Source organism: Panthera onca, chromosome C2, assembly GCF_046562875.1.
Source record: "Panthera onca isolate mPanOnc1 chromosome C2, mPanOnc1 haplotype 2, whole genome shotgun sequence".
In the NCBI taxonomy this organism is placed as follows: domain Eukaryota; kingdom Metazoa; phylum Chordata; class Mammalia; order Carnivora; family Felidae; genus Panthera; species Panthera onca.
Genome location: NC_138347.1, coordinates 110013597 through 110085685, shown reverse-complemented (window position 1 = coordinate 110085685; position 72089 = coordinate 110013597). Strand labels below are relative to the sequence as shown.

Genomic DNA, 72089 nt, shown 5'->3' with positions numbered 1-72089 from the left:
AATAATAAGGTAAAATTTACTTGTTTGTCTTTTGAGTCCACATCCCTGCCTATAAAGAAGCCTAATCTGTAAAAGCTGCTGTCTCCATTCTAGGGGCTCCTGTATACCTTCTCAGAATCCTTATAGCTTCACAAAGCTAATTTAAATGATGTGTTAGCCATGAGGCCACCTCTTATTTAGATGAATTTGGGCTCCAGGGCAGAGGAAGATGAACAGAAAAAAACAAATACAGAAACTAATATATATTGATGAATTAAATTTTTTCAAATGTTTGTTTATTTTTATTTATTTATTTATTTATTTATTTATTTATTTATTTTTGAGAGAGAGAGAGAGAGAGAAACAGAGTGTGGGTGGGGGAGGGGCAGAGAGAGGAGGCACAGAATCCGAAGCATGTTCCAGGCTCTGAGCTGTCAGCACAGAGCCTGACACGGGGCTCAAATTCACAAGCTGTGAGATCATGACCTGAGCCGAAGTCAGACGCTTAACTGACTGAGCTGACCAGGTGCCCCGATATTGATGAATTTTTTAAAAAATGATTTATGTTTATTGAATACACTTCAGTGTTGTCTGGAAGTTTTTTGAAAAATATATTTGTGCCATCACTTTTTAAAAATATTTTAGCTTTGAAATAACTTTATTTTTTTATTTTTATTTTTTTGTGTTTTATTTATTTATTTATTTATTTATTTATTTATTTATTTTAATATGAAATTTATTGTCAAGTTGGTTTCCATACAACACCCAGTGCTCATCCCAACAGGTGCCCTCCTCAATGCCTATCACCCACTTTCCCCTCCCTCCCACCCCCATCAACCCTCAGTTTATTCTCAGTTTGAAATAACTTTAAACCTCCTTTATTTCCTTACCCATGTTAACATGTCACATGACCATAGCACATTGCTTGAAACCGGTAAGTTAATATTGCTGATTACAATTAAGTAAACTCCAGACTTTAGTTATGCATCGGTTTCCCTCTCCTCAGCATCCCTTTTCTGTTTCATAATCCAGTCCTGCATCCTGCATTGCATTTAGTTGTTGGGTTTCCTCGGCTTCCTCAAATCTGTGGCTAAATAACATGCTACTAAACAATGAATGGAATGAAATTTCTTTTCCCATGACATTTTATCTGCTAAAAAAAATCAGATCTAAGGACATGACATGATAAAACCCTCTATGGACTGATTCTTTTCTATTTATGTGTCTCCTCTCATTATTTTCTGTCCTCCTATTTCATGCTCTAGTATTGCAAGATTGCTTGAAATCATCTTCCTTTGTCGACAGAAGTCTTTCTTCCAACTTTTTGTTTTTGTGATACTATTTGGCTAGACTTGGATTGGGATACCCTTAACAGTTTCTTCTAGGTAGTTTAACTCTTACCTAAATTTCAAGGATCGGTTTGGCGTCGTACACCCATTTATTGTGTCATGTGCTGGTAACTGGTACCTGGTCAATTCAGTCAATATTTGTTAACTTGATGAGTTTTTTCTACCTTTTCTGCTATCATTTCCTTATTACTCTTGATGCATGATCCCTGGAGCCGCTGTATTTTGCTTTCTGCCTCCATTAATTGTCTATAATTGCTCTTGGTAATATAAATTGACAAATTCATAGAAAATTTTTAGTTCTTCTCTAACTTAACATTTAAAATATATTGGATGTTAAAGGTAATTGACTCATTGTGTTTGCCATGCAGAGGGTTATAATGGCAATGCATGAGTGGCAGTGCTTAGTCGGGAAAAGAGCAAGGCTGAGAGACAAGACTGAAGAGGTAAACTAGAGCCACTTCTTATAGAAATTAGTCGGCCATGTTGAGGGGATCAAATTTATCCTGAAGGCAATTGAGAGTTGTATAAAAGGTTTATGTAAGAAAAGTCATATTTTAAGAACATAATTCTGAATGAACTTGGCAAGACCGGATAGCATGTCAAAATGAAATAGGGCAATACTAGAATAAGAACATAATTTATGGAAACTAAGGTAAAAAAAAAGTATGGAGAAAAATTAAAAGTATTGAAAAGATATAGTAGATATTAACATGATTTGATGATGAAGCGAAAGTGGAACATGAGTGGGAAGAAGAAATAATAGACTTTTAGTTCTTTATTAAATGGTAAATGAATTCCCTAAGATCAGGATGCAAGAGTGGCTTTGGGAGAAGATGGTGAGTTTATTTGTAAAGGTTGTGTTTGAGACTCCTGTGGAACATCTAAGTGGAGCTGTCCCATTAGCAGTCTCATTTGTGTTAAAAGCCTTAAGTACAAATGTGGGCAAGAGCTGAAGGTTTTGAAACCAATAGCATGTTGTTGGTAAGTGAAGCTATGGTTGTAGATAGCTATCCCAGGATGTCTGTGGAATGAAAAGGGATAGAACACCTTCTGTTGCATTCCCCTTTTCATCTTAGTGAACAGAACCACCACTTACCCACTTACCCAGCTGGAAACCATGGAGTCATGCTCAATTATATCCTCTCTATCACCTATCCAACTCAGTGTAAGTCACTTTTCTGCTTAAATTCTCCTTGTTCTATTTCTGCCTTAGCTCAGGCTCTTAGAGTTTCTTTCACAGACTACTTATTATTGTTCTTACTGGTCTTCAGGCTGTCAACTTAACTTCTTCCAAGCCATCCATCTTATGCATTTTATACCTCCAGAATCTACGCATTATTCATAAAAAATATTTATTGAGTTAATGAGTGAATGAAGGTTTTTTTTTTTTTGAAAAGCAAAAAGTGCTAGAAAATAGGAGCTAATACATTTTAACCGAGTTGAAATCTCAATTCTCTTTAGACTCTTCTATAGGGCTGCCTGGGTATCTCAGTCACTTGAGCATCTGACTCTTGATTTCAGCTCAGGTAATGATCCCAGAGTTGTGGGACTGAGCGCCACGTCCAGCCCCACACTGAGCATGGAGTCTGCTTAAGACTCTGTTCTCTGCTCCTGTCTCTCTCTCTGCTCCTCTCCCCTACTCATGCTCTCTCTCTTTCTCAAATTAAAAAAAAAGTAACTGTTCTATAAAAATTTATAGATGAGACCAAACAAAAATAATTTTAATATTTATTCTTTTTGTGTACTTAATACCATCTATCATGGGTAGAAGGTTACTTTCTCACAGTAATCTTAAAGAAATACATAACTATTACATGAGGGTGTAATATGGAAGGGGATCTAGATAAGGGGATACAAATGGTTGTCTTAAGGCAAGAGGAAGAAAGGAAGAACATCAGAGAAGTTCTGTCAAAGTAATTACATATCTCACCCCAAATTTCTAGCATCATCTTAGAGTTTCTAAGACAAGGAGTTGTGATGGGAGGCAGCCAAATTATGTCCTCTTTATCTAGCCATTGCAGGATGGTGAGGAGCTTCTGGTCCAAACTACCTTGCTGCAAGCCAATATCTGTGATAATACACACAATAGTCTTTTGATGACTGCTAATGGCTGATTTTTTAAAAAATGTTTATTTATTTATTTTGAGAGAGAGAGAGAACGTGCATGCACAGGTGGGGAAGGGGCAGAGAGTGAGACAGAGAGAATCCTGACAGAGAGAGTCCCAAGCAGACTCCACGCTGTCAGCACAGAGCCTGATGTGGGGTCAGTCTCACAAATCATGAGATTGTGACCTGAGCTGAAATCAAGAGTTGGACACTTAACTAACTGAGCCACCAGGCTCCCCATAGCTGATGGTCTAAGAGAATGTATTAAACAATAAATGTAGACATTTCTAGACACTTAACATTATGCATGGAGAAGGCCCAAGAAGACAACATAAACTCTAAAATGGTATACCTGGATCATTTTAAGAGTTTATTGAAAAGCAGGATCAGGACAAAGGTAAGAGGAAGGAAAATATCAAAACTGATCTTTATTTAAAAACAAATTTTTCATCCATAAAATTTCTTAACCAGTTAAGTAGATTTTTATTTTTCCTGTTATTTTACATACTCCTTTTCTTTGTGTGAGATGCCCAGAGATAATTTGATTTTTATATACTGAGAGTTTTATTTTTATACCACAGAGAATGCTCCAAAAAGCAATAGGAGATAGATTATTAATTTGGTCTCTAAATCTTTATAAGTATGGTGGATTTTAGAATGCTTAGACCAGTAAACCTCCATAGTAGAGTAGTGAATTTGGAGTAAAGAAACATAATGATTTGGGGCACCTGGGTGGCTCAGTTGGTTGAATGTCCAACTCTAGGTTTTGGCTCAGGTCATGATCTCATGGTTTCTTGAGTTCAAACCCCACATCAGGCTCTGTGCTGACAGTGAGGAGCCTGCTTGGGATTCTCTCCCTCACTCTCTTCCCCTCCCCTGCTCATGCTGTCTCTGTCTCTCTCAAAATAAATAAATAAACCTAAAAAGAAGAAACATAATAATTTATTTCCATAAAATTAATATTTGTTCATTCATTGATGATGAATGATATATATATCATTCTTTATATATATATGTATGTATATATGTATGTGTGTATATATATATATATATATATATATATATATATATATATATATATATATAAGAGAGAGAGAGAAATAAATATGCATCATATAGTGTTATTTATGGAGGCATATTATAGCAGTGAATAAAACAAAGTCCCTGCCCTCAGTAAGCTTACATTCTGGAAACGGATTTTGACAATAAAGAAATAAGTAAATATTGGTTGTACTGTCAGATAGTTATGGGTGTTACGATGAAAAATAAGCTAGGTTCTGAGATAAAGAGTAAAAGGGGAGTTATTTGGAATGGAGTTGACATAATTCCCAATGGAACGTCAAAGACCATTTAAAATTCTCTTAAGTATTTTAATCTACATATGTTGAAGGGGTATCATTTGGACAGTGGCACTGTATATTGGCATCTGTATAAAAATGGGACACCTTATAGTGTGCATTCCTTTTTTTAATTCCATTATAATTAATGTACAGTGTTATATTAATTTCAGGTATACAACATAGAGATTCAACAAGTCTGTACATTTCTCAGTGCTCATCACGATAAGTGTACCCTTAATCCCCTTCACCTATTTTACTCATATCCTCACCCACCTCCCCTCTGGTACCATCAGTTTGTTCTCTATAGTTAAGAGTCTGTTTTTTTTCTTTTTGTTTTTTTGTTTGTTTGTTTGTTTTTGTCTCTTTTTTTCTTTGTTCATTTGGTTTGTTCCTTAAATCCCACGTATGAGTAAGATCATATGATATTTGTCTTTCTCTGATTGACTTCTTTCACTTAGCAGCATTATACCCTCTAGATCCATCCATGTTGCAAATGGCAAGATTTCATTTTTTATGGCTAAGTAATACTTCATTATATATTCCATTATATATGCAATGTGTATACATCACCTCTTCTTTATCTATTCATCTATCAACGAACACTCGGTTTTCTTCCATATCTTGGCTATTGTAAATAATGCTGCAATAAACACAGCATGTATACAATGCTGCATATATCTTTTTGAATTAGTGTTTTGTGTTCTTTGGATAAATACCCAGTAGTTGAATTGCTGGAGCATAGAATGATTCAATTTTTAATATTTTGAGAAATCTCAATACTGTTTTCCACAGTGGCTGCACCAGCTTGCATTTCCACGAACAGTGCATGAAAGTTCCTTTTTCTCCACATCCTTACCGACACTTGTTTGTCCTTATGTTTTTGATTTTAGCCACTCTGACAGATGTGAGGTGATATCTCATTGTGGTTTTGATTTGCATTTCCCTGATGATGAGTGATGTTTAGTGTCTTTTCATGTGTCTGTTGGCCATCTGATCTGTATATCTTTTGTGGAAAAATGTCTGTTCATGCCTCCTGCCCATTTTTAATTGGAGTATTTGTTTTCTTGATGTTGAGTTGTATAAATCTTTATACATTTTGGATACTAACCCCTTATCAGATATATCATTTGCAAATATTTTCTCCCATTCTGTAAGTTGTCCTTTTGTTTTGTTAATTATGTCCTTTGCTGTGCAGAAGATTTTGATTTTGATGTCCCAATAGTTTTTGTTTTTGTTTTTGTTTCCATGCTTCAGTAGATGTATCTAGAAAAATGTTGCTACAGCTGATATCAGAGAAATTATTGCCTGTGCTTTCTTCTAGGATATTTATGGTGTTTCATATATGGCCTTTATTATGTTGAGGTATGTTCCCTCTAAACCTACTTTGTTGAAGGTTTTTATCATGAATGGATATTACACTTGGTCAAATGCTTTTTCTGCATCTATTGAAATAATCATGTTTTATATCCTTTCTCTTATTGATGTGCTATATCATGTTGGTTGACTTGCAAATATCAAACCACCCTTGCATCCAAGGAATAAATCTCACTTAATGGTGGGGACTGATTTTTTTAATTGTATTGTTGGATTTGATTTACTGATATTTGGTCGAGGATTTTTGCATCCTTGTTCATCAGAGATATTGGCCTGTGGTTCTCTTTTGTTATAATGTCTTTATTTGGTTTTAGTATCAGGGTAATAATACTGGCCTCATAGAATGAATTTGGAGAAGTATAGATATTAACTCCTCATTAAATGTTTGGTAAAATTCCCCTGTGAAGCCAGCTGGTCCTGGACTTTTGTTTGTTCAGAGTTTTTAATTACTCATTCAATTTCATTGATGGTAATCAGTCTGTTCAAATTTTCTATTTCTTCCTGATTGATTTTTGGGAGGTTATATGTTTCTAGGAATTTATCCATTTCTTCTAGGTTGTCCAATTTGTTGGCATATACTTTTTCATAGTATTCTTTTACAATCCTTTGTATTTCTCTGGTATCCATTATTATTTCTTCTCTTCCATTTCTGATTTTGTTTATTTGAGTCCTCTTTTTGTTATGAGTATAGCTAAAGTTTTATCAATTTTGTTGATTTTTTTCCAAAGAATCAGCACCTGGTTTCATTGATCCATTTTATTAGTTTTTTGTTTTGCTTTTATTTCATTTTATTTCTGCTCAAATCTTTTTTTTCCCCCTTCTACTAGTTTTTGGTTTTCTTTGTTCTTCTTTTTCTATCTCTTTAGGTGTGTAAGGTTAGGTTGCTTATTTGAGATTTTTCTTGCTCCTTGAGGTAGACCTCTCTTGCTATAAACTTCCTGCATGGAACAGTGTTTGCTGCATCCCAAAGATTTTGGACCATTGTGTTTCATTTTCATTTGTCTCCATGTCTATTTTTATTTCCTTTTTGATTTCTTGGTTGACTCATTCATTATTTAGTAGCATGTTATTTAACCTCCATGTATTGGTGTTCTTTCCAGATTTTTTCTTGTGGTTGATTTCTAGTTTCATAACATTGCTGTCAGAAAAGACTCATGGTATCACTTCAGTCTTTTTGAATTTGTTGGGACTTGTTTTGTGACCGAACATTGATCTCTTCTGGAGAATATTCATGTGCATTTGAAAAGAATATGTATTCCTCTGTTTTAAGATGGAATATTCTGAATATATCTATCAGATTCATCTGGTCCAATGTGTCATTCGAAGCCACTGTTTCCTTGTGTTTGGATGATCTATGCACTGATGTAAGTGGGATGTTTAAGTCCTTTACTGTTATTGTATTACTATCGATTTCTTCCTTTATGTTTGTGATTAGCTGTTTTATGTATTTATTTGCTCCCATTTTTGGGTGCATGTTGCATTGTCCCCTTTATTAGATATAGTGTCCTACTTTGTCTCTTGTTATAGTCTTTGTTTTAAAGTCTATTTTGTCTGATATAGGTAGTGCTACCTCAGCTTTCTTTTGACATTCATTTGCATGGTAAGTGTTTCTCCATCCCCTCACTTTCAATTTGCAGGTTTCTTTCAGGCTGAAATGAGTCTCCTGTAGGCAGCATATAGATATGTTGTTGTTTTTTCACTCAGTGTCACTCTATGTCTTTTGATTGGAACTTTTTGTCCATTTACATTCAAAGCAGTTATTGATAGGTATGTACTTATTGCCATTTTGTTACTTGTTTTATGGTTGTTTTTGTAGTTCCCTGTTTCTTTTGCTCTTCTCTCATGGCTTGCTGGCTTTCTTAGTAATACACTTGGATTCCTTTTTAATTTTTGATTATCTATTACCAGTTTTTGATTTGTGGTTACCATTAAGTTTTTATTTAACATCTTATGCTTACAGCAGTCTATACTGAATTGATGGTAGCTTAAGTTTGAACCCATTCTAAAAGCACAAAATTTTTAATCTGCTCCCATCCATGTTTTAGGTATATAATATCATAATTTATATCCCTTTATTTTGTAAATCCCTTGACTGATTTTTATATATGTACTTAATTTTACTGCTTTTGTGCTTCCTCCTTTTCTTATTCCTGCTTATGGTCTTTCCTTTCTATTCAGAGTCTTCTTTAATATTTCTTATAGGACTAGTTTAGTGGTAATTATTTCTTTTTACTTTTGTTTGTCTGGAAAACTATCTCTCCTTCTATCCTGAATGATAGCCTTGTTGAATATTCTAGGTTGTAGGTTTTTGTTTGTTTGTTTGTTTTCTTTCAGCATTTTGAATATATCATGCCACTCTTTTCTGGTCTGCAAAGCACCTGCTGAAAATCACAGATAGCCTTATGAGATTTCCCTTGTATGTAACTGTCTCCTTTTCTCTTGTTGCTTTTAAAATTATCTTTTTATCAGACTTTGGTTTTGGCATTTTAATTGCTATGCGCCTAAATATGGACTTCCTTGAGTTGATTTTACTGGGGCTTTCTTGGATCTGGATTTCTGTTTCCTTCTTCAGATTAGGAAAGTTTTCAGGTATTAGTTATTCCAAAAAATAATTTTCCGCGTCATTTTCTTTCTCTTTTCTTTCTGGGATCTCTATAATGTGAATGTTCTTATGCTTAATGGAGTTGCTGAGTTTCCTTAATCTAGTCTCATTTTATTAGTCTTTTTTCTTTCTAGAGTTAAGCTTAAATGCTCTCCATTATATAATGTGCATTCTAAGGTATTTAGTCTCAGACTTTTTAGATACCTCACTGCTATACTTTCTGACCTAAACATAACATAAGAGGAGTTAAATTTTTTCTTTTTGTTTTGGAAAAGCTCTCAAATTGTTCATGAAAACTGTATAAATTACACACAGTTTTATGTCATTTTTATTCCTAGTAGCCCAAGGATTAAAGCTAAATGCACCTTCGAGGGCAGAAGGTATGAGACAAGAAGGACAATTGTCCCTATTGACTACTTCAGGATGAAGGGCAGCTGAATAGAGAGTTCTAAATCCAATATGCATATTCAGCCTGGCTATATTTTGTTTATATTTGTAATCATTTAATAGCTATCCTGAGGAAGCCATAGGACTCAGTATGGACTCAGTGGACTCAAAGTTGTCCATTTTCCCTTTAATGAATAGTATTATATCCTCCACAGACTCCAGAAGCAGTGCTATTCAATAGAAATATAATGTGAGCCTTATATTTAATTAAAAATTTTCTAGTAGCCACATTTAAAAAGGAAGAAAAGGTAAAATTAATTTTAATAACATACTTCATGTAACCCAACATAGCCAAAATATTATCATTTCAGTATGAAATCAATATAAAATTATTGGGATTTTTTTTCATAAGTCTTTGAAACTTGGTATGTATTTTATACTAGTAGCACATCTCAATTTGAATTAGCTGCATTTAGGGGTGCCTGGGTGTCTCGGTCAATTGAGTGTCCAACTTCAGCCCAGGTCATGATATCATGGTTTGTGAGTTCAAGCCCCATATAAGACTCTGTGCTGACAGCCTGGAGCCTGCTTCGGATTCTTTGTCTCCCCCTCTCTCTTCCCCTCCCCTGCTCTCTCTCTCTCTCTCTCTCTTTCAAAAATAAATAAAACATTTAAAAATATTTTAAAAATTAATTTGAATTAGCCATGTTTCAAGCGCTCAATACCTGCATGTGGCTAATGGCAACCATATTGGACAGCACAAGGCTAGAAGTCCTTAATGTTTTGAAGCAAACTTTGCTTTATTTTATTTTATTTTATTTTATTTTATTTTATTTTATTTACTGAATATGTTTTGGGCCTCAGAGTTTTTTTTTTAAATTTTTTTCATGCATGAACTCACAACAGATATTTTCTGATTATGGAGGACATGGAGATTTACACTATCTATTTTATTTCCTTCTCACCCCTTCAGCTTTTGTCTGACAGAAGCTTATCAGGCTTGTGATTAATTAAACAATAATGATATTGATCAAAAGAATGTGCTTTGCATATCTAAATCATTCAGGGGGCTCAAACACATGAGACCCAAATTTGCAATGGCATTCTAATTGTAAAAGTCAGTCTGGTGCAATTGTTGCAAAAGCAAGCAATGTAAAGGATTCTCATTAGATTAAATTAGAAGGTGAAGTTTTAGGGGTACCTGGGTGGCTCAGTTGGATAAGTGTCCAACTCTTGATTTCGGCTTAGGTCATGATCTCACAGTCATGGGATCAAGCCCCATGTCAGGCTCCAAGCTGAGTGTGCAGTCTGCTTGGGATTCTCTCTCTCTCTCTCTCTCTCTCTCTCTCTCTCTCTCTCTCCCATTTTCTCTCTCTCTGCCCCTCCCCTGATTGTGCTCTCTCTCTCTCTCTCTCTCTCTCTCTCTCTCTCAAACAAATAAAGGTAAAAAAAAGTGAAGTTTTAAAAATAATGTTAAGCTATCTCATGGAACAAAAAAAGGAGGTGAATAATGAAGAATCAATAACTATATTACCCCACAGACCCTATCTAGACAATTGTAATTTAAAATAACTTAGATTTTAGGGCACCAGGGTGTGTCAGTGGATTAAGTAGCCAACTTTTGATTTTGACTCAGGTCATGATCAGCCCCACGTTGGTCTCTGTGCTGAGCCTGGAGCCTGCTTGAGATTCTCTCTCTCTCTCTCTCTCTCTCTCTCTCTAAAAATAAATAAAATGAATAAATAAATAAATAAAATGACTTAGCTTTTATAATGTTTTGCTTCTAGGTTCCTTTATTATAAATACCATGGTCCTGATAAAGAAAAAAAAAAGAATCTGATTGGCCCAGCTCACACCAGGTGTCCACTGCTGGACCAGTTAGCTAAAGTAAGGATGTGGGGTGATGTAGTAAAAGTCCGAGCTATTGGAAGTCTGTCCCTGTTTTCTACAGACCATTTTCAGAAAAGAAGAATCCTTGTAGGTTAACAATGTACCGCCCTCAAAGGACAAAGAACAATAGGAAATGCTAGTTTAGAAATAGTGTTTGTGTTGCTAAATGCATGCTTTTCAATTTTTTTTTTTACTATGCCACTATGCCACTAGCCTTTGCCTTTTCATCTGCTTTTGCCAACAACACTAATAAATGGTGGAATTTTTTGCATTCAAGCTTCTTAGCAATGACTTAGCAATTGACTTAGCACTTAGAAATACTTAGTTTTCTGAAGGTGTTGAACTAATTACACTTCAGAATAGTTTAAGTGACAACTCCATTTAAAAATAGTTGAGAAACCAAGGAACTGGTATAACATAAAGAATAATTAAAAATTTCAGGCTATAACAAATGAAAAATTTGACAGACTATAGAAACAATACAAAGTGAGAATAGCTGATTCTAAAAAATAGATGCTTGAGATATATTGGCATAGAGTCTTACTTCCTCCTTACCCTGCTAAATATTTTCAGTAGAAGTTATACAATCTGACATTAAAATTATATTAATTTGCATATTTTTTGTTGTCTTCCTACCCCACTTGCATTTAAACCTTATGATAGAACTTGCTGCTTACTGCGATACTCTCTGTGCCTAAAACAGTGCCTGGCACATTGCAGACACTAAATTATAAATGTTTGTTAAATGAATTTATTGGTGAATGACAGTATTAAACTCTCTCACTACTTTCTTGTTGCTAGGACCAAATAAAAATGATGTGTGGAAACTTAGAGCTAAAAATGACCTTGGGGATTATTTCAGTTTTCCTACTTTACAGCTGAAATAATTGAGGCCCTTTGTAAATATACCCTTGTTGTAGGAGACTATAAGAAAAAATATAAGGTCAAACACAGAACGTCACCTACAACTGGATTTCTTTTAAGAATATGAATGTACTGCACTAATGTCAAGTGAATAATAAGGCATCTATTCATTGGCAAGAAAATTATATAACCACTGCTTCTCTGGCTTCAACTCCCCACCACACACAGTCTTGTTCCCAAACCCTGTGAAGCACTGAATATAAATATGAAACATAAATATAAAATGTTCATTAAAAATTAAAACTTGAAACATCTGAAATATACTTTACATGGACTCAAAGTACATGTTAAAATATTAAATATACACATCAGTATTTTGTATGCTTGGTTTTGTTCAATCTCACATTTTATGAAGTGTCCAGAAAATCAAGATATGGTATCATGGATCCTGAGCATTAGGCCCATCTGAATAAACCAGGCGTATCTTCCCATTATAAGATGCTTAACTTAATCACATCTTCAAAGCCCCTTTTACTATGTAACATAATATATCTGCAGTTTCCAGAGATTAGGATGTGGCCATCATTGGCAGAGGACATTATACTATATATCTCCATCTCTACTGGACAAAAGTCTACAAGTTAGCCTCTTTCTCTACAGACTTGTAAATAGCTCAGTCAACACAAAGTCAAGGCCACTACTGTATTTAAAGAGCACTTAGTAATCTCTCTTTAATGAATTTCTGAGTGTCAGTTAATTTTTCCAACCATTTAGAATCCAGTTATATTTTAGGAGAATGTTGTGAAGGCAAAGGTCACTGAAAACAAAGAGAAATGCATTTTAGAGGGTAAAACTATCACTTTGAAGAGGAGTTATTGCTTTAAGTTACTAAATAATTTTGTTAAAAAGGCCTCATGTGATTATGCTGTATGTTTTGTAGCTACCTTTGTCTTACTATAATTTCAAAAAATATGGTAATTGAGCAAGAAAGAAGAGTAAGCAGTACCTATGTAACCCCATGCCCCATGCCATATGAAAAATTATCAGCATATTACAAAGAGAATGCTTATAATAATAGCTCAAAGTCATAAAAAGAGTAATCATAGCAAATATTTTAAGAATACATTCTACATTTGAATTACTTCTTTTAAAAAAGATTTAAAAAACCATTAAGCAGTTGTGATATAAAGCTCCACCATTAATTAAAGGGTTCATTCATAGTCAATTATGGAAGGAAATGTGGTGGTTATTTTAGAAAACTACTATTAAATTTCTAGGAAGTGTGAATTTATTTGTAACCTGGCTTGCAATTTCAGCCTTGATTTAGAATGTTGTTTATTAATTAACATTTAGTACATGAGCCATTTGTTAGATAGAAACTATTTTGGCCACTCTGGAGAACAGTATGGAGGTTCCTCTAAAAGTTAAAATGATCCAGCAATTGCACTACTAGGTATTCACCCAAAGAATACAAAAGTATCGATTAAAAGGGGCACCTGCACCGTGATGCATATAGCAGCATTATCAACAATAGCCAAATTATGGAAGGAGCCCAAATGTCCATCAACTGATGAATGAATACAGAAATACAGAAGATGTGGTGTGTATACACACACACACACACACACACACACACACACACACAATGAAATATTACTCAACCAAAAGAATGAGATCTTGCCATTTGCAACAATGTGGATGGAGATAGAATGAACCTTACTAAGTGAAGTAAGTCAGTTAGAGAAAGACAAATACCATATGATTTCACTTAAGGTGGAATTTAAGAAACAAAATAGATGAACATGGGGGAAGGGGAAAAAAAAGAGAGAGAGAGGAAAACCATAAAATATACTCTTAAATAAGAGAACAAACTGAGTGTTGCTGGAGGGGAAGTGGGGAGTGGGGATAGGCTAAATGGATGATGGATATTAAGGAGGGTACTTGTTGTGATGAGAACTGGGTGTTATATGTAAATGACAAATCATAAATTCTACTCCTGCAACTAATATTACACTATATGTTAACTAACTAGACTTTAAATAAAAACTTGAAATAAAAAAATAAATCTATAATGCAAAAAAAAACCCCTATTTTGTATATACACACATAAATATTTTAAAATTTAAATTAAGTGATTATGAAAAAGTGGGTATTTTATAGTAAGGTTTTATGGATGATAACAATAAAAATCTCACAGGATAGCAGTATATCCTATTACTTTTCATGTATGTTGTTGGTTTACTCCATTCACTGGTTTTTTTTTTTTTTAACATTTATTTATTTATGAGAGATAGACAGGGCACAGGTGGGGAGGGGCAGAAAGAGAAGGAGACAGATTCTGAAGCAGGCTCCAGGCTCTGAGTTCTGAGCTTCAGCACAGACCCAAAGCAGGGCTTGAACTCACAAACCATGAGATCATGACTTCAGCTAAAGTCAGGCACTCAACCAACTGAGCCACCAAGGCACCCCTATTCCATTCATTGTTAATGCCAGTCTTGAGGATCCTGCTACATGTTGCATCTGCTTATTTATTAATAGTTTTTAGCTCACGCTTCTTCTACTGGTCTCAAGTCTGAGCTTTGCTGCTTTCTCTGATTCTGCTGGAAATGACAGGTAGGCAGCAGCATAGGTTGGATAGCACGAGGAGTCAATGGAACTAGTCTATTTCTTTTTATGATCTTGCTTAATCCAAAATATAGGGCCGGGCTCCCAGCCTTCAAGCATGCTGCTAGAGCTCTTATTAATGGCTGCTGAGTATCAGCCACTTTAAATCCCACCGACATTTATACAGTAAGTAGCTTGTTATCAGTGTAAATGTTCTGGGAGCCCTGAAGTAAGTACACAGCACACTGGGTTTACAGGCATTTCTTGGTTGCAACTGATGAATATTTAATCTTATTGAGCACTTGGAAAAAAAATGTAAAAGCTTTGCTAAAAATCCAGTTTTAACAATTAGGGCTTCTCGTACATTCTTGTTCTGAAAGTCTTTGAGTTTATCATATTTAATGACTAATGAGGGAAAATAGGTTTTAAGTCTGTTAGCGGAAATTACTTGGGATTTTTTTTTGGAGGGCGGTGAACAATAGTATAATGTCCCTTATCCCCTGTGGAAACAAGAGCCTCTTGGGTCTTATATTGGCAACTGGAAGAAAACACTCTAATGCTCTTATTTTGTTCCCAAAGCTCTGGTAGTGATGGGAATGGACTTTGTTATAAACAGACCGAATGACATCTCTTTTAATCATCACAATTCTTCTTCTTACAAAAATATTATAAATCTATTAGTCAGAATTACCAAAATGGTGAACATGTAACTGTAAAGATATTTTATAGAGTGAAGGTTGGAAGGAAACGCTTTCACTTTTTTTCCTCTCCTCCAAAATATCCCTGAGTATTTGTCCAGTTCAACCACATGAATGTGTATGCAGTAATTTTCCTCTTCTCTGTTTTACATTTCATTTCTCTTTATTCTGGTTCCTTAATCAAGTGATCATTTCCAAATATCCTGACTTTTTCAATGACACTTCGAATAATCTTACCCATTTAGATCTTTATGTCATGCTCTGTTCTCATTTAAAGAATAAATAACATTGAGAATGAAATAAATGCTTTTCAATAGTTTTAAGAAATGAAAAAGAAATTGAAAGAAAGAAAACTTAAGGAAATGACAACTTAGGTGATCTGATACTTATCTGTCACGTTAACATTCAGTCTGTTGTGTTTGGATGATTATTTCCCTTGTTCTTTAAAAATATTTGAAGATTGGAGAACTATGAGATCCTGAAAGCACTGACTGGACAGAACTGGTCCCATTCTTGATCTTGTTCTGAATTTGCACACTTTGCATCCTACAACTTCTAAATCTTTTCTCGAAATGAGTAAGAAATGAAAGTTCTGGAGCTTCCAAATGGGAAAGCAAAAAGAAAGCTAAAGACTCTCTGATTATAATCTTCATAACCACTATTATTTTATGATGCATTAAACATTTCACCTTCCATTCAATAAATCTTTTCCAAGAAAAATAATTATTGTGGAACAGATGGCCTCAGACTTTGGACAAGATTTGCTGGAAACCAATAGGGACTTCAAGGGACAATTCACCCCAAATAAGTATTGTTTCTTGAAATCATTTCTGGGGACAAAAGAAGTATGTTATGCCAAGAGATATGATGTATCTTCTCAGTTCTATTCATATCAGTGTTGTTCCTACATACTAAGACAAAACCATAAATAAGGATTTTTTTGTTTTATTTTGTTTTTATTTCTCATTGTTTAAGGCCACAACCTTTCACAGCTTGATATAAATCAAGACCCATATAATAGTGACATTAAGGCCAGTAAAATCAGTCATCTAACAGGGCCATTTCTCTGGACTTCCTTGCCACCCAATGGTCAATTATTACTCATCAAATAAAACTTCCCACTTGCTAAATCATTTTCTGTGAGAAGAGAACAAAAAAAAAAAGGTTAAAGCAAAATAATAGAAGATACAATTGTTAGTAAAAGAAAAGCTTACTTAAACTAGCTTAAATTAAAAAAAACAATAATCTCAATAGATACAGAAAAAAGTATTTGACAAAATCTAACACCCTTTCATGACAAAAACTCTAAAAAGTTGGAAAAGAAGGGAATTTCCTCAACAAGATAAAGACATTGATGAAAATATGAAAAACTCACAGCTAACATTCAATAGTGAAAAACTAAAAGCTTACCCTCATATATCAGGAATAAAACAAGGGTGCTCATATTTGCTACTGCTATTCAAACATCATCCTGGAAGTCATAGCCAGAGAAGTTAGGCAAGAAAAACAAATTATGTATATCTAAATTGAAATGGAAGAAGTAAAATTATGTCTATTCACAGAGAGCATGATTCTATATATAGGACATCCCAAAGAATCAACCAAAAAAATTATTAATGCTAGTAGGCAGGTTCAACAAAGTAGAAGGGCACAAGATAAATGTACAAAACTCCTTTGTGTTTTATGCACCAGGAAAAAAAAACATTCTAAAGAAAATTAAGAAAACAATTTCATATATAATAAGAGAAAATAAAATACCTAAGAATAAATTAAAACCAAGGAGGTGAAAGTCTTATATATTGAAAACTACAAAATATTTCTGAAAGAACTTAAAAAGACCTAATTAAATTGAAAGACATCTCAAGTTCATGGATTGGAAGACAATGTTGTTAATATAACAATACCTTGCCAAATGATATACAGATTCAACGCATTCTTTACCAAAATTCCAATGATCTTTTTAGCAGAAATGGAGAAACTGATCCTCAGATCTATATTAAATTTCAGGGGGTCCAAAATAGCCAAAACGATATTGAAAAATAAAAACAAAGTTAGAGGACTCGTGCTTCCTAATTTCAAAACTTAATTAAAGAGCTATAGTAATCAAAACAGTAATGTACTGGCATAAGGATAGACATGTGGATCAAGGAGTAGAATTGAGAGTCCAGATATAAACCCAAACATCTCTGGTCAATTGATTTTCAACAAAGGTGACAACACCATTCAGTGGGGAAGGAATAGTTTCTTCAACAAATGGTGCTGGATAGACAACTGAATAGCCACATAGAAAAGAATGAGGGTGGACTCCCACTTCACTCCATATATAAATGTTACAACCTAATATAAGAGCTATAACTATAAAACTATTATGATAAAATGTAGGAATAAATTCTCATGACCTCAGATTTGGTAATAGATTTTTTGGTATCAAAAGTATGGACAACAAAAGAAAATATACAAATGGAACTTCATAAATTTTAAAAGCTTTTGTTCCTCAAATAACACTATCAAGAAAATTTTAAGATAATCTGCATTGCAAATCATATCTCTGATAAGGGTTTAGTATCCAGAATATATAAAGAACTCCTGTAATTCACCAGCAAAAAGATAGCCCATTTAACAAATGAACACTGGTTTTGACATTTCTCCAAAGATATACAAATGTCTGACAAGTACATGAATTTGTTTAATTTCATTGGTTATTAAGGAAATCAAAACCACAATAATTTTTTAAACCATAATAATTTTTTAAAAATCAGACAATAACAAGTGTTAATGAGGTTATAGAGAAATAGGAGCTCTTGAATACTACTGATGAGGATGTAAAATAGTGCAGCCACTGTGAAAAACAGTTTGGTGGTTCCTGAAATGTTAAATGTTACCATATGACACAGCAATTCCACTCTTAGGCATGTACCCGAGAGAAATGACAATGTATGTCCACACAGAAACTGATACATAAACGTTTATGGCAGCATTATTCACAAAAGCCAAAAGGTAGAAACAATTCATATGTCTACCCATAGATGAATGGATAAACAATGCTGTATATGCATGTAATGGAATATTATTCCAATGTAAAAAATAATGAAGAACTGATACATACTACAGCTTGGATGAACCTCAAAAACATTATGTTAAGTGAAAGAAAGCAGACACAAAAGGGCACATATTGTGTGATTTGTTTTATATCTCTTATATCCAGAAGAGACAAATTCATAGAGACAGAAAGGAGATTAGTGGTTGCCAGGGGATGGGGGAGTAGGAGGAATAGGAAATGATCACTTACAGTATGAGATATTCTTCAGGGGTGTATTAGTCAGAGCTCTGCAGAGAAACAGAAGGACTAATGTGTGTATACAAACAGAAAGATATTTATTTTAAGAAACTAACTCAGCTGATTACAGAGGCTGGCAAGTACAAAATCTGCAAGGTGGGTCAGCAGGCTGAAAACTCAGGGATGTATCAGTGTTGTAATTTAAGTGTGAAGGGTGTCTGCTGCCAGAATTCCCTCTTGCTCAGGGAGGTCAATCTTTTGTTCTGTTCAGGACAACAACTGATTGGATGTGGGCTGTCCCACATAATGGAAAGCAATCTCCCTTACTCAAAGTACTGATTTAAATGTTAATCTTACCCCAAAATACTTTTATAGAAACATACAGAATAATATATGACCAAATATCTGGGAATCATGGCCCACCCAAGCTGACGCATAAAATTAACCATCACATGGAGTAATGAATAAGTTTTGAAACTACAGAGAGGTAGTAGCTGTACAACATTGTGAATGCACTAAATACCACTGAACTGCACGCATTAAAATGGTTACTTGCATGTTGTATGCGTTTCACCTCCCTTTCAAAACAAAACAAAATGATAAAAGAGCACATTACGTTGTGTTTCCCTAATGACTAATGTTATTTATCATCCATGTATCCTCTTCATGGTTTTCCTTTCCATTTCTAAGTGGAGTTTTAGGAGTTCATTATACATTCTCAGTACAAGGCCTTTGTTAGATATATGGCTTGCAAATATTTTCTTCAGCCTGCAGCTTGTTTTTTCATTCTCTTCACATAGCCTTTCACAGAGCAAAAGTTTTTCATTTTGATGAGGTGCGAACTATCAATTTTTCCTTTTATGTATTGTGTTTTTGGTATCATGAAGCAGTTTTTCATGTTAAGTGTATAAATTCTTTACAATTTTCTGGAAAATTGAAAAATCCATGTGAGAGATCCAGGGGAAGATGGCGGCATAGGAGGACACTGGGCTCACCTCATCCTGCTGACCACTTAGATTCCACCCACACCTGCCTAAATAACCCAGAAAACTGCCAGAAGACTAGCAGAACAGACTCTCAGGAGCCAAGTGTAGACAAGAGGCCCATGGAAGAGGGTAGGAAGGGTGGAGAGGTGGTGCGCGCTACACAGACTGGAGGGAGGGAGCCGGGGCAGTGGAGGGGCACCCCACCCGGCAAGGCAGAGCCCCCAAGTCTGGCTTGCAAAAGCGGAGGGGCCAGATTCCGTGAGTTCTGACAGCCAGCGGGACTTAACACCTGGAATGTTATAAGTCAACAGCTCTGCTCCGAGAGCGGAGGGTGAGAGGACACCGGAGGGAGTGGTATTGAGCCCAGGAAGACAGAGCTCAACTCGTCAGGGAACAAAGGCACTGGCAAGCGCCATCTCCCTCTTCCATCCCCCAGCCAAAGTCCCAAAGGGAACCAGTTCCCGTCACCGAACTTGCTTGCACCGTGCAAACACCCAACGCTGTGCTTCTGTGGATCCATCCCTCACCTGGTGCTGCAGGGCCCCTCCCATAGGGGACCACGGATGGCAAAGCAAGCTAATCCTGCCCCTCCCACCCCTGTGTACCTTGCAGATCCACCCTAGCTAATATGCCAGATCCTATCGAAGCAGTACCAGAAGACTGGCAGTGTGCAAGTAGCCCAGACAGGGGCCACACCACTCCACAGTGAGTCCTGCCCCTGGGAGAGGGGAAGATAAGTACACACCAGTCTGACTGTGGCCCCAGTGGTGGGCTGGGGGCAGACATCAGGTCTGACTGCGGCCCTGCCCACCAACACAGGTTACTCCAGACAGCACAGGGGAATTGCCCTGCAGTTCTGAGCCACCCCAGGGACTACCCAAAATGAAGAAACGGAAGAATTCTCCTCAAAAGAAATTCCAGGAAGTAGCGACAGCTAACAAAATGATCAAAAACGAGTTAAGCAATATAACAGAACAAGAATTTAGAATAATAGTCATAAAATTAATCTCTGGGCTTGAAAAAAGTATAGAGGACAGCAGAGAATGTATTGCTACAGAGATCAAGGGACTAAGAAATAGTCATGAAGAGCTAAAAATTGCTATAAATGAGGTGCAAAATAAAATGGAGGCGACCACAGCTCGGATTGAAGAGGCAGAGGAGAGAATAGGTGAATTAGAAGATAAAATTATGGAAAAAGAGGAAACTGAGAAAAAGAGACATAAAAAAATCCAGGAGTATGAGGGGAGAATTAGAGAAGTAAGTGATGCAATCACAAGGAACAATATCGGTATAATAGGAATTCCAGAAGAGGAAGAGAGAGAGAAAGGGGCTGAAGGTGTACTTGAACAAATCATAGTTGAGAACTTCCCTGATCTGGGGAAGGAAAAAGGCATTGAAATCCAAGAGGCACAGAGAACTCCCTTCAGACGTGACTTGAATCGATCTTCTGCATGACATATCATAGTGAAACTGGCAAAATACAAGGATAAAGAGAAAATTCTGAAAGCACCTAGGGATAAACATGCTGTAACTTATAAAGGGAGACCCATAAGACTAGTGGCAGACCTACCTACTGAAACTTGACAGGCCAGAAAGGAATGGTAGGAAATCTCCAATGTGATGAACAGAAAAAATATGCAGCCAAGAATCCTTTATCCAGCAAGTCTGTCATTCAGAATAGAAGGAGAGATAAAGGTCTTCCCAAACAAACAAAAACTGAAGGAATTCATCACCACTAAACCAGCCCTACAAGAGATCCTGAGGGGGGATTCTGTGAGTGTAATGTTGCAAGGACCACAAAGTACCAGAGACATCACTACAAGTATGAAACCTACAGACATCACAATGACTCTAAATCCATATCTTTCTATAATAACACTGAATGTAAATGGACTAAATGCTCCAACCAAAAGACATAGGATATCAGAATGGATAAAAAAACAAGACCCATCTATTTGCTGTCTACAAGAGACTCATTTTAGACCTGACGACAACTTCAGATTGAAAGTGAGGGGATGGAGAACTATCTATCATGTTTCTGGAAGTCAAAAGAAAGGTGGAGTAGCCATACTTATATAAGACAAACTAGACTTTAAATTAAAACCTGTAACAAGAGATGAAGAAGGGCATTACATAATAATTACAGGGTCTATCCATCAGGAAGAGCTAACAACTATAAATGTCTATGCGCCGAATATGGGAGCCCCCAAATATATAAAACAATTAATCACAAACATAAGCAACCTTATTGATAAGAATGTGATAATTGCAGGGGACTTTAATACTCCACTTACAACAATGGATAGATCATCTAGACACAGGATCAATAAAGAAACAAGGGCCCTGAATGATACATTGGATCAGATGGACTTGACAGATGTATTTAGAACTCTGCATCCCAAAGCAACAGAATATACTTTCTTCTTGAGTGCACATGGAACATTCTCTAAGATAGATCACATACTTGGTCACAAAACAGCCTTTAATAAATATAAAAGAATTGAGACCATACCATGCACACTTTCGGACCACAATGCTATAAAACTTGAATCAACCACAGGAAAAAGTCTGGAAAACCTCCAAAAGCATGGAGGTAAAAGAACACCCTACTAAAGAATGAATGGGTCAACCAGGCAATTAGAGAAGAAATTAAAAAATATACAGAAACAAATGAAAATGAAAATACAACCATCCAAATGCTTTGGGATGCAGTGAAGGCAGTCCTGAGAGGAAAATACATTGCAATCCAGGCCTATTTAAAGAAACAAGAAAAATCCCAAATAAAAATCTAACAGCACACCTAAAGGAAATAGAAGCAGAACAGCAAAGACACCCCAAATCCAGCAGAAGAAGAGAAATAATAAAGATCAGAGCAGAAATAAACACTATAGAATAAAAAAAAACACTGTAGAGCAGATCAATGAAACCAAGAGTTGGTTTTTTGAAAAAATAAACAAAATTGATAAACCTCTAGCCAGGCTTCTCAAAAAGAAAAGGGAAATGACCCAAATAGATAAAATCATGAATGAAAATGGAATTATTACAACCAATCCCGCAGTAATGCATGCAATTATCAGGGAATACTATGAAAAATTATATGCCAACAAACTGGACAACCTGGAAGAAATGGACAAATTCCTAAGCACCCACCCACTTCCAAAACTCAAACAGGAAGAAATAGTAAACTTGAACAGACCCATAACCAGCGAAGAAATTGAATCAGTTATCAAAAATCTCCCAACAAATAAGAGTCAAGGACCAGATGGCTTCCCTGGGGAATTCTACCAGACATTTAAAGCAGAGATAATACCTATCCTTCTCAAGCTATTCCAAAAAATAGAAAGGGAAGGAAAACTTCCAGACTCATTCTATGAAGCCAGCATTACTTTGATTCCTAAACCAGACAGAGACTCAGCAAAAAAAAGAGAACTACAGGTTAATATCCCTGATGAATATGGATGCAAAAATTCTCAATAAGGTAGTAGCAAATCGAATTCAACAGCATATAAAAAGAATTATTCACCATGATCAAGTGGGATTCATTCCTGGGATGCAGGGCTGGTTCAACATTCGCAAATCGATCAACGTGATACATCACATTAACAAAAAAAAAAGAGTAGAACCATATGATCCTGTCAATCGATGCAGAAAAGGCCTTTGACAAAATTCAGCATCCTTTCTTAATAAAAACCCTTGAGAAAGTTGGGATAGAAGGAACATACTTAAACATCATAAAGGCCATTTATGAAAAGCCCACAGCTAATATCATCCTCAATGGGGAAAAACTGAGAACTTTCCTCCTGAGATCAGGAACATGACAGGGATGTCCACTCTCACCGCTGTTGTTTAACATAGTGTTGGAAGTGCTAGCATCAGCAATCAGACAACAAAAGGAAATCAAAGGCATCAAAACTGGCAAAGATGAAGTCAAGCTTTCGCTTTTTGCAGATGACATGATATTATACATGGAAAATCCGATAGACTCCACCAGAAGTCTGCTAGAACTGATACATGAATTCAGCAAAGTTGCAGGATACAAAATCAATGTGCAGAAATCAGTTGCATTCTTATACACTAACAATGAAGCAACAGAAAGACAAATAAACTGATCCCATTCACAATTGCACCAAAAATCATAAAATACCTAGGAATAAACCTAACCAAAGATGTAAAAGATCTGTATGCTGAAAACTATAGAAAGCTTATGAAGGAAATTGAAGATATAAAGAGATGGAAAAACATTCCGTGCTCATGGATTGGAAGAATAAATATTGTTAAAATGTCAATACTACCCAAAGCTATCTGCACATTCAATGCAATCCCAATCAAAATTGCACCAGCATTCTTCTCGAAGCTAGAACAAGCAATCCTAACATTTGTATAGAAACACAAAAGACCCTGAATAGCCAAAGTAATTTTGAAGAAGAAGACCAAAGCAGGAGGCATCACAATCCCAGACTTTAGCCTATACTACAAAGCTGTAATCATCAAGACAGCATGGTATTGGCACAAACACAGACACATAGACCAATGAATAGAATAGAAACCCCAGAATTAGACCCACAAAAGTATGGCCAACTGATCTTTGACAAAACAGGAAAGAATATCCAAAGGAAAACAGACAGTCTACTTAACAAATGGTGCTGGGAGAACTGGACAGCAACATGCAGAAGAATGAAACTAGACCACTTTTTACACCATTCACAAAAACAAACTCAAAATGGATAAAGGACCTGACTGTGGGACAGGAAACCATCAAAACCCTAGAGGAGAAAGCAGGAAAAAACCTCTCTGACCTCAGCCGCAGCAATTTCTTACTTGACACATCCCCAAAGGCAAGGGAATTAAAAGCAAAAATGAAGTATTGGGACCTCATGAAGATAAAAAGCTTCTGCACTGAAAAGGAAACAATCAAGAAAACTAAAAGACAACCAATGGAATGGGAAAAGATATTTGCAAATGACATATCAGACAAAGGGCTAGTATCCAAAATCTATAAAGAACTGACCAAACTCCACACCCGAAAAACAATCCAGTGAAGAAATGGGCAGAAAACATGAATAGACACTTCTCTAAAGAAGACATCCAGATGGCCAGCAGACACATGAAAAGATGCTCAACGTCAATCCTTATCAGGGAAATACAAATCAAAACCACACTGAGATACCACCTCATGCCAGTCAGAGTGGCTAAAATGAACAAATCAGGAGACTATAGATGCTGGCGAGGATGTGGAGAAACGGGAACCCTCTTGCACTGTTGGTGGGAATGCAAACTTGTGCAGCTGCTCTGGAAAACAGTGTGGAAATTCCTCAAAAAATTAAAAATAGATCTCCCCTATGACCCAGCAATAGCACTGCTAGGAATTTACCCAAGGGATACAGGAGTGCTGATGCATAGGGGCACTTGTACCCCAATGTTTATAGCAGCACTTTCAGCTATAGCCAAATTATGGAAAAACCCTAAATGTCCATCAACTAATGAATGGATAAAGAAATTGTGGTTTATATACACAATGGAATACTACATGGCAATGAGAAAGAATGAAATATGGCTTTTTGTAGCAATGTGGATGGAACTAGAGAGTGTTATGGAGAGTGAAATAAGTCATATAGAGAAAGACAGATACCATATGTTTTCACTCTTATGTGGATCCTGAGAAACTTAACAGAAGACCATGGGGGAGGGGAAAGAAAAAAAAAGGTTAGAGAGGGAGGGAGCCAAAACATAAGAGGGAGCCAAACTGAGAACAAACTGAGGGTAGATGGGGGCTGGGAGGGAGGGAAGTGTGGGTGAGGGGTATTGAAGAGGGCACCTATTGGGATGAGCACTGGGTGTTGTATGGAAACCAATTTGACAATAAATTTCATATTAAAAAAAATCCATGTGAGACACAGGTAAACACTAAAGAATAGCAAATTAATCAGAACACTCTATACCCTTACTATCTTGAACAGGCAGGAGCATATTGAAGCAGTATTTTAAATTACAGAAGTTTACTATGTGTTGCACTCATTCCTAACTGCATGTTTCAGGAGCACAAAGCAAGAAGAATTTAGGTGTTTTTAAATAATGTCTATGAAAGTATTTTGCCAATTCACTGGCAAAAAATGACAAAAGACTATCTTGCAGGAGTAAAAAATTTATTTTCTAATGATTATAATAAACTTTAGGTTGAAAATGTAATTAGGGTAACTGATAAGATATAGGACTCTTCAACTAGATTTAAGACATTGCATGGGGCATACTTATACTAAAAGGTTATTTATCGTTATCTGGAATTCAAGCTCAACTGTGTGTTCTGTATTTTTATTTGCTCAATTTGGCAACCTTAAATGTAGTACAAGTGCTTTCATAAAGGAGGTGCTAATGGGCTATTTAATGAAGCTCTCGCCACAAAATAGACATGTTGAACAAATATCTGTTCTATGAATTTAACTTTTCTTCTTGTTACATTTTCTGTTAACTTAAACACCATCTAAAAGGGATTTCCATTACAATCAAAGACTAATAAAACTGGAATGAGCCATAGAGATCACCTAGTTCAGTCCTCTAGATTTACAGATGAGAAAACTGAGGACTATAAGTGCCACTGTAATTCTAGAGACAGAAGTGAGGATCAGTGCTCCTTCCTAACCCCCACCATAGTTTCACAATTCCCCAGTCTCAGAATATATGAAAACTACAAGCATTTTACAGCCCAAGCCACTTAGGAACCTAATAATTTGGGGCCAAAGGAAATGTTCCAGGATTTGACAGAACTCATTATGTCTTTACAAGACATTTACATTAAAATATTAAGTAGAAAAAATGAAATATAAATACTAGCCTATATGAAGTTAATATTTGCTTTAATTTAGAACAGTTGAAGAAATTATTATGGGATTCCAAATGTGAGAGCAGAAAACTAAAGCCCCTCTAGGTAGTTTTCACTTATTACTATCACTAAGTAAGAGCTTAAGTCACCAGAAATAAGGATTCAAAGAGGAAAAAATAGTGACCTCTGTTGAACACCAAACCTATATATTAAGCTGTATAGTGGAAGTTGTCATTTGGTAATATCCTAGGTCCTCAAGCTCCACATCCTGTTTCTAGCCCCTCTTTTCTTCCTTCTTGTCATGATAAACTTCTTTCAATACCTTGAACAAGTTATGGTTTTTCTATTTTCCTTTGTTTGGAAAATAATCCAGACATCCTTCAACACATACTGTTCATTCTCCTACTTATCCTGTATGTCTCAGCTTAACTGGAGACTGATTTCCCTAGACTAGGTTAGGTGATCCACTGTGTTTTCATAGCATCCTATAGCATCTTCATATTTTATTGGCATTGTTTGTTGAATGTAAGCTAGGCAAGAGCAAGAACTCCACAAGTCAGTCTCTAGTGCTTAATGTGTTATCTAGTGCATAGATATATATAGGTACTCAGTATATATTTGATCAACTGAAAAAATAGTAAATTGGTAACACAAATGCAGTAAAGCATATCTTCAAAAATACCTAATGACGTGGGAAAATGGTCAGATATATAAGGAAAATATACATGCTATGGGATACATATAGTGTGATTTTAATTTTGTAAAATAAGAAAATATACATTTTTACACTGAAAAAGATTGGAAATATACCAAAATATTAATAGAGAAAATGTTTCAAAGTTTATTTATTTATTTTTGAGAGAGAGAGAAAAAGCGCAAGTGGGGAGGGGCAGAGAGACAGAGGGAGAGAGAGAATCCCAAGCAGGCTCCAGACTGTCAGTGCATAGCCTGACACGGGGCTCAAACCCACTGATTGCGAGATCATGACCTGAACCAAAATCAGATGCTTAACCTACTGAGCCACCCAGGCAGCCCACGAAAATGTTTTGTTGGCAAAAAATTATGTGATTTATTTTTATGATCAGAAAAAATGAGTTATTCTAGAAGAGAAATCCATATTTTCTATACTCCTGTTAAAGACATAAATAAGGGTTAAAAAACATTATTTTCCAATTCATCCTCATAGTCAGTTTTGGTGGAAGGTTTTGGCATTTTTATACTCTTTATGTCCCATGAAACATTTTTCAAATTAGACCCAACAATTCTATGTTAATATAACTTTTCCTAAAGGCATCCTGAGTACAAATGTAATTCTACACTTTTATATTGTGTATTATCTGTAATTCTCTAATGTAACTCCATTCTATTTAATCTGTGGTTTCTTAAAGAACCGTTTCTCTCCTGAGTACTTCTGAAAACATGGTCATCTTTCTTACAGTTAAGATTTTGAAGAGTTTGGCATCCTTTCTTCAATAGCCAAATTTAAAGAATGTAAAATTTGTTATGCTTTTGTAGAAAATATATGATACTATTAAAGAGTCACAGATCACCATTAAATGTGAATTACTTCACAGTGCGGTAAGGCACAAAATACATTATATTTTTGCTATCTCACAGCTTAGTAATTCTATATTCAAACTTTTCTATATTCAACCTCTCGATTACATTAAAAAAATTATTCTGAAATGAAAAATCCAATATTGTTTATTGTGATTAATTTTAACTTTATTCAACAAATGTGTATAGAGAGCACCTTCAAATGATTGGCAGAGTGCTAAACTTTGACAGTACAGAATGAGTAAGATATAGTCCCTGTCTTTGAGGTATTCACAGTCTATTTAGAGAGAAATATTACAAAAATATATATGACAATATAGCACAATAAATCCTGTTATATAAGGAGAACAAAGTACTTGAGGCAAAGAGATCAAAGGTGGGTGTCATTGAAGCCGCTTGTACCTTTTACTTCTTTTCCGGTTCAAGCTACCATCACCCCTTACCTTGATTGGCAGAATAGCCTACAACTGCTCCCCTGTTTCAATCCCTGCCTTCCTGTAATCTATTCTCAACACAGCAGCCAGATGATAGTTTCAGAAATATGTTCAGTATGTCCTCCCTTTGCTCAAACCCCCCCAGTGGCTCCCTGTTTCACTGAGTGAAAGTGAGTCCTTCCAAATCCTTCCTGATTGTGGCCTCCTACCCCCACCACAGATTTTTGTCCTTTTCTTTTCCTGTGTTCTCCTTTGCTGAGTCTGCTGTAGGCACATTAATGCTTTGATGATGTTCAAACCTATCAGCATATTTACACTTTGGGGACCTCACACTTAGCTTCCCTTTGCCAGAAAACTCATGACCCAGCGTGATTCCCTCCTTACTTACTTTACCTTGATCACATAATACCTACTGTATGAGGCCTAACCAGGCCAGGACATCTTAAATTACAACTTGTACTTTCAAGCACTCCCCATTCCCCTATCCTATCCTTATTATTATTTTTTTTAATTTGCATGGCACTTAGAACTATCCAACATTTTTATTGTTTATCTCTCTCCCTCAGTCCCAGATTATTTTATTCACTAATGTATCAAATACATTTACAGAAGGAGCTTGCATACATGTTAAATGTTCAATAAATGATAAAAAGATGATTTATCCTAGTTTTTATTATAGTAAAATCTAAGTTTTTACTAATTCAGAATTTGTGGTAACTCTTCTTAGATTCATTTGAGATTTATCTTTACATTTTCTATTAACACATTGTGGTGGTTTTTTTTTTTTTTTTTTGGCAACTAGTTGCCAAGTTCCAACAAGTTGGAATAAGAGTTCCAACAAGTTGGAATAAGAGTTCCAACAAGTTGGAATAAGAGAAAAGAATGTATAACCTCTTTAAGAAAACTATTTTCAGTCAATTTTTACTGAATCTATACAGAGAGTAAATGAAAAGCTGATTTCTAGCTGAAAACCACCACCTAAGATTTTGATTATTTTTTGTTGTTGTAATTATGTTACTAAAGTAATAAAATTACATTTCCTTTAAATTGGTGAATTCTTCAGATTTGGACTGATTTTGGACTAGCTTTTGCAACTAGTTCTGCATTAAAGAACAATTGCAGGGGCGCCTGGGTGGCGCAGTCGGTTAAGCGTCCGACTTCAGCCAGGTCACGATCTCGCGGTCCGTGAGTTCGAGCCCCGCGTCAGGCTCTGGGCTGATGGCTCGGAGCCTGGAGCCTGTTTCCGATTCTGTGTCTCCCTCTCTCTCTGCCCCTCCCCCGTTCATGCTCTGTCTCTCTCTGTCCCAAAAATAAATAAAAAACGTTGGGAAAAAATTAAAAAAAAAAAAAAAAAAAAAAAAAAAAAAAAAAAAAAAAAGAACAATTGCAGTAATGTTAAGAGAAATCATATAGATATAGGTATTAAATGGAATGTTGCAACATGCAGTCTTTATAAACCTCTGACATTCTAAGAATCTTTGGTTCCTGATGGAAGACACTAATAAGAGCCTTTAGTCAGGCTAATAGCTAAATCATGTTCTGTTGGAAAGACACATTAGAAACACATTAATTATTTCAGGCAACTGGAGTACCATTTTTTCACTGCAACATTTAGGAGATCTTAAAAAAGGGAAATGGAAATAGACTAGGAACTAAGCCCTGTAGTGGTCTGGAGGGCCTAGTGACTGCTGTAAGTGTTCGGTATTCATAGAAATTTGGTGCTTTCTCCCCATTAAGTGAGTGTGTTGCTTTCACTGAGCAATCAAAGCAGTGGGGATATGGAATTGACTTTTGTGTGTTGTGTGATATGAGGGCTTCACACTTTGGGCAATTCTCCTTTACATGTAACGACTCGTATTTGCCAAGTAGTTGGTCAGAAATATAGTTTAGTTTCTGGCCATGGACCTATGATCCTGAGCTCACTACGAGGGAATCCATATTCATTTTCTAAAGGACCCTAGCTCTCTCTCAGTGACACTTAAAGAAGTTAACTTTGTTAAGGAAAAAAGACTTGATGACAATAACGATCTATTTGGCATTTTAAAAGACCCAGGGCTCCTCCCACTCTTCCTTGGAGAAATTACCTAACTGCTAATTTGCTATGCAGAAAAGCCTTCCAAACTGCCTGCTGCCAGATTAGCTTTATCAGGGTACACATCAAACTTGCTTTGAGTTGTGGTCTTATCATGTGGAAAATGATGCAAACAGAAGATTACTGAATGAAAACAAGTATACAGATGCCCACTTACCATCAAGATGTTAGAATTAACTAAAAGAGCATATTAATAAGTTGGTCTTTTTTTCTCAAATTGCCAAGCAGGTGGGAGGTTTGAATTGGTATCTTTTGTGAGCTCTTGGTTTGAAATGAAGAGAGTGTGAGTTTCCCTCCACCCCCGATTATCTTCTGTTCATTTTAATTTGAAGTTCTCAAAGATATTTCAAAGTGAGATGCTGTTCTTTCCCTTCCTCTTTCAAAGTTTAATCAATTAGCGTTTGACATGTGTATGAAATGATAAGCATTAGCTAGCATAATAAGGAAGCAGGAAAGCAATTTGTCTTTTCCAGCTATATATTTAAAAAATTAATCACTGCTTATAAATCCTTCCCAACTCCTTTTTCCCCCACTAACAAATGAGATTGTACTCTGAAATTATTAAAAAGTAATTGCAGTATAAACAGAAAATGGTGAATAGGGAGGGTTGACTGAATTGATTCTATTTAGCGCTTGACCTTCTGTTTTCATCATTGCTAATTAAATAAGCTCAATTTAGGTTGGAGATAAGCTAAAGTATGCAACATTGCTATGAAATCTTTAAGATGCTCTAAACTGGAGAGACCCTATATAGTAGAAAGATCCTCTCTACAGAGACTGGAGATCAAATCCTGATTCTGTCACTTTTTGTGTGGCCTTCGATTAACAGCTTATCTTTTATGAATCTCAATTTTCTCATTGTAGATAGCATGAATGTAACATTCTATAGGAAATGACTGTGAAGGTTATGGAACATCTTTGTGTGATTTTCCATAAAATTAGAACTTCATCTTGATCTTCTTCTGTTCTACATCTAATTTGGCTTGCAAAGGATTAACATTGACTTTCTGATGCCAAGATCAAGGACAGATAATAGTTACACTATAATGTAATTGTCAGTGGAAGATTGTAAACTTTGATGTGTAAGTGTGGCCAAATATGCAGTATTTAATGCAGTTCTATCTTTGAAAACTCTATTTCTTTTGCCTCTGTGGGGTTATTCTTGCATAAATCTGAGTTCACTTGAGGGAAGTTTCCAAGGAGCAGCTGGGTTATTTCTGGGTTCAAGGTATTCAAAGCTCTGACTAAATCTTAACAACAGAATAATTTTCTTCCCCCAGATAGCAGTGTGATGGGAAAGGTTGTTGGACTATTTGGATGAATATATAAAAGCTTAAATTAAAATATGGGGAGAGAATACTTTCATACATTTGTTTTCTAGTTTACTTGTAACATGTTAGCCTTCCCTTGCTTCATAAAGAATCCTCTAAGATTAGATGAGCACAAAATCCAAGCAACCAACACTGCTGGTTCATTAATGTCACACTTCATCCATTCTTCCTGTGTGTTCAAATGTCATACAACCCTAAAATAAAACAAAGAAAAACAAAACAAAAAACAAGCTAACCCCCAAGGTAAATAACAACAGCAACAAAAAACTACTACCAATACCACAACCTACTGCAACAAAAAGCCAGGTCCAAGCCATAACTAACAGCTGTTTAGAAGTAATTTAGATTGTTAACATTGCTGCGTTTCAATAGCATAAAGACTCCTTATGTAATAGAGTTTATAGGTAATTAGGCAATGGCTAAAAGGATAGGAAGAGTAGAGATTCCAAATGTAAAAGATTTAAATTTCTAACACATTTCTGTAGTATGACTTTAATATACCACTGAAAGTTTTGAGTGTTCCAGTTCTCATTCCTTAACTAAAAATTGCATTTATTGAGAATCATTATTTAAAATTCCTACGTACCTTGATCAAATACATTTTGAAGAATATCTTTACATTATTATTACAACAACCCTATAAAAAAGGTACACCCTGACCATTGAAGAAATCTAGTTACAGAGAGTTTAAAAGTTGTATGCCCAAGGATTAAAGTTGTTTTAGTGGTAAGACCAGGTTTTGAAAAAAACTGATGTTCATTTCATTCCCAGTAACATCTACCTTGCCTACTGTATAGAATTATTTGTAAACATCAAATGAAATAATGTGTTTGAAAGTATTTTACAAAACTAAAATTCTGTTATGTATCTGCACATATGTTAAATGTATATGTGATCTCTCCCTTTTGGGGAGATTTCATGAGAAACTAAGCCACATGTAAACACGGTGGTATAATGGAAGGAACTTGACTTTTAGGATTAAATAGGGGTTTAAAAAAGGTCATGTAGGATGTTATTTTATACTTTATCACAGTTGAAAGAGATCCATGGCTTTGCCTTTGACATTTTCCTCATTCACAACATAGTTTATCACAGCTGATTCCTCTTCATGATTCATATCCCAGCCATGATTTCTAGAGATAGCTTCCTTGAATACCTAATTTAATATCCCATTTCCACTGTGGTACTGTTTACCATTTTCCCCCTTTAGCATTTTGACAATATTTATTATTACTTATATTACTGACTTTTATTGTTGTTGTTTGCTTGTTTACTATCTTCTTTAGGGGAACCTTCTTTGGGGGCCAGTTTAGGCTGGCCACTAACTAGCCATGTGACGTAGCAACTTCTTAACTCTTCCAGACCTAAGAATTCTCATATTTGGAAATAAGAGCAAAACAGAGCTTCCAAAGAGAGTTTTCACATACATTATTCTTAAAATAAGGAAATGATAAAATCAGACTAAAAGGGCACACAAATCTTTTTCAATTCTAAAGCTTGATGTATCTAAGTCTTTGATGTATAGCTTACGTGTATTTAGTCGATAAGTAATCACATAGAAATATATACAAAAACATATTGGGATTTGGAATCCTTCTACATAATTTCTTTTCTCCTACTGGCTATTCATGCTATTTAAGATCTAAACATTCTGTGACTATTACGATTACAAATACACATTCTGTATATTTGTTAGACAGTGCAAGTTTTTAAAGTTGATAAAATATGATATTTTTGCAAGTATTTTTACTTAGAATTTTAGTCAAGATCTTGCTTGGAATTATGGTCAATGCTCAACAGTGATAGTCTCTGAAGAAATCTATTCTTTGGCTGCCTTTGTCATTGCATTTCACATTTATCATATTTAGAGTCTATTCAGATAGTAGTCATTCATTCCTCACTGTTTCATTCCATCAGAATCATTATTTGCATATGAATTTTTTTCTAAAATAGGAATTTAGGCTTGTGTAAGGATAACACTATGTTTAAAACTAATTAAATAAGATGAAGAACTTGAAATTTTTGGTGACGACCCTATTGAAATGATTGCTAAAGTGCATTTCATTATCGAATCAAAGAATCATGCCCTAGAAGAATAAAGAGACCAGAAAGGAAACTCAATGAATCTAATTTAATTCAATATATTTTTTTTTGTTTCCACTGCTAAATTATTTAGGATTTAGAATGTTATTAAATAGCCTTTGGAGTGAACTCTAAGTTTTTCTCCTTTAGGTGGTTCCATAGTTTGTCTGAAAGAAGGTTTTGGAGGGGTTGGTTGAACTGAAAATTATGTTTCTATTTTCAGTGGTTTCCTAATTTAAAATTTTCACCTCTCCAAAAAATATTTTTGACCTGAAGAGCACAAAATTGGGTATTTACCCAAAGGACACAAAAATACTAATTTAAAGGAATACATGCACCCTAATGTTCATAGCAACATTATGTACAACAGCCAAATTATGGAAACAACCCAAGTGTCCATTGACTGATGAATGGATAAAGAAAATGTAACAGTGCTCATTTTGGCCACACATATACTAAAATTGGAACAATACAGAGAAGATTAGCATGGCCCCTATACAAGGATGACATGTAAATTCATCAAGCATTCCATATTTAAAAAAAAGAAGATGTGGCATATATATACATAGTGGAACAACCTGGATGGTGCTAGAGAGTATCATGCTAAACAAAATAAGTCAGTTAGAGAATGACAAATACCGTATGATTTCACTCATATGTGGAATTTAAGAAACAAAACAAGTGAACAAAGAGGAAAAAAAAAGAGTTTGGGAGGTAAACAAAGAACCAGACTCTTAACTATAAGAACAAACTGATAGTTACCAGAGAGGAGATGGGTGGGTGGATGGGCTAAATAGGTAATGGGGATTAAGGAGTATAGTTGCTGTGATGAGCTCTGGGTGTTGTATGGAATTGTTGAATCACTATTTGTACACCTGAAACTAATATTACACTCATTGTTAACTGGAATTTAAAAAAAAACCCTTAAAAATGGTGATTATAATAAATAAATAGGGGTGCCTGGGTGGCTCATTCGGTTGAGCATCCAACTCTTGACTTTTCAGGTCATGATCCCAGGGTCGTGAGATTGAGCCCCATGTCAGGCTCTGCACTGAGCAGGGAGCCTGCTTGAGATTCTTCTCTCTCTCTCTATCCCTCCATCTCTCCCCCGACCCCCGCCCCGGCTTGTGCCCACTCTCTCTCATTGTTTCTCTTTTTCTAAATCAATCAATCAATCAATCAATAAAAACGATCTGTTAAGATTCTTGGTTGTAAGCAACAGAAATTGATTCTACTTCATCGGAATCAGCTAGAATTAAACTTATTTAATAGAATTTAATGGAATTCAACAGAATTAACTAGACTTAAGCTGGTTCAAATCAATTGTTCTTCCTAAGAAAATTTTTTTTCAGAGTTTAAGCAGCAGAAAGAGAGGTGAAGAACCAAGCTTTAAAAGGATAGGAACTAGAGTAACTACAGCAGAAACACATAGTTTTTTGGGGGTCAGGGCATGAATCAACTCCAGTGTTTTCAAATGCATGACTGGTCTAGCACAAAATCACATACCATAAGATTGTAATGGACAGAAGAACAGTTTTCTCAAAGCAAAAGTTAGTTTTCTATTTCATAAAGAAAGGGAATGAATGTTGAGACCAATGGCAACACAAGTGAAGAATTATTTTCCTCACTTTGGACTCTTGGACTAACTGAATTTAACTTTGCAATCTTTGCAGTCACGTCTTTTGGTTGGAAGCCATGTATATGCTCTAAGTGCTGCCCTAAGGAGATTAGGACTGGAAACCCCATTGCTTTACTAATCCTGTGCAACCTTAATTTTTCCTTCACAAGTGGAGTATTTTTTCTTGCCTTGCTTATCCAAAAAGCAAAGCCTTTAAAGATCCTTACATGTAACACAGGAATAACATGATTACATGTAACATAGAGTATTTGTAAGTCTCTGATAAGGTAATGAATGTAGAGTGACATTTTGTGCATCATAAATCACTGTATACAACTAAGGTACAGTTATTATTTTAATTATGTTTATATTGTTTAGGCTAAAGACAATGTAGAGTAGTAGTACTAGTTAAGAGTATGAACTCAAGAACTACAGGACTAAATTCAAACTTCAACTATACCACCTTGGGCAAGTGACTTGAATGTTAAGTGGCTCATTTCCCTTGTCTTTAAGTTGAGGATAATAGTAGTGCCTTTTTCAAAGTGATCATTTTTAGAGTTAAATGAATGCATATATGAAAAGCACTTAGAACTATGCCTGACACAAAATAAATGATATAAAATTATTTCTATTATTATTGTTGTTTTTTTTTTCTTGTGAAAGCTAATCTTTGAGTTCTACTTTTAACATTTATTTCAAGATTTATAAATACAACTATGCTACACTGCTATGCCTTATTTAGAAGTTTTCCTGAAATCATATTGTTGGGTGAATTATTTGTATCTCTGTGTCATGTTTTTACATCTGGATTATCTAGTCCTTTGGGGTTAGCTCATGTTGTCCACATTTTATTATTTCCCAAAGGCACTAATAATTCACTCTCACATGAATTAAACCTCTCTTTCATTCTTTTTCACTTACATATTTGTTTCTCTTAATCATTTTGTAGTGTTTATTTTGAAAGAAGGGCATCAAAAGCTATTGGATTATACTGAAAAGATTTTTAGTATCAGTTCCCAGTTCAGTTTCCTTGTACAATGAATAATAGCTAGGGCTATTGGGCCAACATGAAAAGTTACCCCAAACTTGGTTCTGTTAGGACCAGGTTGGCTACTGCTTTTATGTATGAGATTATCAGAATATTTTCAAAAAGTCTGCACCTCAAATTCTCACTTTGAAGACTGTCAATTCTTGGCAAAAATAAACAAAACATACGATCTCTCTCTTTTTCTCTCATTCTCTCTCTCTCTCTCTCTCTCCCCACACACACCCCAAAACTAAACAAAAGTGAAAAGGCATAGAACTGAATTTTCATTTATTTCGAAATAATTTCTAAAAAATCTGGCTTGAAGATTTTGCCTTAATAAGGCATATTTATCAAGGTAGAAAGACATGTTATATATTAACATTTTTAGCTTGTTCAATAATTCTTAAATATTTAGACATATGACAAGTTGGCCTCCATTTGTACTCTTCTATTGTGTTAGAATGGTTTAATTCTTTAATGACAGATAACTGAGTTATATTTAATGTAGATATAATTTGCAGGGAACTGATTTCAGAGAGAAATGTCATGCTACATTTGCATGCTGGAGTTTCATAAGTATTAACACGTGTTTCTATTTACAACAATGAATCCATTAATCCAACAAATATTTATTGAGTTGCAACTGTGTCTGGGCACTCATACAGGAACTGCAGGCACAGCAGTGAACAAAAAAGACCAAAAGTCCTTACTTTGCGGGAGCTTATATGTTAATGGAGGAGGAAGATAATAAATGACAGACAGGTAAATATATTATGGGATCACTTAGTAATAAGTGCTATGGAGAAAAATAAAGCAGGGAAAGGGGACTAAATACTGGCAAGGTAGTATTGCTGGTTTATATGATAGCCATGGAAGACCTTTGTGAGATGTCATTTGAGCAGAAGCCTGAAGGAAACGAGGGAGAAACTTTGCAAATATCTGGGCAAAGAGCGTTCCAGGCAGAGACAGTGGTGAGTGCAAAGACCCTGTGATGAGAGTGGGTTAGGCATATTTAAGGAACAAGCTGCTGGAGGGAAATAGACAAGGGATGAGGTCCAAAAGGGGTCATGGACAAGACTCCATGGTCTTGGCAGGTGATTTTATAGACTTTGGCCTTTATTCTGAATGAGATAGGAAGCTACTGATATTTTTTTTTATATATTTTTTTATTTTTTAATATATGAAATTTACTGTCAAATTGGTTTCCATACAACACCCAGTGCTCATCCCAAAAGGTGCCCTCCTCAATACCCATCACCCACCCTGCCCTCCCTCCCACCCCCCATCAACCCTCAGTTTGTTCTCAGTAGGAAGCTACTGATATTTTGAGCAGAGTAGTGACATGATCTGACTCAATTTTAAACAATGTCTCTGGCTAATATTAGATGCATTAAAGAATGGGAAATCTATAGGCTGAAAAATCTGAATGCTGGAGCTGGGTGGGAATTCAATTAGGGAGGCATTAGAGCAAGGATCATCATTTTAGACGTTACTTAAAGATAAGCAAATCTTACTTAAAGGGCTAACATTTAAGTATTAAAGTGTCAGTGAGCCATGCCTCCTTGAATTATTTCATATTACACTAACATCCTTACTTACAAAGAATAATATCTTCCAGGAAAAGAGAAGATACTGGGTTAAAAGGTTTGAAATAAAGATTTTTTTGATGTCCTAAGACACGCTAATAATATACCAAGTCAAATAAATGATCATATTTTCTTTGATTTTTCTGATGGAAGAACAAGCTGTGTATACTCTCTTTAGAGACTAGGTAAGTTCCATCAGGGAAGCCAAAAAATGTTAATGGACACTTTGAAATTGATTTTATAAGAACATTTTCATGAAATAAGAACATATTGAGGTGCAAAATTAAATGCCTGTTTGAGGCACCGGTTCATCTTCTGTGGCCTTTACGATGTCAGTGTCACAATATAAAAAAAAAGGAGATTCAAGTTAAGTCAGTAAAGAGTGAATTGTTGGAAGCTGTAAATACAACCCTTGCTTACTTCATGGGTGAGACTGAAACAATATGAAAGACTTCCAACAAAATCAGAATTGCTTTTTCCTGTTCAACCTCACCCTTATCCTTTCTTTTTAATTTTGAGAATAAATACTACTAGTATTTGGTGCTGAAATATTCATTTACCATATGTCAAAAAAGCCTAGTCTCTTGAACAGATTTCAATTTCTCTAGTGTAATCCTAGAGACTGTGGCTTATTGATTCTGTATGTTACTGTCCATTATGTTTAGCTATTATGATAATGTTTAAGATATTAATGTGCTAATTAAATGGAAGTTCTAATTACTTACTCTTGCATGGTAGATGCTGACCAATCATTCTTCTTGCTTTGAAAATATAGATGCTTTTAGATATATACTCATTCACATCTTTAGTGGCATATTATTTTGTTACTTATTGTGTATCCATGAGCCAGCAAATTAATTTTCGTTGCATTTCTACTGTCCAGCATCATGCTGGGTGGTTAGGATCAGAGGTCCTTGCTTATAAAGTTATTGCATAACCTGGGAGAACTATTTTTCTGATAGGATTTAAGGTTTTTCTCCTTACTATTTATAATTTAGAAACTCTGTTGAAGAATCAAATTGAATTGACATTAATGAGAGCCTACTTTTTCTCAGAGCAATGCTAGGTGCAGAAGAATTATAAAGACATGATTCCTAATGTCATGGAGGTTACCATGGCTAGAGAGCTCCATAGCACAAACATACTAGAGTCTCAGAGTGGGTGACCAGACTCTGAATACTGCAGGAGCACAGAAAGGGTGGCACCATTATGGACTTGGTTTGATAAGGAGTCATGAGGACATGATTCTGGAACTATGGCTTGAGGTATGAGAAGTCTGTGGAATGCAAGAAGTGTATTTCAGAGATTCAGTCTGTTGAGAATAAAAAAATATGGCTACACTTGGATGTAGTAAAAATAGATGAGGTTATATAAGTGCTGTAATGAGTAATAAGTGGCTTGGTATTATTCCTACCACCTTCCAACCTCCCAGCCTAGGGGTGAACTGACTGCTGAATGATATTTTTCATTTTTGGTACCAAATCAAATAGTTTTTTTAGCATCAGGTAATTACTGCTGAAGTTTTCATTCTTATCGTTTGTCACTTTCCTGTGACTTGAAAATATGGAGCACAAGTTGTCCTGACCACTTTTCATTCAATAGCAGCACTCTGTAGAAGCACTTTTTGTCCCAAGCTACTGCCAAGGTATGGAACATACAGTGTGGCTATTATTCCAAGCAACAGTTTTCTTGCAGAAACTGGAGAGAAGCCAAAAGAAAAATCAATCACAATTATTCTAAGTGATGGTTCACAATGTTCTCCTTAACTTAATCTGTTAGTTCCCTGAGAGCACTGACAATGCTTCTTCACTTTTGATCTCCTCAGTTCCCAGCACTGTGTGGCAAATAGTAAGATATAAGTGTTTGCTAAATAAATACAGAAATACATAAAGTAAGTTTTGACATCTGTGTCAGGATATCCAAATACCTGTCCTTTTACTCATGGACTATATCTGATCCTTTCCTCTCATGCAGTTTGAAGTGTAGAAATCTGTTATTAATGTATGAAGTCTTCAATTTTTTTACGAGTCCTACAAAGTAAAAGCTAAATAAAAGAGGTGTTCACAGGATTGGTTTAAAATCTCAGACTTCTGTCCCACATACCTCTGAAGGTGGCTGGCTGTTCTGTAAACAGATTGATTCTCTCCATGGAAGTTGCTAAAGGTGACAGAACTTTTCCTGAACTTTGGAATACTCTGGAATGTCTTTGGGGAGTGACTTTTAGAATCATGAGGTGAAGAACGCCCACCCATAGGGCAGAGAGGGGACTCCACCTCAGTCCTCACTTCTGACAGGCAGTTTTCTTGCTTCAGGTAACTTTCAGGGCTGCTGTTCTCAGGAATTTATCTTCGTTATTTGTAAGATGAGCTGACCACCCAGAGGTTTTGCCTCTTCCTTAAGAAAAATTTCAGTCACTAAAATTATCTGTATACAAGAATGCCAGTTTGTCAGAGTCGGAAAATATGTATTTTGGTAAATAGAATTCCCTTGTGGGAATTTCTGATGTTTGAGCAAATTGAATACATAAAATATACTTTGAACTTAAACTATATATGGCAAGCAATTCACTCCTCTGAAGACTGAGAAAAAATTTTAGATTCCTGAGTTATATGAGTAAAAAAATTCCATATTTTACTTATATACACAGGAAGATGGTACAGGAAGTTACATCAAATCTGGAATAATTCTATGATATAACTGTAAAAAAAGTTGTTTCAAAAAAATAATTGTCCGTAGCTGTTTACTATTTTTCCTCTAGAAATATGTATGTAACTGCTTAACTTTTGCCCTATTAACTGAATTACATTCCTAGTTGACAGATTATTGAAAAAGCCTGGATTTTAAAAGACTGTGTTTCTATGTCCTTTCATACTTCTTTCCTTCTACTTCAGAAGCATGATAAGACTTGAGGATATGATAATATATAAATCAATTTATGGAAAGATTATGTCTGAACAGTGAGTAGAATTTAGAATTGAAAGTAACATGAACAAAACCAACTTAGGGTGGCCATAGAGAAAATAAGCGAAAGAACAGCAACTTAGTGTGGCACATTGCTTCAAAGGTGATACTTTCATTAGATTTCTTGTTGGAAGTTGAGGATAAACTCATTTTCAGCAGACTTTTATAAGTAGTGATCCTTTTCACCTGGGTGAAGGGATTGTCGTTCCTGAAATAGGTTGCATTTTTTTCCTGCCTGAAATCCTAGGAGTGTCATTGGTCTTCAAATATATTTTGTATCAGACCCTCTGATAGTTAAACTTTGCTGACCATATCAGTGCTGTAAATTTGAACCTAAGCCTGTGATGGCTAATTCTCCAGGGAGGTGTTTTCCTTTGACCCCTGGAATTTTTCTTTTTTGTGGGCTTACCTATATATTTAAAAGGATGTTTATTAGGTTTTATCCAGGGCATTTACCTTTGCTATTATATTTCTGGAAATGGATATTGATGCTTTTTATTTCATAAATAAATGCCTTAGTGTGCTTTACTCTTTTATATTTGGACCCTATCTTCTTATTTGTAATTTAAGATACTCAGATACTGGAAAAAAAAAAAAAAACAAACAACTTTCTGAATGCTACTAAGGATCTCAATTTTGGAGATGAATTGTTCCTTGTGATCTTCCTAAGTTCACATATCCATTTATATATTTATATTTAACTTTTATGTGCATTTTGGATGGTAGTGCACCTTAATAAATACTTAATATCTTTTGTAGCCATGTGTTACTTTATTCACATTGGGTTGATTGTATGTTTGCTCATAGGCATCACATGCATGCTGATGGTATTACTATATGAACACTGATAAGTTTGGTGGGTAAAAATTTCCAGGCTCCTGCCAAAAAAGTTGCATCTCCAAATCTATGGAGAAGAAAAGTCAGTTGATGCTATTTACCATGGATAATATTAACTGAATGCAAGGAGGTCTCCGAGCAGTAACTCCTCTTTCATTTTGATATGGAATTAACTCACTAAAAGGATATAAATGATGCTGACTTGATGTAGACTGGAAGAGGATAAATTTTCATCCCACAAAATGAACTAAGATTAATATAAACTCACAATAACAGGTAAATAAAAGTCTCTCAGGTTGAAGAGGGATGATGCTGTGATTTATTCATGGATCCAAAAAATTGAGACCAGAGTGGGTTTTCTTGGCAGACTACAGAAGAAAGGGCACTCTAACAGGTTGACATCATATCTGCTTTTATCAGACACAAGGATTTCAGTCTGCCATAACATGATTAACATAAACCAGTTCCTCATTTATTTATGATTTTCAAAGATGGATATAGCCAAATATATTAATTCTCTAAATTAAAAAGAGTAATTTTAAACCCTCAAATAACACACATATAAGTGTATGCGCATAGACACAGTGTGTTTAGTTATTTATTTCAAAATAAATAAATAAACATAAAATTTTCCTTGTTTCAAAGTCTCTATTAGGCCCCAGAGAATCTTGAGGTATGTAAGGCCATTTGTATTTAATTGAAATGACTCCTGTTTTTTGAGATTTTTTGTCTGCTTCTTTTTGGAGCAGGAGGTAGGTTTTTGTTCTCCTCTCTCAGGGTCAGCTGCGGTTTCTTGCGTCTAGTGTTGGCGACTCCTTCTAACAGTCCCCTTTGCTTTTAGTTTGCTCTTTCTAGTCACCTGTGACTTGATTCAAACTCGGTTTTCCCAATTAGAATGAGTATTCTGAATCTGAAAACATAAGTGCAAGTGAAGGATCAGGGGTTAATCCAATGACAAAATTACCCAAGTTTTAGTGTATGGGCCTTGTAAAATCTGTTCTGACTGCCCAGAGGACTTTTTAAAATCTGGTTTTATTCCAGACACTAAAGATGGAATCATGTGACCTCCATATAAATGAAGTGTTACTTTCTCTGATGAAAAGAGAATAATGGGTTGATTGACCAACAAGAATGTGTCCCAGATGGAAATCACATTCCTTATTGTAATTTAATAAACTATTATTTTGTGTCATAATGTTCTTCTTTCCTGAAATTATGAAGAATGACTCAACTTGCCAGGATTATAAAATCAAAGGTTAATCTACAAAACTGAGTGACAGGACTGTAGAGTCCAGACTGAAATTTCCTCTTGTGTTACTCATTATATTAGTATATATGGCATTTGTTTTAGATTAAAAATCAGTATGAGAAGCAAGAGAGAAAAAAAAAGCTCAGAACAACCAAGATGATACTTTTGCTGAATATATATGCTGAATCAGTCGTTGAAAGATGGACATTATAGACCTGGCATCATTCACCCTCACTATTTGTCAGGTAGTTGCTAAATCTTAAAAATATCCTGAGATTTTATGACAGTCCTACTGATACGGGTATACAACAGCTGCAAGCCTGGGTGCTGAAAATATAAACTTCTAAAATGTGAATGTGCGCAGCATGAAGATGTTACAATCTCTGAAGTTCTTCCATGGATAGTTATTTATTATTATCTTTGACATCCATGTTTCACTTTTTAGTTTAAATCCAACTATATTCCATACTTTGAATTCAGTTCTGAGTTTAAGTAATGAAAGATGTGAGTGTTTAGTGCTATGTTTCTCAGCTTGGCTACACATTAGAATCATCTAATGAGCTTTTAAAATTCTTAATACCCAGGTCACATCCCAGACCTATTCAATCAGAATATTTGGGAATATGACCCAAGTGGAAATGCTTTCTAAAGTTCCCCATGTGATTTCATCATGTAGCTATGGCTGAGAACCACTGCTTACTAATAAGGCCTAATTGGGTTAGAATCATTAAAGGGCCTGATGCGTGCCATTATAAACACACATCTCCGACTCAGCTGGACCATGCAAGTTTTTGCGCAACTTTTAGCAGTCTTGTTTAACTCCTCACATGTATCATGAAGGCCTGCATTAAACCTTTCTAGATCTTCATCATATTATTTCACCCTTAATGTCTTCACTCCTAGCAGATGATCTTAACCCTCTCCTCCCCCTACCCAAAAAAAGGAAGGAAAGAGGGAAGGAAGGAAGGGAGGAAGGAAGGAAAAAGGAAGGGAATGAAGAAACCTAGAGTGAAATTCCTCAATTTCCCTCACTTACCAGTAACCTCTTGATCACTACTTCCTTCTCAATTGCAGGAGCTAGTGCCCTTGATTTCATCCTCTCCTGTCTCCTAGGACTTCGCTCAAGTAAGTCCTCCGTTCTCTTGTCTCTATTCTTGCTTCTGTGGGCTGCGTCTCCTTTCTTTGGCTCAGTCTTCCTCTCAGGCTGCCACTCTAATTCTCTCATTCTCTTCTCCAGATGATTTGAATGCCTAATCTATAGTCACCGAATCAATTCCCTCACACGAATTCTAACCTGGCTTCCACTCTCACACTGTCAAAAAGACCCTGCACAGGGTCACCATCCACGGCTTTCAATGGCCAATTCTAATAACCCCTCTTACTCTTCACACTCGTGGCCCCCCTCTCTCTTTGCTGAAACACTTGACCTCTCCATGCTCTTTATATGTTCTGCATTCTTAGCTACCACAACCTCACCTCTTGTTCAACTCCTTTTTCTTTTTTAAAAATACCTTAACCGTTTTTGTTCTATAGGATTCTACCCTTAGCTAATTTCTATTCTCTTTCTGCATGTTTTCTTTGGGTGATTCTGGCCAGTCTCTTGGTATCAGCTAATACATTCATGTTGTTGGCTAATAACCCAACCTCTCTCCTAATTGCTGGGCTTTTATATTCATCCATAAATGTTGCAAAAATCTCAAAAATCTCTGCCCAGAACCAACCATTTCCACCTCTGTAAACCTAAATCACAAACAAAGCAAAATAAAACAAAATAACACAACAAAGAGATTCTTTGTCTCTGTGTTATTTGTGCCATAATTTCCCCAATCACCTAATCTCTAAACTACTGTATTTCCCTAAAACACATGAAACCCTTTTACACTTCAATAGTCTTTTAAGTTCATCTTTTTTCCCCCCTTCATTCTAATGCCTGAGGTTGGGAACTCTTCTTCTGTACAAATCATCATGATCTTTTTTTACAGTGCCATCAGAGTGATTGTTTTTTTTTTTAAAAAACACAAATTTTATTGTATTATGTTTCCACTTCAAACTCTTAACGGCTGCCCATTCTTTCTAGGCTCCATTACACTTTGACCATCGCTTGCAAGATCCTCTCTGCCTGGCACAGACCTCTACCCCTCCCACCTTAAGCTCCAGCACACCCTAGCACTACGCAGCGCTGATCCCTCAGTCGATGTTCTCTTATACTGCTTATTATCTTTAGATTGTCTCCCCTCAGAGAATCCTACTTAGTCTTTAAGATTGAGACCAAGTATTGTTTCTTCTGCAAAGTTTTTTCTGAAAGTCGTTTTCCTCTGCCATCTCTGCCTCTTTAATTTGGGTTCCCAGTATAATAAAATTTGTCACATTGTTTTATAATTTAAAAATATTTAAAATAACTGTGTTCTTCTTTTGTGGATTAAAATACCACAGATAATGAAAAACTCCACTTTGATTATCAACCCCAATTCCAACCTTTTTCCGAGAGCTAGAATCATGCATATCACTCTGATATATAAGCTTCTGGAGCCTTTACTACAGTTTGCATGTTCACATAGACAAATATGGAATTAATTTTTAATACCTTTCTTGAAGTCTAATTAATGTCTTATAAACTTCACATATTTAGAGTATATATGATTTGATAAATTTTGATACATATATTTATCTTTGAAACCATACAAATTTCCTACTAGCACTTTGTTAATTGTTCTCTCCCACCCTTTCCTATCCCCAAACCCCCAAACAACCACTGTGTTCTTATTTTCTATCATTATGTTCAAATTTCCTAAAATTTCATATAAATGGAATCATACAATGGGTAGTAGCTTTTCCTCTGGCCTCCTTCACTGAACAAAATTAATTTGAGATTCATTCCTGTTTTTGTGTTCATTTTTATTGCACAGTACTCTTCCACTAGATAGCTATACCACGATTTATTTATCCATTTACATATTAATGGACATTTGGATTGTTTTCAACTTTGGCTATTATGAAAAAGCTGCCATAGACATTTGTGTAAAGTCTGTATGGGCTCATGCTTTCATTTCCCCTGGGTAAATACCTGCGAATAAAATGGCTGAGTATGTGGGTCATATGGTCATATGAGTCTTTTAAATTTGTTTTATATATAATGTCCAGAGCCTTTAGTGGATGAAATAGGATAAATTCTATCTACTTGATCTTCCTGGAAGTGGGGATTAGGCCCTAAATTGAATTTTTATATCTGTGGTGTCATAGAAAGATACAGGTCATTGTCCCTGTTGGCATAGAGCTCTTAAAACTCTTAACATTTCCTGAATGATAGGAGTGATAGGAGCATCTTTTGTTCCAATGAGATGACTCTTGGTGAGCACCTAGATAGCTTCAGAATGGGGGCTTGTTGCCAGAAAGACCAAGATTTGAGTAGAAACATGGATATTTCAGCCCCCTGTCCTAACCTTCTGGGGAGAGAAGAGGAACTGAAGATTAAGTTAATAATCCATTATACCTATGTAATGAAACCTCCATAAAAAAACCCTAAGTGATGAAGTTTGGAGAGTTTTTGGGTTAGTGAATACTTTGAGGTACTGAGAAAGTGGTGTACCTGAAGAAGGCATGGAAGCTCTGTGCCCCTCCCCCATACCTCGCCCCATGCATCTCTTCCATTTGATTGTTCCTGAGTCATAACTTTTATAAGTCAGTAAAAGTAAGGTAATTGTTTTCCTGAGTTCTGTGAGTCATTCTAGTGAATTATTGACCCTGAAGTGGAGTCATGAGTACCCCAGAATTTATAGCCAGCTGGGCAGAAATAAGAGTATGCATTCTTATTATCTTATTGTATATAATTATTAAATATTATATATTTTATTATAATTATCTTATTATTAATAAGAGTATTATTTCCTAAAGTGGAAGCAGTCTTGTGGAACTGAGCCCTTAATCTGTGGGGTCTGAGCTAACTCCAGATAGCTAGTGTCAGAACTGAATGGAATTGTTGGACACCAGTTGGTGTCAGACAACAGAGCACTGGTCACTATCAGTAGGAAAACTCCTGTAATATGTCTTTATTTCTTTGATATTATCCAAATATAGACTGAAATCTCTGGCTCTTGGCTATCATTCCTCTGCTTAGCTTCTCTTGTCCTATGCTTACAACTGGCAAATGCCTTAAGGGAAAAAATGACTCAAAAAACATCAGTTCACCTTTCTTGAGATTCTCTTCTCTCTCTGATCTTGGCCTCCCACATACCAGTTCTCTTCAGAGCTTTCTGGTTTCAAACAGATGTGGGTTTTTACTGTTTGTTTTATATCTAACTGTATAATTGAAGCATTTGTCTGTTTCAAGCTACTCTAATCAAAGCCAGAAGTGTAAGTCTGAGATTAAAAACATTCTAATAATGTCATCTTGTTTAGATAAAAATATTTGCTACTCTGGTTATTTTTATTCAGTTATTCTACAAATAGTTGTTCAGTGTCTCCTATGTATAAGGATTCTGCCAGACACCAAAAGTGCAGCAGTTTCTCAGATAGACCCAGTCCTGCCTTTATGGAAATTTAGTTAGGGAACCAAATGTTAAATCATGATATAGATAAATATAGAATAATAAACTGTGATAAATGCTAATAATGATAATGGCTATCTTTGATGGATTTTTTTCCCATAAGCATATATCCACTTAATTGCACAATCTTATAAGTATGGCTTTAGTCACTCCTCTAAACTGCAGTGTATCTTAGCTTCTTTGCTCTGCTTTATTTTCCCCATAATTTCACCTATTTTTCTATCTCCCTATCTCTATCTACCTATCTGTCTGTTTGTCCTATGTATCTATCTATCTATCTATCTATCTATCTATCTATCTATCTATTCATTGTTGGTTATATGTTTCCCACACTAAAATGAGAACTCCTTGAAGGGAAGGGCTTCATCTTTTTCTTTTCACTTATATATCTATAGAGGCTCATGCATGATAGGCACTCAACTTTTAAAATGTTCAGTGAATAGCTTTTTACTGCATGCTGGCAACTTCACCAAGAATTTTTGTGCACTTAATTTTCATCTACCCTATCACAGTAGGCTGAATGATGGCAACTACAGATACCAGGTTTTAATCCTTGGGACCTGCAAATGTTATCTTAAAAAGAAAAAGGAACTTTGAAAATGTAATTACATTTAAAATGTTGACATGGGAGGATTATTCTGGATTATCCAAGTGGGCCCTAAATGCAATTATGAGTGTCCTTATAAGAAAGAGACAGAGGGATATAATATTTTTAAGGAATATTTCCTCTGTTAAGGGGCTTTTTAAATGGATTTTCAGGTTCTGAACACTTGGGGTTACCATTATATGACTTTAAGATCAGCAAGATATTACTATAGCTTTTATAAAGACTTTGATTTAATCTTTTTTTTGTATGTAGACTAAAGATGAATAAAATTGCTATTAATATTAATCATTTTAAATCTTCATAGCTTAGTTAGATAAGCAGAGCGTCATAAAACTTTAAATTTGAAGAAGAGAACATTCCAAGATTAGGTTTGTATCTTACTGTCAAAATATATTTTGAAAGAGTCATCTATAAAGGATATTGAATATCTTGCTCCCAGAATGAAGGATATTAAAAAGTATGATATGAATCTATCACTCAGTCAGATTGTTTTGATTCTGGTTGACCAGAAATTGAAACTGGAGTTCCCAAATATTGAAAATAAGTATAGTTTTTATACTACATTTATTTAAAACATATCTTAGCGATCTTCAATAAAACTCTCTTAGAACATCACTGAAATGAATAGTTAAAGAAAAACATTCCCTTACCACACACATGAGTATATTCAATTCTATTCAATTACAAGAATAGTTATGAACATACAAATCAAGTCATTAAACGTTTAATGATAATTACAAAAATACAGGATCCTAAATTTAGAAGACATATTCAACCTTGTGAAAAACAAGGTTGCTTTTATATTTGAATTTAGAAAGTAGCTTTAACATCATAGTAATATTCAAGATGAGCCACTGAACTTTAGAGGAGGAAGTGACCGCAATGATGGTCCAATTACATATCTACTGAGCTTTGAAATCATCTAATCTCCTTTGGAGACATTGAATCTTAGAAGGTTTGAGTGAATTTCCCATGGAGGCATAAATAGGAAGCATATTCAGTCATTCACTTATTCATTCTTCGCACATTTATTGTGTGTCTAGCGTGTGCCAGGAAGTATGTAAGACATTGGACTACATTATTTAATTTTTTTAACCTTTATCTATTTTTGAGAGACAGAAAGAGACAAAGTGTGAGCAGAAAAAGGGAAGAGATAGAGGAAGACACAGAATCTGAAGCAGGTTCTAAGCTCTGAGCTCTCAGCACAGAGCCCGACATGAGGCTTGAACCCACAAACTGTGAGATCATGAGCTGAGCCGAAGTCAGATGCTTGCACCCCCTGGTGCAAGGCACCCCTTGGACTACACTACTTAAAAAAGATTTCAAAGAAATTCATTATCTGATGGCAAAAATGAGGCTAGAACCCAAGATCAGAACTAGGCTTCTTGGTCTTGGCTGCTTTCCAGTACATGTTCACAACTCATTTGTTTGTATCAACAGTTCAGAAGACCTTGGTTCTAGTATGAGAATTCTAACTTTGGACAAATTATTTTCAGGTCTTTAAAACCTATATTTTTAAACTAAAAATAAAGCTTCTTAGACTATCTTTCTAGACTAATAACAACATTATTCCACATTATGAATTCAAATTAAAGTTTAAAGAAGATTTTACTTTCTTCTGTTGGCCATCTGTGTGTCTTCTATGGAAAAGTGTCTATTCATGTCTTCTGACCCATTTTTTAATTGTATTATTGTTTTTTTGAGTGTTGAGTTTTATAAGCTCTTTATATATTTTGGATATTAACCCTTTATCAGTATATCATTTGAAAATATCTTCTCCCATTCTGTAGGTTGCCTTTTAGTTTTATTGATTGCTTCCTTCACTGTGCAGAAGCTTTTTATTTTAATGAAGTCCCAATACTTTTTTTTTCTTTCTTTTACTTCCCCTGCCTCAGGAGACATATCTAGTAAGAAGTTGCTGTGACCAATGTCAAAGAGGTTACTGCCTGGGTTCTCCTCTAGGATTTAATGGTTTCCTGTTTCACATTTAGGAATTTTGAATTTATTTTTGTGTATGGTGTAAGAAAGTGGTCTAGTTTGATTCTTTTGCATGTTGTTGTCCAGTTTTCCCAACACCTTTTTTTTTCAATATATGAAATTTATTGTCATATTGGTTTCCATACAACACCCAGTGCTCATCCCAAAAGGTGCCCTCCTCAATACCCATCACCCACCCTCCCCTCCCTCCCACCCCCTATCAACCCTCAGTTTGTTCTCAGTTTTTAAGAGTCTCTTATGCTTTGGCTCTCTCCCACTCTAACCTCTTTTTTTTCCCCTTCCCCTCCCCCATGGGTTTCTGTTAAGTTTCTCAGGATCCACATAAGAGTGAACACATATGGTATCTGTCTTTCTCTGTATGGCTTATTTCACTTAGCATCACACTCTCCACTTCCATCCACGTTGCTACAAAAGGCCATATTTCATTCTTTCTCATTGCCACGTAGTACTCCATTGTGTATATAAACCACAATTTCTTTATCCATTCATCAGTTGATGGACATTTAGGCTCTTTCCATAATTTGGCTATTGTTGAGAGTGCTGCTATAAACATTGGGGTACAAGTGCCCCTATGCATCAGCACTCCTGTATCCTTTGGGTAAATTCCTAGCAGTGCTATTGCTGGGTCATAGGGTAGGTCTATTTTTAATTTTCTGAGGAACCTCCACACTGTTTTCCAGAGCGGCTGCACCAATTTGCATTCCCACCAACAGTGCAAGAGGGTTCCCGTTTCTCCACATCCTCGCCAGCATCTATAGTCTCCTGATTTGTTCATTTTAGCCACTGTGACTGGCGTGAGGTGGTATCTGAGTGTGGTTTTGATTTGTATTTCGCTGATGAGGAGCGACGTTGAGCATCTTTTCATGTGCCTGTTGGCCATCTGGATGTCTTCTTTAGAGAAGCATCTATTCATGTTTTCTGCCCATTTCTTCACTGGATTATTTGTTTTTCGGGTGTGGAGTTTGGTGAGCTCTTTATAGATTTTGGATACTAGCCCTTTGTCCGATATGTCATTTGCAAATATCTTTTCCCATTCCATTGGTTGCCTTTCAGTTTTGTTGGTTGTTTCCTTTGCTGTGCAGAAGCTTTTTATCTTCATAAGGTACCAGTAGTTCATTTTTGCTTTTAATTCCCTTGCCTTTGGGGATAACCAACACCATTTTTTGAAGAGACTCTTTTTTCCATTGGATATTCTTTCCCGCTTTGTAAAAGATTAATTGACCATGTAGTTGTGGCTTCATTTCTGGGTTTTCTGTTTTGTTCTATTGATCTGTGTTTTTGTGTCAAAACCATACTTCTTGTTGACTATAGCTTTTTAATATAGCTTAAAATCTAGAATTGTGATGCCTCCAGCTTTGCTTTTCTTTTTCAAGGTTGCTTTGGCTATTTGGGATCTTTTGTGGCTCCCTACAAAGTTCAAACAATTCCATACAAATTGTTTGCTCTAGCTCTGTGAAAAATGCTGGTGGTATTTTGATAGGGTTTGTATTAAATGTATAGATAGCTTTGGGTAGTATAGACATTTTAACAATGTTTGTTCATCCAATACATGAACATGGAATGTTTTTCCATGTTTTTCTGTCATCTTCAATTTCTTTCATCAGTGTTTTATAGTTTTTGGAGTACAGTTCTTTAGTCGAGTTTATTCCTATGTATCTTCTGGGTTTTGGTGCAATTATAAATGGGATTGATTCCTTGATTTCTCTTTCTGCTGCTTCATTATTTGTGTATAGAAATACAACAGATTTCTGTATGTTAATTTTGTATCCTATGACTTACTAATCCATGTATCCGTTCTATCAACTTTTTGGTTGAATCTTTCAGGTTTTCTATATAGAGTATCATGTCATCTGCAAATAGCGAGAGTTTTACTTTTTCCTTGCTGATTTGGATGCCTTTTATTTTGTTGTTGTTGTTGTTGTTGTTGTCTGATTTCTGTGGCTAGGACTTCTAATAACATCACCCATCATCAGGGAAATACAAATCAGAACTACAGTTAGATATCACCTCACACCTGTCAGAATGGCTAAAATTAACAACACAAGAAATAACAGGCATTGGAAAGGAAAAAGGGAAACCCTCTTGCATTGTTGGTGGGAATGAGAACTGATGCAGCCACTCTGGAAAACAGTATGGAGATTCCTCAGAAAGTTAAAAATAGCATTACCCTCTGATCCAAAAATTTCACTACAAGGAATTTACTCAAATGAACAAAAATACTAATTCAAAAGGATATGTGCACCCTGTAGAATTACCTACAATAGCCAAATTATGTCCACCAACTGATGAATGGATAAAGAAGATGTAGCATACATATACAGTTGAATATAACTCAACCATAAAAAAGGACGAAATATTGCCATTTGTAATAACATCAATGGAGCTAGAGAGTATTATGCTAAGAAAAATAAATCAATTAGAGAAAGACAAATACCATATGATTTCACTCATATGTGGAATGTAAGAAATGAAACAAAAGAACATGGAGGGAAAAATAGACAGGCAAATCATAAAACATGCTCTCAACTATAGAGAGCAAACTGAGGGTTGCTAGAGGGGAGTGGGGTGGGAGGATGGGGTAAATGGGTGATGGGGATTAAGGAGGGCATTTGTTGTGATGAGCACTGGGTCTCATGTGTAAGAATTGAATCACTAAATTATACACCTGAAACTAATATTACACTGTATGTTAACTAACTGCAATTTAAATAAAAACTTTAAAATTTTTTCACTTTCTTAAAGTGAAAGTTGTAAAACTCAGGATTCCATGGCTGCTCATTGCCAATTTATTTCTATTTGATTAACAACCATATTTCATTTTATTAATCTTACCTAGAATTGTAAATGTATTCAATTTATATTTCAGTTAATCAGTAAATCCAATAAACCAGCCAACCAACAAATATTCACCATGCACAAGCTATTTGACCAAGCAATTTAAAGTCTTGAAATGTGCCTCTGATGTATGCTTCTATCTGGGGGGAAAATGCGGCTTCAAACCTCAGAGGGATACTTCTCATTACCTTGGATCAAATAATCTTTTACCAAAAAGAAAGGGCAGAAAATGCCATCTGCCTTAAGTAAATAACTTTAAAGGAGGTTTAAAATTTTTCAAAAGAGCAAATCTATGAAGTGCTAAGCTCTTCAAAGCTATAAATGCTCATTTGTGTGATGCAATATTAATGAAGTACAAACATTTTCATGTCTGAAATCAGGGCAGATTTCTGAGCAGCTTTGAAGGGGTGCTAATTAAGTATTTATTTTTCAATTAATCTAATTTTATTCAAAACTATAATGTTGTGAGCACAATGGCAGTGCTTTGGTTCTAGAACAAGCACAACACTAAGTAGTTTTTGCCCTGTTTTTTTTTATTCTCTAGCTACATATCTTTGTGTTATACTTTTACTTTTTCTGGGCCTTAGAGCAGGATGAATTTTCTGACTATAAATTGGAGATAAAGGTAAATACCTTAATGAGAGCAAAATGCCCATTCGCACTGAGAACAAAATACCCACTCAATACACTAAGAGTTCTAAGCCAGTCAAACTCAAGGGATATGTCTTGAATTTGGGATTGCTTGTAGATCATAATGACAGGCATTTATGATAGCATAGGTTATGGTTAACTATACTTTTTAGAAATTGAGCATAATAACTAGAAGTGTGAAGTAAATATAATCTCAGAGATCTGACTATATATGAAATTGAGTAGTCTCATCTCAAGTATCATCTCAGAGCCATTAGATAAAAAAAAATCACAAATGCAAATAAAAGAGTTACTAAGAAAAAACAAAATTTGGTCTATATTATTTCAAGCTTTTGAATATCTACTTTTGTAAAGTCACAAGAGTGCTCCCTAACTTCTTTGCTCTATGGTTAAAAAAAATGAAGAAAAATACCTTTTTTTACATGATTTACATTGCGTGTATGACAATTTAAAAATACTTTTTTCCTGTTGTTTAAGATATCTAAATGGTTCATTTCTAAAATAACAATTCTATCTTTTTTCTTCTAATTATGAAACCTCCTTGAAATTGTGTTAATTCATTGATGCATGGATTGATTAACTGATTCCTCCTTACTTCATTCTTTCAACAAATATTTGCCCAAGTCACTGAAGGGGGTTATTATAGGAACTACTCAAGATTCTGGATCCTGGGTCTCCCTCTACCCTCCATTTATTTCCATAGTCTATCACCATCTAGCTTCTTCCTTGCTGTAAGTTATATTACATATGTTATGTATGTTAGCCTCCATATTACATTCTGATAATTCACTTGAGATCCTTCTAAAACACATACATGGCTCAGCACTCTAGGTTCTGCTACCTGTCTCATTCTCTGCCTGGCACTTGGCCTCTCAGATGTTGTGCCACACAAGCACATACACTCTTTTCATCCTCCCAATCCCTTGCTTTAGCTTATAGCCTTTGCTCTGTTCCTAACACCCTTTACACTTTCCCTTTCCTGGATCACTTTAACCTGTCCTACACACCCCCAGTAAAGTGCCTCTTCTTTTGGTTGTGCCAGATTTCTTTATTCTCTTTTTTATTGTATTAGATTGAAAGTATCATTTCTACGTTTTTGTCTGTTGTTGTCTCACTTTGCCCTTACTTCCTCTACAATCTTATTCAGTCCCAAGTCTCAAAATACAGTCCTTAATTCAGTGATCCTATCTGATAGCCAGGACCTAGGTTTCTCATCTGAGCTTTGGGTTTCTGGTCTTTCCCTCCACACATACTCTTTCTTCACTGTCTCCCATCAAAGGAAATGACACCATTATGTCATCAACAAAAATAGAGCAGTTTTGGGTGATAACTACATGCAAGGCACTCCACTGGGCCTACAGTGATGAATAGGAAAGATGGTCTCTCCTCTAGGGGGATTTGTGTTCCAGCAGGGAAGAGAGATATTAAATAATTTTCAGTAATTTCTGTAATCACAATTATATGTAGCAGGTACATTTTTTTTACTCAGTTATGGTCAAAAAGAGGGCCAAGTTATTCATATACATTCACAGACATACTAGTAGCTGACTCTAAGGACTGGTAACCTTAGAGCTGTGATGTCTGCTGCCAGTGGTGCGGACATCCTGGGGGCTGGCTTGCCCTTGTGGCCTATTGGTAGGTGGCTCAGCTTACCTCAAAGAACCTTGGGGTATGGCTTGCTCCTCTTACTCCACCATGCTGGAGGACCTGGTGTATGAGTGTGTGTGAGGGGGGTGGGGAGATGTGGCATGACAGGGGCAGCAGGTGATTGGAGACATGCTTTAACTTTGGTTTCCATTAGGAACTTAAAATTCCATGCTCCTCCAACCTTGCCTCAGGGAAAAGGGGGAGAGTTTGAGAACGGTGATCATCAATGTACCATTCACCACTTTATATGGTAGTACTCAGTTTTCAGTCAGATAGGGACACATTTGTAGAACTCACTCAACAAACTTCAGCTAATGCACTATAGAACTTTCCCCTTTGGTCAGATGACTCCATACTTTGGAGTCATATGAAGAGAATGTTGAGCAAGCAACAAAAGTCCCAGCCTTAGATTCCCAATGCTCCCTCACTCTTTCTCATTCTGTCCCTAGCTGAAGTGAATTTCTTTCAGTTACTGGAAGATCCTGCATTCCCTTTTACCATAGGACTTTTGTAAATACTATACCTGCTGCCTCAAATTTTCTTCTTAAACTTACCACATTCCATCTTTTTAAACTTACTTATCCTTCTGTTTCTAATTTAAAAACTACTTCCTGGGGCAAGTTGTTCCCCCTTTCTTTTATATGGTTTTACAGCTACTCAAGTGTCATTCCTCATCTACATAACAATTGTAATACCTTTGTGCGATATGCAAAAGTCTGTCTCCTGCACTTATCCTTTACCTTACCACTTGAGAGTTTCTAGCAATCAATATAAAGGATACCAGTAGCTAAAGCCAGTCTTATATTCCTATATATTCAGATATATATGAATTCTTATGAATATACATATTCAAAAGAATAAAATAACCTTCCTGTTTGCTCATAACTGAGTCAAGGATTTCAATATTACATGCTATTTTGAGGGCTGGGACAAATTTATGCTAATCATTGAATATTAACAATGTTGGCATTTAGTAGATACTCAGTAAATACATGCTGAGTGAATAAATAAGTGAATATTAGCTTTAAGAAATTTTGACTAAAAGAGGGATGGATATATAGCTGCTTCATTATCACAAAACAAATTTACATGGGAAAGCTCTGTAGATCAACTTTACTACAGCCACAGAGAGCTGTTTCTTTTAGCTCAGGAGAAAATGCAATTACAGTGAAGTCCATTGTTGTAGTTCTAATGAATTACGTTTTGGAGATTAGATAAGAAAAGAACAAGACTCAAAGAGCAGAATGAAAAATAATCATATACCCTAGTAAAAACTTGCTATATATATATATATATTAAAGTGGCTTTAGTCACAGTTTCCATTGTGGCTTTGATTTTTACTATAAGAGAGTCCAGATGTTTGGAACAATGCCAAATTTTTAATAACGATGAAGTCAGAAACTGCCAACATGGAGACATTTGAGTAATGAACCATAGGCTGTAACCTGAGCTTATTCAGAATCTATTGTAAGACTTCGTAAAAAATATATCTCTAAATGGACTAGCAATATCAAAAGAGAATACTTAAAAGTGAGAGGGAGAGAATACTTCAGAGTCTCTTTATTAAATTCATGCATTCAGATGAACTGTTTATCTTATGACAAACACATCTGTCATCCTATTCTCCTGTACCCATTGCACTCAGTACCAGTATGAAATATCCACAAATCTGCTCATTCTGAACTTATTACTCTTGGGAACATTGCTATTTCATTTTAACCCTGGCCTGAGTACAGAGAATTGCAACAAGATGTCAGGGTGCTGGGCTTTGAGTTAACAAGTCTGTCATTCTCTTCCCATCCTGTCTCTCAGCCTGATTTCAGACAGGACGGCACCTCAGCCCTACTATCAAACAAAGCCTTTGTTCCCTTAAAGACATAAAAGATGACTACACATTTTAATTTTACTTATTTTTTTAAATTTTAATGCTTAGTTTTGAGAGAGAGAGAGAGAGCGAGCGAGCGAGTGAGAATGAACGGGGGAGGGACAGAGATAGAGGGAGACACAGAATCTGAAGATCCAGGCTCTGAGCCCAGTGCAGGGTACAGAGCCCAATGCAGGGCTCGAACTCACAAGCCATGAGATCATGACCTGAGCCGAATTCTAATGCTTAACCAACTGATCCACCCAAGCGCCCTACACAACATTTTAAAAATATTTTTTTCAATGAGTATTTAACTGAAACTGGAGACATTGAGGTTATTTCTTCTTGTTCTTAGGTTATCAATCTCTAAGTGAGCACTAAGTATATACTAAAATCATACTAAACTACCTTTGGCTATTTCTTTTCTACATGAATGAATCTAGTTCTTTTCCAGTGTTTTGATGATTTCCAGGTGTCAGTGCCTGCAGTTACCCGGTCGAGCCAGTATTTTTTGTAAACATCTGTTGATACACAGGGTTTGTCCTTTTGGAATAATGTGGATTAAAGCTGGACATTATATAGATAGGTTGAATCAATAGAAACCTCTGAAGATGAAACAGCTGAATACATGAACAGATAAGCAGAGGTTTTTAACCTGCCGGAGCTCCCCCTAGTAGACACAAGTAGAGCAGCTGCCTTTTCACTTTCCTTCTTTCCATATCATAGCCCTCACAGTTGGAAGATAAAAGGTGATGTCTACTTGAGTAATATGGCCTTCCTTCCCCCTCCTGGGGAATCCAGGTTTCTATCTCTTATCTCCTTTGGCTCTATTAGTGTGTGCACAGTCACACTCCCTCATTTACACAAATATGCACACACACATGACCTAGTGGACCTTAGAAATCCAAAAGAATAGGAAAAGTAATTCTCACCCACCACCTACTTGGAGCAAGTAGGATTCATTATAATTTTTGAGCATGGAAGTAATATTTTTTAGGTGTTTTCAGCATGTCCATATGGCAATGAAAGCTGCATTGCGCTTGTCAGGTTAATTTATCAACTTTAGATTAGGCAGAGTTTATTGATGTCTTGCTGTGTAGTGGGGAGAAATGGGAACAGTGTGATTTATCAGGAAGAGGCTGCAGTGAACCAGGCATGAATGAATAAGGGTCTTTCCTAACTGCTGTGATGCAGAGATGAATGGGAGTTGAAGGACAGGAAGAGGCAGAGCTGTTTCTAAGTTTGGTAAAAAAAAGGGGGGGGGGGAAGATGATTCATGGGGTAGAGGATCAAAGGAGACATTTGTTTTTAGGTATGTTAGTTTATGATAACACTGGCCTATCCAAGTGAAAACGCATGGGCAGCTAAAGATGGACAACTGAAACTTGGGAGAGGGAAGACAGAGAAACGAGAGCTTGAAGTACAGAGCTGTGGAATATTTTTTATCAAGTTCAGCATTTTATTCAGTTCAAGACCTCACTGCCTTTTTTTGATTCTTACCTTTCAGTCATCAGTTAAATAGAAAGTATTTGAAATTTTCTTTGTTCTAGTACTAATAATACCTTAATTGAACCATCACAATACCTTGAAAGTTGTGTCTTTAATTTGTTTAACTTGCTTCAGTACATCACACATGACTTTGCACACCTTGCTTTTCTAAACAACTCTGCACGAAAGTGTTTGGCTCCTTATTGCCTTCAAACTCCAACCCAGACTTCTCCTAGCCTGGCTTTTCAGTTCTAATGCACTACTCATTATTCTCCTTCATGAACCCTGTGCTGTAGCAAATTGATCTACATACTGACCACCACACATACTTGATGCTTTCCCATCTCTCTGCATTGCTATGCTGATCCTGAATGCCTTTCCTAAGTCAGCATGCCCAAATCCTAAGCATAGACCAACTGTTGGTTTTGCCACAATTGCCCCAACTGGAGGAATCCCTTTCCACAATTTCCCTCAGCATTTCACCTATATTTCTTTTGCCACTAATCTCATTTTATCTTGAAATAAAGTTATTTGATAATTTTCCTTATCTCCCTTTAAGTTGCTTGAAGACAAGAACTAGTTCTGAAAGAATTTATATATTTTTTGTTCAGAATTTCTGATATTTTGTTTTGCACCTAGCATACTCTATAATTATTAAAATAAATATGTTTTCTTCTAATTGTGTTACACTTCTAGGTTTTTAGTAAGCATTCTCTGGTTGCAGAGAAAGACAAAAGGACTCTTCTCAACTTATGCTTAAAAAAAGGATTTATTAGAAACCTATGATGTAACTCACAATAGGGAAGGAAAATTTGAAGAACCATCTCTCAAAAAGCAAAGAAAACAGGTTGCCCCAGGTATTTAGGTATGTAGGAATTAAGGGAAAATCTTAGTGTGTAACCATTAACATGAACCAGCTCCAATAGTTTTCCTCATTCAACATCATTCTGGTTAAGATTGAAATTCCCTGAAGAAGAATGATGAGCTTGACTGAGCCACATGCCAGGAGTGGATGGGACTCCCTGGCTGACATTTTTAATTGAGTCTCATTTACATGAGACTTTATGAAGGAAAGACTAGGTTATTTCCCAAAGCAAAATTGGGGGGAATAGATAGATGCACAGCAAGTAAAAACAACAGACACTAATACATCCATCCTATAAATCTCTCTGTTTATACATTCACGCATAAGTGTGATTGGAAGCACTTAAGAAAGTACTGAACTTGGAGCAGGTCACTCTGGCTATTATGGAGAGACAGCATTATGAAAAGATCAGGGAGAGAAACTGGGAGCTGGGGGTTAGAAGGATGTCCCAGTGGTCTAATTGTGCATTAAACAAAGATGTCAGCAGAGGATGGGTGAAAAATGGATAGACTCAGGAAATACTTTAGTTGTGGTGGAGCTAATGAGAACAGCTTATGAACTAGATATGGTAATAGGGGTAGCATCAAGGATTATTTCTAGGTGTATGGAGGTGCCATTTCCTAAGTTTCTTATTGTCTGTTCAGTTTACTCTCAATATGCCAATTCTTCTATCTCATTTTGACCACTGATATACTGGGCTGTTAATATTTCCCTATCAGCTCTACCCTGCATTCATATTTTTCCCTATGAAGCTAGGGTCAATGGTTCATTATTTCTACCAATCTTATGAACATCTCAAACCCTTTACTTCATTCTCCTCCCATTGTACCTGTCTCGTGAAACATTCACCAACCTGCTAATTTTTCGTGATACTTTGTGTAAATGTCAGACCATGAAACTTATTCAGGACACAATACATCCAGCCTCCAATCTCAACTCAAACATTGGCAATTTTGCTAGTTCTCTGTCAATTCATGCTTTTCTTCTCCATCTCAACAACTCTAAAATCTCTTCCTTACTGTTCCTGGTTCTCAGTGTGTAACCTTATCACTTACTTCCCCAGAATTTGAGAAAGAATCCCTTTTACCTTTTTGCTACCAAGTTCTACAAACTTACTTGTGACTGCAAGTCTCCCATTTCTCTTCCCCTCCTGTGAAATTAGAAGAGAATTCCTCCTCTTGCATGGATTCTTCTTTCCACCTGGCCTCTTGTTCTGTCTCTTTCCATAACCTAACTTCATTACTTACCCAGTCTCTTTTCTTTTTCAATTTCTTTGCCCCTTGCTTTTTTCAATGAGGACTTAGTGGCTATAAGCCTCTTCCTTAAAAACAACATTGCAAATACAAACAAACAACCATTCATTCATTCCAACACTTCATCCCTTCCAACCCCTCTAGCCCCTCCTCCAAGTCTCTCCTCTCTTTTATAGCTAAACATATTGAAAGCACTGCCTACATTACTTATCATTATTCTCATTTCTCATTCAGTCCTCCATCCACAATCTGACTTCCCTTCATAGTACTCTAATGAAAATGCTCTTGAAAATATTACAAAACAACAACAATAACAAAACAAAACAACACACACACACACACACACACACACACACACACACAGACACACACACAAAAGAGTGGTGATATTCCATGGGCATGCTTCCCTTCTCATTTGGTTTAACCTCTACTCAACATTTGATACTGGACAGTGTCATCTTTACTTGGCTTATGCAGCACCTTACACTTGTCTTGTGTAAGCACTTACGGCTTACTTTTCTGGTGTTTTTACTGCCTCACAGGCTTCCTCCCTCCTTCCTTCCTTCCTTCCTTCCTTCCTTCCTTCCTTCCTTCCATCCTTCTTTCCTATTTTCTTTCCTTCTTGCTTTCCACCCATCTTTCTTTCCTCTCTCTCTCTCTCTCTTTCTCTCCCTCCCCCCTCTCCCTCCCTTCCTTCTTTTTTTGTCTTAAATTTTATTTTTTTCTGTCAGTTCCTAAAGTGTTGCTCTCCTCTTGAGTTTCTCTTTTGGACTTTGTTCTCTTTGGATAGTATACAAATATGTAGGTCTTTTTTTTAGTTTTTTTAAAAATTTTATTCATTTATCTAGAGAGACAGAGAGAGACAGAGAGAGTGTGTGTAAACGAGGGGAGGGGCAGAGAGAGAGTGAGAGGGAGAGAGAGAGAATCCCAAGCAGGCTCTGAGCTGCACAGAGCCCAATACGGGGCCTGAACTCACATAACATGAGATCATGACCTGAGCTGAAACCAAAAGTTGGGCGCTCAACCGACTGAGCCACCCAGGCACCCCCAAATATGTAGGTCTTTTGTCTGGACCCATGAAGTTTCTCTAGAGATTAATCTTCTAGTGATCTGCCATGTGTGCATGTGCACATGCACATGTGTGTGTGTGAGTGTGCGTGTGCGTGTGTATGTATTGGTAGTAGGCTTAGCTATCTATATTCTTTAATCCAGGCAAGGGAACTGGAGGGGATGGAGGAAGGACTTACTACTCAGCCTGCAACTACTCAGTTTGCAACTACTCAGTTAGTCCCCCTATTCTCAGTGTGGCTCCTCACCCTCACCCTCTGCCAGATGTGGTATGCCCAAATCCACATCCTCTCCTATTCAGTATGTCTCAGAAATAAATCTACCTTCATCAGAGTGAGGGGAGAGAATTCTTGCCTGACTACTTTGGTTGAAGTTGGCTTTCTAATAACCTTTAAAAAGAGACTGTCTGGCCAATATTTTTTAAAAAATGACATTAGCTCTATTCTTGAAGTCATTCATTATGATGAGAAATTAGATTTTAGAAATTTGGAAAAACAAAAGATTATCTCATGAACTGATTAGTGACTATGTAAAAGAGAAGGTTTGGAGTCTTTTTTATTTAATTGTTAGATGCCTGGGAGTAGTTACCAAAGGAATTGCCATAATATTATGAAGCTATTTTAGAATATATGAAGTTCATTGGCTATATTAGATATGAAATTATTTGGCTTATATAGATATGAAATTATTAGCCTTAACAAAATTGCCCTTTAAAATAGCCATGCCTTCAAACTATGGCCTTGAAGACAGCATTTTTGCAATATTTTTGTATATTAACTGAAGAATTTTCTCAAGATTTGTATTTCCAATTTCTACATGTCACTTAGTAGCTGCTCTTTCCCCTCCCTCCCTGATGTTTCCTTTCCTCTATTCTCTGAGTCGATCCTTTCTCCATTACTTACAGAAAAGTAATTGCATTTTAATCAAAATTGAACTTTTCAGAAGGTTGCCCAGCTGAGGACCATTAGTAACACCACACTGTGAGACTTTAAATTGGTCTTCTTTCATATGAAATACATATGTGCCTTGGAGTCCTTATAAATGTCACCTATTTGTTTCTCACCTTTGATCAATGGAATATATCCCAAAGGCTGCTAGTGTAAGATATTGTCCTTAATTAAAACACAACTGTACCTAAAGAAAATGGAAAGAAAAACAGAGTTTATTCTCAATGAATATTCAGCTGAAGTAAGGTATTTTCATTTAAAATATATTGCTTGATTTTATAGGTAAGAGATCTTATCATTGTGAGTTTTTTAATATAAAATGGTAAAAATGCTTTTGCCATCATTCTCCTGCATTTGTTCTTCTCCTTACGTATTCAAATAGATGTGAGGATTGGTTGTTATGTTTCAATTACTTGGGTAGGAACACTAGTTATTTGAGCAGTGATGCTTATTCAGTTCAACTTAAGTTCAAGTCAAGTCAAGACTGCCTGCTGTGCTCCAGGCATAGTGCTAGGTGTGTGGGATGTACTGAAAGTCTCTGCCCTAATTTTCTAGATAGGGTTTAAAAAATAAACAGGTAAACTAAGAAAATAGCATGTTTTTTATGGATTGTGTTACTTTTTATCAATGAAAGAGGATGTCAAGATGGAGTCCACTTTGGTTTGGAAGGTTGGGGTGATTTTTTCTGAAGAGAGGACATTTGAGCAGGAAAACTTGAATGATAAAAAGCTAGCCAAACAAAGAACTGGGGAAAGAGGATTCCAGGCAGAGAGAACAACCTCTATATAGAGGGCAAGTGTTTAGAAGAGTTAATGGGAAAAATGAAGGCCACTAGGACTGAAGCTTCACAAGCATAAAGGGAAAGGAGATAAGATTGGAGAGCAATATGGGCCAGCCTTGCAGGACCCCACAGGTTATGGTAGGGAATTCTGTACTTTATTTTAGGATCAATATTCACTGGCATATTTACATTAATGCATTCAACTGAATTAACTGATTAAGCTAATATAAACATAAGAGTTTTAGTCTTAAAGGAAAAAAAGGTAATTAGAATAGCAACAGCAACAACAAATCCCTACTAAATCATTGGATTAGTATTTTAAGAAATATTTGTGAAGATATTACAACAATAAACCGAAAGGAAGTTCAGCACAGTAGTTAGAAGCATGGTCACTGAAGTCACCCGTGTTCTTGGACAAGACATTTTAACTTTGTGTTTCGAAATGGGGTTAGGAATAGAATTAAGAATCAACGTTATGGTGAGGGTGAGGATAAGTGAGTTGTTACATACAGAATGTTTAAAATATGCCTGAAACATAGTAAGTCCCATATAACTTTTTAAATATTATAACATATCTTTATAAAAAAGCATAACCATGTAACAACTATATTGAAATTTAAAATATTGCTGAAATTAAAAAAGAGAGTCAGTGATTTGAATAAAACAATGGACAGAGCCTTATACTGGATCTGGAAGATAAATAGGAAAAGTTGTTCAGAATGTAGACCCAAAACAGAGACTGAAAAGGTAACATTAACACACATAAGGAAATCAATTTAGATGCTCTGCCATCTGTTTTAAGGAGATGCAAAGGCTGGTTGCAAAGAAAATGAAGAAGAAATAATATTTTAAATAAAGAAAAAGAAAGTAGAGGGAGGTAAAAATAGTCCACCAAGTGGCAGACAGGACAAATGACCCAACATAGCCCCAACATAGGTAGGTGCTAGAAATTTTAGAACACCACGAATAAAGGGGAAAAAAACCCTGAAAGCATTCAAAGAGAAAATGAAGATTCTCTGTGAAGGACAGAGAACTAGATGGAGGACATCAGACCTCTGGCTCTCAGCACTTCCCTCCCAACTCTCAAATATGTGGCAAATTAATATTTTGAAAATGCAAAGACTCAAAGTTAATAATTATGCAAGAAAAAATAATCTGTATGGAGACATTTCCACAAAATGAAACAGGGATACCAAAAACAAACAAACAAACAAACAAATAAAAATACCAATTCTAGTTGATTATAAAGTATAAGATACTAACAACCTGATTAAAGTAGAAACAATGGATTACTCCACTCTCCAACCCATGAAATATTCACCTTTGAACAATAGGGATTTATTGATATAATATTACTTTTTATTTCTTTTTTTGTCCTATTTATACAACTTAGTTCTTGAGTGAAAACATTTATATCGTGATAGATTTGAAACACTATTATATATGTTTACATTTAAAGAGCCAAATTCTAGACAGACTGAATAGAACTAATTATTGTTGTAGAACAGAATGCAAATATAATGTAAAAATAACAACATAACCAAAATATAAATGTGGAGGTAGAGACAGGTAAAAGAGGTGAGAGTAGTACAAAAATACTAAAATCCTCATCTTTCATATCGGAGAACCAAGAGATATTTCTAAAGCTGATAAAACCAGCACTGAAATCTGTATTCTTATTTACAGTAAGGGTCTCACAACTACTAGTTTGTTATTTAAGAAAACAAAACAAAACAAAAAATGTCAAATGTGGTCCTATCTTGGTAATGGGGTTGCAAAGTGAGAGAATTTTGATTTTTTTAAATGTTTATTTATTTTTGAGAGACAGAGAGACAGAGCATGAGCGGGGGGCGGGGGGGGGGGGACAGAGAGAGAGGGAGACACAGAATCCGAAGCAGTCTCCAGGCTTTGAGCTCTCAACATAGAGTCCAACATGGGGCTCGAACTCACAAATCGCAAGATCATGACCTGAGTTGAAGTCAGATGCTTAACTGACTGAGCCACCCAGGCACCCCAAGAATTTTGATTTTGATTTAGATATTCTGTAGTGTGTCTTAGACACACATCTTCACCATGGAAACTTTTGCAACTGTTTGCAAGGATAACTTTAATTTATAAAACTATATTAAAATTATATTATAATTATAATTATTATAATTATATTATAATTATAATTATAATTATAATTATAGATAGGGGATCAAGTATATAATATATATCACATCGTATATCTGTATGAAGGAAGACTGAAGTCTTGGTAAAGAATCAGTTAAGTCACAGGGACATTTAGGGAAGCATGTCCAGCATTTCCATAATTCTGAATGGAAAAATGAAAAGAAATTCATGGAAATTGTTGCATAGTGCAACCCTTTTTGTGTATAGAAAATTATATATGTGTACATCTCCATTAATAGGAAGATCTTTAAAAAACTGTGGATTCATACAAAATAGAATACTACTCGTCCAAAAAAAAAAAAAAAAAAGGACTATCAGTAGTTTACTGATATATGTTGCATCAAGATGGAAACCCAAAAGCATTGCATTGAGCAAAGGAAAGCTTAAAGGCATACAATGTATAAAAAAAGGCAAAACTAATCTGTGATATTTGAAATCTAAGTAAGAGTTACCTCTCGAACTATGGAAATTGGCTAGAAAGGAACATAGGGGAGCTTTCTGGCATGATGGATAGGTCCTATATCTCCACTGGGGTAATGGTTACTCAGGAGTATATATATATAAAACTCATTAAATTGTACATCTAAAATGTGTGCAGTTTATTTTATGTAAACTATAACTCAATTTACAAATCTCAGATGAGTACACAGATAGATGTATGTATGGCATATACATGGTTACATACACATAGGGTAATTCTGGAAAAGACTACATATCAAACTGTTCTGACTGGGGGAGGATGCAGGAGAAGAGTTTTACGTTCTATATTTGTTTTTATTTTTATGAGCATATTACTCTTATAATAACATCAAGAAATAAATTTAAAATGCAGTTTGAATCCTAAAGGCACTGATTTTCAATGTTTTAGGACAGAGATGCTCCCTAGTAACACTGTCCTTCTACCTCAACACTGATAGAGATGCCTTTTCAGGAGGCAGTCACTTGGCTTTGTTCCCCCTGGGGCTGTGGAAGCTGTGAAGGATAGAGCACTACCTGGCTGGCTGGAGAGTGTGTCTTCAGAAATTGAGCACATAAGAAAAAGAAAACAGAGGAGAGGGGGCAGGTAGGAAAACCAGCTCTGAGTTTCAGGAGAAATGTATAAAGGGTCAAACACGGAAAGGAAAAGGTATTCTCCAAGATCTCATCTACCTGAGCCTTCCACACGCACCAGGTTTGCTTCGAAAAGTGCATATTGTTTACACAAGTGAGGCCAGCAGTGAACTGCTGTCTCCAAAGGAAAACCAAAACCAAAAAAAAAAGAAATTGGGTAGGACCATGAAACATGTCATCAGCAAGCTCTTTTAAAGAAGCCAGCCCCAAAGGGCTTTTAATGATTGCTTTGCTCTAAGCCCTCCTGCTGTCACCAGCTTTTAACTCAGCTTTCCCTTGGGTTATTTCCCTTCTCATCCTTTCATTTAATAGAAAATACCTGCCATGCCAGACCCAACCAATTGCTAGTTCATGCCAACAAGCCTTCACTTACCTGTCCTAGTATCTTGACCTTCTGACTCTTATGAATCCCAGGAGTTTCTAAACTCAGGCAATTAGTGTTTTGAGTTACTAACCCAGATATCCCTTGCAGAAGGCAGAGAGAAATTGGCTTTTCATAAGATAATTAATTTTTTTACATGCTAACTCCCTGCTATTAAATTTTTTGACAAGCATTGGATCTTAGTTTTGTGGTCGTTGATGTTTATTTATTTGAGCCATAGAGATGATCACTTTCCATTTCTTAGCAAACTAAAACAGATTCAAGTATTCCATAATTCCCAGAAATACACACACACACACACACACACATACACACACACACACACAAATACATACATATACATGTATATGTCTGTATATACATGCATTTTTAAATGTAGTTGGAAGAAAATGTTATTTTGAAGCACAGGCCTCCATGATTCACTATTTTGAGCAAGATAACAGACCTTGGTGCACTTTTGTTCAAGGTTTGTCTATCTTGCAAAGCAGTCTGAGATATTCCCAGAGAAGAGAAAAGCCTATTAAGAGTTGCAGTTTTGGGGCACCTGGGCGGCTCAGTTGTTGAGCATCCGACTTCGGCTCAGGTCATGATCTCACGGTTCCTGAGTTTGAGCACCACGTCGGACTCTGTGTTGACAGCTCAGGGCCTGGAACCTGCTTTGGATTCTGTGTCTCCCTCTCTCCCTGCCCCTCCCCTGCTTGCATTCTGTCTCTCTCTCTCTATCAAAAATAAATAAATGTTAAAATTTTTTTTTAAAAAAGAGTTGCAGTTTGGATATATGGTTAGCCTAGAAGCTAAACAAATGATGTTATTGTTTACTCTGTTTACTTGTGGATATAGGTAGCCTTACAGTCAATTTATAAATGATAATGAGGCATAGTCTCTTTATTTTGACTCCCCCCCACTCCATCTCCTCTAATTCTATGATATGATTTTTTTTTAAATGACAATTGTCATATATTTTATTTGTGAGGCCTTCACTGATGATTTTTGCATATGCACTTTCAGCTTGTGCCAGTAAAGTGCTATGTGATCACCAGATTATTTTCTTTTTCTCTTGGGCACACAGGAAGACAACATTTCCCAGATCACTTGCATTTAGATGAGGCTATATGATTAGTTCTGATCAATGGAATGTAAGTGGAAAGATGTATTCTGCCTGACTTCTAGAAGGTCCTCATGATCTTATTCTCATTCATCCACATGGTGAGGAGCAAGGACTGCCAAAGGTGACAGACACAACTAGGAGAAGCCTAGATAACTTTGAGTCATCTCAGAAAGTAAATCAGTAGATCCTCTTGACCAGCGCACTTTGTGAAAGCAGGAGGTAAACTTTTACCATGTTAAAAAACAGATTCCACCACCCCCCACCCCCCCCCCCCCCCGCCGCCGCCCTTTGGCTAGCTTCACATAGCCTGTACTGAGATCTCATCGATGGTAGTCATGACTTTGATTTTAAGCAGTTTCAAAAAAGGGAATATACTTTTGTGGTCAGATACAATCAAATGTTACACAGAGTTTTGTCAACATAGCTTGAGATTTCAGAATTATTTTTGTAATCATATATCGACTCAAAAATTTTGGAACCGCTTTATCTTCATGTGCTAATATGGTAACCTTTTTTTCTTGTTTGACTTGTTAAAATCCTAGTTCTACTATACTTGATAGGTAAAAGAAGTTTCCTTTGACATGTTCAGCTACATTTTGACCTCAAGTATGCATTCCATGAAAGGAAAGAAAAAGATAGGGAAGGACAAAAAGAGAGTGTGCCAGATGAGAGAGGGAAGGAAGGAAATTCTACTGGACACCTTTTTTTTTTTTTTTAGTTTGCAGTGCCAAGAGGGGAAAATTAGTCAATAAAATAAGATGTTTGAGATGGTAGCAATGTGCTTTTTCATAATACAACTTATATGTACCTTTAAGAGTAACCACTTTGTATTGTTAAAAAATACTATTAAAATTTGTCATAATATGATATACAAATGAAAATATTTAATATTTAATATTTTTATTTGTTTCAAAGGTGACATGAGCATAATTTCTTAAAAGTTTAAAAAGATTCAATAAAGAATAATCTTTAATATTACATTGAGGTGATATTAAGTGAAGATTCATCTTTGTAAATTTACTTATGACATGAAATCTCATATTTAGGTTAAATATATGAATGTAAGTAAACTTATGACTACTGACTTTAATGCATTTCAGAATCTTCTTCCATGACCTGTAGAGCCCTACATGGCTGGCCACTATTTCTCTCCAATTTTATCCCCTGCTCCGCTTATTTGCTCTGTTTCTGCCCTATTGATTTCCCTTTTTATTCCTGACTCTTCTAAGCCCTTGCCTTCTTCAGGGTTATAATTTTGCTTATAATATCTGGTTCTGGAATCAAGGCTATATTGGCTTCATGAACATGTTGTGAAGTTTTCTCTCTGTTTCTATTATTTGAAAGATTGTGAGTAATCCTATTGTTACTATTTTTTTCATGTTTGGAAGAAATCATCAATTATGTTGCCTAAATAGGATTTTCCTTGTAGGAAAAACTTAACAAATTCAATTTCTTAAATAGATCTTCATTATTTAAATTTTCTATTTATTTTCTTGTCAATTTTAGGAACATGTATTTAGGAATTTATCCATTTCATCCAAATCATCAAGCATATTTTTATTTTTTTAACATCTTTAGGGTCTGCAGTAAAGTATCATTTTTCATTCCTATCATTGATAATTTATGTTTTCTTTCTGTTTTTCTAATTCCTAGCATGATTATATTATTATTTGACAAGAAAGAGTATTTCTTTATAATGAATATGGTGTGTTTAGTTTAAGTGTGAATTTGACTGGGCCACAGGGCGGGGTGCCCAGATTTTCGGTCAAACATTATTCTGGGTGTTTCTGTGAGACTGTTTTTGGATGAGATAACACTTAAATTGATAGGCTAAGTAAATCAGATTGCTCTCCATAATGTGAGTGGGCCTCATCCAATCAGTTTAAAGGCATGAATAGAACAAAAGGCTGGGCTTCCCCAGGAAAAGAGATTTCTCCTGTTTAATGGTCTTCAAACTGAGACATTGCCTTTTGCTGGTTCTATAGAAGCCTGCAGGCCTTAGGACTCAAACTGGAACAGTGGCTCTGCAAATTTTAATTTTTTTTAACGTTTATTCATTTTTTGATGGAGAGAGACAGAGCATGAGTGAGGGATGGGCAGAGAGAGAGGGAGGGGCAGAGAGAGAGGGAGACACAGAATCCGAAGCAGGCTCCAGGCTCCGAACTGAACTGATAGCACACAGCCCGATACGGGGCCCAAACTTACGGACCGCGAGATCCTTACCTGAGCTGAAGTCAGACACCCAACTGACTGAGCCACCCAGGCGCCCCTCTGCAAATTTTAGACTTGTTAGCCTCTATAATCACACAAACCAGTTCCTTATATAAACCTCTTTATGTGTGTGTGTGTGTGTGTGTGTGTGTGTGTGTGTAATACAGAAAATAGAATATACATATTTTATAGCTTTTGCTATATATACTATTGATTCTGTTTATAGATTATATATAAATATCTATAACATAGATATGTATTTTCTATTTATATAAAATTTTTATACAATATCTATTTTATTATATATAATATATATGATATATAAATTTATACTTATATATCAATGTATAGATAATACATAAAACAGAATACAGTATATATACATACTATATATGTAGTATACATATATTCCATGTATGTAGGTATAATGTATATATACACACACATATATACATTCTATATATGTAGGTATAATGTGTATATATTTTTAAATGTACAGTATACACACACATATATACATTCTATAAATGTAAGTATAATGTGTATATATACCTACATATAATGTGTATATATACATACATATATAGAATGTATATATGTGTGTGTATACTGTACATTTAAAAATTACAGCTGTTTCCTCACTCATGCCATTTTAGTGAATTTTGCTCAGTATTGTGCCTGCAGCCTTTCAGCTGTAACTTGCAAAGCTAGTGTGGAGGGGACAAAGAGCTGTTTTATGAGAATTGCAGGAAGTGATGTCATGCTGGGTAAGTAAAGAGATTATTCCATTCCAAAAGGGCTTTCAAATGTGAAATGAGAAGGGAAGTGAATGAACAAGACATTAACTCTATAGAGAAAACAGCCTTAACAGGGAACTTAGACAAAAATTTCTCCGAAGAAAGTGTTGCATTATGAACGTTCACCAACAGATGCCTGAAGCAAAAGGCACCCATCCAAGCCAAAGAGGAGTTTGTGAGGGTCAAGGGCAGAGGTCTGCAAACAGTAACTCATGCGCAACATCTAGCCTGTGGGCATGATTAATTTAAGTGTCTAATTGAGCGAGTATTTAAAAACAGATTTCACATAAAATGCTATATTTCTAGCTTCTTTTGAAAAAAAAAATCCATGTTCTTCAATCATAGAATGACATCTGATATAATGACATAGAATGGCACTAAAACAATTGATTGCCATTGGGTAACAGTTGCCCCCACAGAGCAATACCTTCCTCCCCAATATCCATAGTCCCTGCTCTACCACTAGTCCAAATGACTCCTTCATGGAAATTAGAAAGGGCTGCCTTTTTTCAAGATAACTTACTACTATCACCTGGAAAGTTGTCTTAATAGATATACTCATCTACAAAGATTACAAATGTGAACAGAGTTCCTTAGAATTGCTCACCTGCACAATGGTATATGGAAGCCTAAGGCTGCTTCACTCACTTATGGCACCTGCTTTTAGGGAACTTAGAATAACATGGGATGAAATGAATAAGAAAAGCTAGA

At 35.8% G+C, this 72089-nt stretch overlaps 1 non-coding gene across 1 annotated transcript; it reads left to right on the top strand.

The window, feature by feature from the left end:
- The first annotated feature begins 34200 nt into the window (after positions 1-34200).
- On the top strand, positions 34201-34307 carry LOC132684408 (U6 spliceosomal RNA). The gene has a single exon (XR_009612631.1). It is a non-coding gene; the product is annotated as a U6 spliceosomal RNA (small nuclear RNA).
- Positions 34308-72089: the final 37782 nt, after the last annotated feature.